A 70,317-nucleotide genomic window follows, 5' to 3' on the forward strand; every position below is an offset into this window, starting at 1 on the left:
CTGTACACAGAAGATGATTAAGAAGGTCAATTTTATGTGTATATTTCACTATAATTTGGGGGGGGGTTGTTTGTTTATGGCCACAGCTATGGCATATGGAAATTCCTGTGCCAGGGATCTCATCTGACCTATGCTACAGCTGTGGCAACATCAGAACCTTAACTCACTGTGCCACAGTGGGACCTCCTACCATAATTTTTAACTGAGGGGAAAAATTATATTCCTAAATACTAGTAATGAGGAGTCCTGTCATATCTCAGTGGTAATGAGCCCAACTAGTGCTCATGAGGATGCAAGTTAAATCCTTGGCCTCGCCCAGTGGGTTAAGGATCCTGCACTGCCCCGAGCTGTGGTGTATGTAAGTCATAGACGTGGCTTAGGTCCCACGTTGCCGATTTTACCCCTAGCCTGGGAACTGCCCTATGCCATGGGTGTGGCCCTAAAAATAAAAAAAAAGAATAAATAAAAAATACATACTAACAATGCATAATTGGAAGCCAAAACTTTAAAAATCAGTGTCATTTATAATAACTCCAAAAACATAAAATACTTAGGTATTAAATCTAACAAAATATGTACAAGATCCAGATGCTGAAAACTATAAAATACTATTGAAAGAAATCATAACAGACCTAAGTATAGACACACCATGCTCGTTGATTGGAAGATTCAGCATAAGATGTCTATTCTCACCAAAGTGGCCTATGAATTTAATGCTATGTCATTTTAAATCCTAGCAGAATTTTGCAGATGTAGAAAACTGACTCTAGGACATAAACAGAGAACAAAGGAATAGAATAACTAAAACAGCTTTGAATAAGAAAAATTAAGTTAGAGGATAGATTTATTTACTCTAAAGCTAGAGTGATGGGAGAGTATTTGCAAACATATAAAACATATGCCAATGTAACAGAATAGTCTTCCTCCTGCAAGCAATAGGAAAACATTTTAACCAGAGGAAAGAAATTAGAAAAAGAAGTATCACTAATAGAAACTCGGCAACTACATATAGAAGAGAGGAAAGTAGAAAGACTTGGGGCAAGAAGGCTGATTAAGATATATATTTAGAGGCAAAACAGTCCAATGGCATTGAGAATACAGAGGAGCTTAAAGAAGAAATTTTAAAGCAAAAAAATAAATAAAAAAAATTCAAGTCTTGAAAATGTAGGGGTCAAAGATGACTGAAATTTCAAGACTGGGAGAATGGTGGTAGTTTTGATCAAAATCATGATTTTGGAAATGCAGCGACTACAGTAACAGAGATGAATCAGGTTGACAGTTAACATTAATTGTGTTTGTTATTGTATTTTCAATGTACTAGACATTGTGCTAAACACATACCATCATCCAATCAATTCTGACTATAATCCTAAGAGACAGGTCCTAGCGTTGTCACTCCTAATTGACATATGAAGTAACTGACTCAGAGAAAAATACTGAGCCATTGCCAAAGTTCACACATCTAAGGAGTAAAAGAACTGAGGTTTATACATAGGAAATCTGCTGCCAAAGATCACATTCTTAACCACTATATTTGATTGTCTCCTCAGGGATTTTAAAAGTCATCTAAATCTATCTGCCTAATGAATACAGAAAAGGAAATGGAAGTCCAGGGAGGATAAGAAGCTTTCTAAAAATCATACAGTAAGTACAACACCCCGTCCCAGAGCCAAGTCTCATAGTTCCTTACCCCATGTCCTTTCAATACATTACTTATTACAGGTATTTTATTTTGATGGAAATTTCCTTTTTATTGAAATATAGTTGATTTATAATGTTGCATTAGTTTTTGGTGTACAGCAAATTATTCAGTTTAAAGTATTTTTTCATTCTTTAGATTCTTTTCCACTACAGGTTATTACAAGATTTTTGGGTTTTTTTGTTTTTAGGACCATGCCTGCAGCATATGGAAGTTCCCAACCTAGGGGTTGAATCTGAGCTGCCGCTGACAGCCTACACCACAGCCACAGCAACACCAGATCTGAGCCATGTCTGCAACCTACACTGCAGCTCACAGCAACACTGGATCCTTAACCACTGAGTGGGGCCAGGGGTCAAACCCCCATCCTCATGGATGCTAGTCTGGTTCATTCGCACTGAGCCACAACAGGAACTTCCACAAGATATTGAATATATAATATCCTGTTCTATACAATAAGACCTTGTTGTTTATCTATTTTATACATAGTAGTTTGTATCTGCCAATCCCAAACTCCTAATTTACCCCTTCCACCCCTTCCTCACCTCTCTCCTTTGTTTTCTATGTCTGTGAGTCTGTTCCTGTTTTGTAAATAAATCCATTTGTATATATTTTTTTAATTCCACATATAAGTCACCTCACATATTTGTCTTTCTTTGGAAAGTTTCTTTCTATCACCTAACAGTCTCAGAGATTTAAAAGAAATGCTATTTTTATATCTAGAAAAGACTGGAGACCTTAAAGATGGACTTGTTTTCCATTAGAGAAACTAGCGAATATCATTAGTCCTCATACAAGGTAAATGATTGCATTTTCCTCGATAACAGGAATTTTCTTTTTTCTGGAATCATTTGGCATAATGATTAATTATGATTAATTTTTAATTTTTTTCATTTAATTTTGCAGCTGATAAGCACTAACCATTTAGTTTGTAGTTTTCCTTGGCGGGGGGAGGTAGGGCACTACTTAAACAATTTATACAGTCTATGCTACCATCTTGTGGTTACACTGTATTATTACACTAAGATGAAGATTGCTTTCTGGTCACTCACTCTAAAGCAGAGTCCCCACTCTCATCACTGCGGATTTTTTATAACAGGAATGAAATGGGACGGGGGCTGAAATGGGGGAAAGGAAAGATACTCTAGTGGGTCTCTGGAAGTTCTGGGAAACGAAAGAGAAAACACCATTTCTGAGTAAGAGCAACGTTTTTTGGAGGGATAGAAAATGCCCTCTACTGGCTGCACTTGGCATGGCCAGGTTTTATTATATTTCCAATGTACCCAAACAAAATTAAAAACAAAAACAAAAACAAAATAGAGTTGCTGTCGTGGCTCAGTGGTTAACGGACCCTACCAGCATCCATGAGGATGAGAGTTCGATCCCTGGCCTTGCTCAGTGGGTTAAGGATCCGGCATTGCCATGAGCTCTGGTGTAGGTTGCAGACGTGGCTCAGATCCCACATTGCTGTGGCTCTGGGAAGCAGCTACAGCTCTGATTGGACCCCTAACTTGGGAACCTCCATATGCCACAGATGCGGCCCTAAAAAGGCAAAAAATAAAATAATCAAATAAAATTAAAAATTAAAAAATGGAGTTCCCTTCGTGGCGCAGTGGAAACGAATCTGACTAGGAACCATGAGGTTGCAGGTTCGATCCCTGGCCTCGCTCAGTGGGTTAAGGATCTGGCATTGCCATGAGCTGTGGTGTCGCAGATCCGGCTCATATCTGGCATTGTTGTGGCTCTGGTGTTGGCTAGCAGCAACAGCTCTGAATGGACCCCTAGCCTGGGAACCTCCATATGCCACAGGTGCTTCCGTAAAAAGATAAATAAATAAATAAATAATAAAATAAAAAATAATAATAAAAACAAAATAGTATGAGAAAAAGACAGTGTGTGTGTATGACTGGGTCACTATGCTACACAGCAGAAATTGACACAACACTGTAAATCAACTATAGTTTAATTAGAAAAAGCAAGTGGAGTGTATGCTTAATCTCTCCAGTCTTAGTTTCCTCATTTGTAAAAAAGAGAAGACTGTAGACAGTCTAAATTATCTCCAAAGGTATTTCTATGTCAACATTCTATGACTTTGCAATTTCCCACTCAAGATATTTTGCCTACTTGACCTCATGCAGACACATTGCAAATTTTCTGGAGGCTTAAAATTTGTTATTGTTGTTTTCAGATGCTCTTGATCCAATATAAATAAGACCTCCACTTTCCTTATGTTTTCTCTTTGTAAATAAAATCGCTGCATATCCCAGGATGAACACCGAAGACACAGCTATGCTATCCAAGTGTTCTCTTTGGCTCCCTGCCAGAGGTCTAGAAACTAGCTGACATCATCAGTGTGGAAGGAGAATGAACAGGAGGCAATTTATGCGAGGGAGAGCTTAAACCATTATGAAATTCTCCAATGACCCTGTGATTAATTTTGTTTCCTAGTAGTTACCACTTTCTAATTTTGACAGATGTGGTTTTTGGCTTTTTTCTTAAGAAGCTTACTGGGTTTGCAAAGAAAGCACTAAAGGGATAAGGTTAAGGAGTGGATTCAGCATCAACAGAGACAGATGCCTTACTGTAATTTAATTGAAATCCTAAGAGCTTCTATGGGCCAACTCTTTGTGGCCTGGCCTATTGCCTTATATTTATTTTTATGCACGCTTAAAATTCATACTGACAAGATACAAACTTCTTTTATTCCTCCCTTAATGATAATGTTGATATGGGTAGTTACTGTAGCAAAGATTATTCAATAAAGAGGTCAGTTGGATATGTGTCCTTTCTACAATGTAAGGGGGCACCCATGGCACCCTGATAGGATTGAGTGATGGTGAAGAGGAGGCAGATGACCTGCCAGATATTCCTGAAAAACCTGGGCCCCAATAGCTCTACTGTTGGCCTGAAATGTGGACAACTTCCACTTTAATGCTTCATTAAAGCATTAAATGCTTTAAGTCAAAGTATTGCTTCAAGAAATCCCCTCTTATGGTCTTGCTTACTCTTTATTAGCTACTAACATTTCATTGTGAACTTAATAGTTTAGTATTCATCAAAAGTAATCTCAAAATGGAGTTCCTGTTGTGGCTCAGTGGTTAAAAAATCCGAATAGGAACCATGAGGTTGCAAGTTCAATTCCTGGCCTCGCCAGTAGGTTAAGGATCCAGCATTGCTGTGAGCTCTGGTGTGGGTTGCAGATGCATCTCGGATCCCGAGTTGCAGTGGCTCTGGTGCAGGCCAGCGTCTACAGTTCTGATTAGACCCCTAGGCTGGGAATCTCCATATGCTGCAGGTGTGGCCCTGGAAAAGACAAAAAAAAAAGTAATCTCAAGGTGCCAGGACGTAGAATTTTGATGAGGAGGATGTGTAAGGCAGAGATTTGCCTATAAATCAGAATTTCCCAAACTGGTTGCTCTGGGGGAGATTTTTTTATTTTTTGAATAATATTCAAAAGTCTGGTGGATTTTTTAAAGGAGATCTGAGATCAACCAAGTTTGGGAAACACAAAATTCAGCAGAACTAAACCAGCATTTTAGTGAAGCATTTAGTGAAACAAATATTTATTAAATACTAATTATATGCCCAAAATTGTTACAAGTGTTTTAGACATCCCAGGGAACAAAACAGACAAAGAATGCTTCCTTGTAAAGTTTATATTCTAGCAAGATTAGATAGATAATAAATAATAAATATAATAAGTAAATTGTATAAAACTCACTAAGTGGGATATATGGTAGACAGATAACACATACCTCCAAAAATACCTTCTCTCACTCAGAAGTGGTATTTTCTCTTCCATGTGTTGTTAGAGGAAAGGGTGCATACTGCATTTTTTAAGGGGGGGTTACAGTACACTTCATAAGATAAAGGACATTTGAGCAAATATTTTAATTTGTTAAAGAAATTTATTATACAGATTCCTGGGTGAAGAGTGGGTCAGGCAAGAGTGACAGCCAGTGCAAAGAGCCTGAGATGGGAGTGTGTTTGGTGTGTTCAAAGAACAGCAAAGAGGCCATTGTTTGTGCAACAGCAGGTGGGGGTGGAGAGAAGAGTGGAGAAGCCAGAAGGCGAGGAGGAGGAGGAAGGAGTTTTAGAATATAGAGGGCTTTCCTAGCCATGGTAAAGGCTTTTTACATAGAGAAAATGAGAAGCAATTGCAAAGTTTTGAAGAGAGAAGTAATTTGATCTGACATATTTTTAAAGGATTTCTGGAGTGTTGAAAATTGACTGCAACAAGGCAAGGGAAGAAGCAAGGAGACAGGGCACCACTGCAATAATTCAAACAACAGATGGTGGTGACTGAAAGGACAGGGTGGTAGCTGAGCTAGTGGTGAGAGCACCTGGGTCCCGAATATATTTTTAAGATGAATTGGGTAAGGAGTGCCAGAGAGAAGAGTCAAGAGAGGCCAGTGTTATTATCAGTTGAGATAGAGATGACTACAGGTGCATGGGGGAGGATATGAACAAGCTTACTTTTGGACACTTTGAGCATGAGGTACTTAGACATACAGGTAGAAATATTAAGCAGGCAGTTGGACATGTCTTAGTCTGTTTGGGCAGCTAGAACACTATACTACATGCTGGGCAGCTTATAAACAATAGAAATTTATTTCTCACAATTCTGGAAGCTGAAAGTCCAGATCATGGTGCCATTTTGGTCAAATGAAGGCTCTCTTCCAGGTTGCAGACTTCTTGTTACGTCCTCACATAGTGGAAAGGGGTGAGGGGTCTCTCTGTGGTCTCTTTCATAAGAGCATTAATCCCATTTTTTGAGGAAATCACCCTCATGACCTAATCACCTCCCAAAGACCCCATCTACTAAAACCATCAACCTTGGGGTTATTATTTCAACATATGTATTTGGGGGATACAAACTGAAACCACAGCAATAGGAGGTGGAATTGGGGAGAAAATCCTGGACTGATGATATATACATTTGGGAATATTTGGCAAGCTCTTAAATCCTTGACTGGATGAGATCACTAAAGTAGTAACTTAGTAGAAAAGACAAATACTAAAGTACTTAGATACTGAGCCTAAGGAGACTCCAATGCTATGAAGTCTGATGAAGGAAGCGGAATCAGATACTAGAACTGAGGTGGAATGGCCAAGAGGCAGAGGTAAGACAATAGGAGAGTACAGTACCCCAGAGGCCAGGGGACAAAGATCTTCCAAATAGAAGGGAGAGATCAGGTGTGTGGCTGTTTCCAATTGATCAAATAAGATAAGGGCTGAGACTAGGCAGTTGAACTCACATCCTCCTCATTGCTAAAGGACAAGGGCATTTTCACTGAACAATGTGATGTGTACTGTGAATCCCTGAAAAGGTAACAACAAGTATAGTGTTTCCCAAACTCAGCACAGAATACTTTTTCATAAAACGTCTCCAGTGTAGCCCCTACTTTGGGAAATGTTGGTGTAGGTAATGGTACTTAATGACAAGAAGAGGCCGAGGTGGCGTGGAGGGCTGGGGTTAAGTGTCGGGACCCTGGATCTCGTGAAAACACTAGGATGGAAAACAAACTTTGACCACAGTGGCGCCCCCAGAAGCCAAATGACTGTAGTTTTAGACCAGCAACTTGCCTCACATTTCTTCTCTTTATTGGCTCTTCACAGAAGAGGAAAGCTTACTGGCCCAGAAATTCATGAAAAAAACTGCTCGAACTTCTCTAGCCACTAAGGAAATTAAAATTAAAACTATAACGTGGGGAGTTCCCATCATGGCACAGCAGAAATGAATCTGACTAGGAACCATGAGGTTGCAGGTTCGATCCCTGGCCTCGCTCAGTGGGTTAAGGATCTTGAGTTGCCGTGAGCTGTGGTATAGGTCACGGACGAGGCTCAGATCTGGCATTGCTATGGCTATGGCATAAGCCGGCAGCTGGAGCTCCAATTCGACCCCTATCCTGGGAACCTCCATATGCCATGGGTGCGGCCCTTGAAAGACAAAGGATAAATTAATTAATTAATTAATTAATTAATTAAACTATAACATGGGATTGGGTAAATTTAAATGCCTGATGATATCGATGTTAAAAAAATATTTTAAGAAATGAAGGCTCCCATTCATACTGGTAAGGCTGGTGCTATAGTGTTTATGAGTGTTATGGAAATATCCTGTAAATTTGAAGACATGATGTTTATTCAGCCTAGCAGTTTTACTTCTAGGTATTTAAAGAAACTCTTACACATGAGCACAAGGAAATATTTACAAAAATTCACTGCAGGATTGTTAATAAAAGATTGTTTATGATAGAAAAATAAGAAGTAATGTTCTTCAACAAAAAATGAATAACTATGATGCTACTTATCCAAACATTGAAGTAGCAGTTAAAAATGAATTAACTAGGGCTACTCTATCAACTTAGTAAATCCATAATGTGGAGAGAAATGTTGCAGATGTAAAAATATAATTTAACACCATTTTTATAGAGTTTTCTGAAATAAATTTGTATGCTGTTTATGAATATATGTAATAGTATAACTGTATACCATGACACACAATAAATAGGGGATAAACTGAGAGGTAAGGATTTATTACATCATTCTGTAGAGTTGCAATATTTTATTTTAAAGAGGAAAGACAGGCCTAGGAAACATGAGAGGAGATGTTAGTGCAAAGGCTAAGAGGTAACCTAAGTCAAAATAAATTAACCCAATCAAGCAACAACACAGTATATGAGGTGTCAAGGAAATAGACCAATTCAAGGAAATTTAAGAATTTTTTTTCACACTATATTCCTGGGAAGAAAAAAACACTCTTCTTGAGTCCTAGTAAACATGTCATCTATTGCTGGATTTCTCACCCTATGATTTTCCAATTGGAGAAACTGAATTTCACTGCTATGTCCTTTCATTGGTACTTTACATATACAGAATATTTCCAGGGAATATTTCCACTCTGTGTGCACAAAGTATGAGTAGGAGCCTATGCGTCTATAATTTAACATAATTCCCTACCCACTGCCAAAGACTAATTTCTTTTTTATTTATCTGATGGTTCACCATATTAAACATTAAATTGAGCCACTTTCAATATAAATGGAATAAACCATCATCTGAAAACATGATTATTTATTTGACAAATATAGTATTAATTTTTTGCTTGTAGTCTGGCAATCTTCATTTGGGGAGGGAAAGGTTCCTTTCTGGATATATAGGAAACAGGAGATGAAGGAAAAGATCTTTAAAAGTGTAATTAAAATTAATCATCTTCGTTCTCATCAAGCATATTATTTTGCTGAGTCATTAAATATATTCAAATGATATTGTGTTGGATTAAGGGGACTTAATGCCTAACCTCACTTATTTGTCTGCCGAGGACTGCAGCAGAGAGTTTATTGAGTAGGGGATCAAGCATCCCATTAAGAACCTTCCCTAGAAAGAGAGAGCAGGGATGGGAAATGAAAATGGAAAAAAATCTGCTTTATTTTCCTTAAATTGCTGATGATCCGGACAGATGTTTGCCTGTAAGTAATGTCAATCCATTTAACCTATGAAAACAAAAGACCACCGAAGGCAGCATCTCTCTGTTTCCCTTGATACCTTTTGCTTTTACAAAGACACATGAAGAAGCAATATTGGTAACGGCGTTGGTCACATCGGTCTACATTCCTTTCTTTTGGAAGAGATGATCCTGGCTTCCCAGTTGGTCTTCTTCATCTGCATCTGGATCACAGTGACACCAAATGCTTTTGCTACTGCTGAAATCAAGAAACCCCACCAGTGCTGCTCTTTTTCAATGAAACAGATGCGGTAAGACAACCATGGTGTAGTCCCAGTTTCTCTCTCCAGCTGCCTCAGACCCATGGGAAATATATTTTTAATGGTCTCTAGAGACAGTATTAACATCTAAAAATAGATGTGGTGGGCATAGAAAGAACAGATAGATTCTGGGGTCTCTGCTGACATTCGTGAGCTTATTTTTAGAGAAAACTATTGAAGAGCTCATGTATAAACCTTCTTTCAGGGAATGTATTTCTCCAATGAGTAATGCATTTAATATCAATTAATGACATGAGTTTAATGTTTCTTCAAAAACTTTTGAGTTGAAATTAATCTAAGCACCCATTTCTAATGTCAAGTACTTACAGATTATATAGTTCTGTATATTGATCAGACAGTACCAAAAGGCATTAAAGCCATTTGTTGTTTTCGAAGATTAGTTTTCCAATTTGAAGATCATCTTTGAAATATCATCCTGAATGTCAGTACATCCCCATTATTATCTTATCAATAATCAAGGGTATGTTTGGAAGTTCCTGTCATGGCACAGCAGAAAATCCAACTAGGAACCATGAGGTTGCGGGTTTGATCCCTGGCCTCACTCAGTGGGTTAAGGATCCAGCGTTGCCGTGAACTGTGGTGTAGGTCATAGACGTGGCTTGGATCTGATGTTGGTGGCTGTGGTGTAAGCCACCCATCAGCTGTAGCTCTGATTGGACCCCTGTCCTGGAAACCTCCATATGCCTCAAATGCAGCCCTGAAAAGAAAAAAAAAAAAGAGAGCATATGTTTGGACCTGCTAGTGAAGGAGGATAGTTCCCTACTAGCATGACCCGTTTATCCTGATTTGCCTGGAACTTCATGGGTTTTAGCGCTGAGTCCCAGGAGTGCCCTCAGTCCCAGGAAAACCAGAATTAGTCACCATAGCACCCATGTACCTTTAATAACCAAGGAATATCCTCCTGTTTGGGGGAAAGTCTTTACTTCTCACCAAGCACAAGATTTCCAAGATGATACAGTAGAAGAAATTGAGAAATGAATGTGGGTAACACCACCCAGCCAACCTTGGCAATCACTGAGGTGACATATGTTTTAGCCACATTGGCCTTACCTCCTGAATATTTATGATTCACTCACCACAAGATCAGGAAAGATAACATCAAAAAATTAATAAATCCTTCTGAAGCCTTAGGTTTAATGGCCAAAAAACAAAAGAAGTGGGAAAGAGGGGAGGGGAGATCACTATATTCCTGATTCCTACTCTGTTCTTAAAAATCAAGGACCACCTCCCACACTTCCCTTCCAGGATTCTGTTCCCATACCCAGATCTGAGATGCTCTGAAGTCTTGCTCAGTTTAACCACGTTATGAGTCTTCTCAAAGGCAATTAAACAGTCAGTATTTGGTAAATGGGAAGCTATACAACTAGACTATATATGATTTTTCAGGTTGCTTATAACATCTATGTGGTGTATTCTATCTAATTTTGAAACAAATGGAGACTATTTAAAATATCATCTACTACTCAAATAATGTCCAGTCTGTTTAGTGGATGTGTAGATGGGAAAGTAGATTGTCATAGAAGCTAAACAATCTCACCAGCCCACTATCGTTGGAGAAGTTCCTGAAGAAAAATCTACTGTCCTAATTTTTTAGGTGCCATTTAAGGGACAAAAAAGAATACTTGTTCTTTGTAGTAGGGTGGGAATTCTTTTGTTAGATGGGGATTCTTTTGTTAGATGTCTCATTTTTGTACGCTTCTTTTTTGGCCACACTCACAGCATATGGAAGTTCCCGGGCCAGAGATTCAATCCAAGCCACAGCTGCAACCTACACTGCGGTGCAGCAACTCCAGATCCTCTAACCCACTGCACCAGGCCAGGATTAAACCTGCACCTCTGCAGCAACTCAGTCTGCTGTAATTGGATTGTTAACCCACTGCCCCTCAGCAGGAACTCCTAGACTCTGAAGAGGATAAGCAGCGAGGTCCTGCTGTGTAGCAAGGGAATGATATCCAATCACTTGTGACGGAACATAATGGAAGATAATCTGAGAAAAAGAATGTATGTATATGTGTATAACTGGGTCACTTTGCTATACAGCACAAATTGACAGAACATTGTAAATCAACTATAATATAAAAAATTAATAAAATAAATGAAGAGGGAATCTTGGGCTTTCTACTCCATGAGGCTTTTACTGAACCAACTTGGATAAAGCCAATCTACTGACACTGGTTGTGGTAAAGGAAGTGCAGCATTTATTGTAAGGGGACAAACATGAGTCTAGGGAAGCTAATGCTCAAAAAACTCTAACTCTATGATGTGTTTCAGGGAAGCATTTTTAAAGACAAAGTGAGGGAGGAGAGACACAGGGTGTGTGATTAGCTCATGCACAATTCTCTGGTTGATGGTGAAGTAACAGGCTGGTTGTCATAACAGGGTGCTAACAAGGTGGAGTTTATATTAGGTCTGTGGGCTAGTGCTCATGGTCATCAAGTAGTTAATTTCTTCCATTTGGTGGGGCCTTTAGCATCTATAAAACAACTCAGAAAATGTTCATCAGATCCTGTTGGCTATGTACTTCAGGGAAGAACTAAAGATTCTTGTAACTGCCATATGGCTGATTTACTGTTTAACTTGTTACCAGTTCTCCTGACCCAGTTGCTACTTTTGTCACTACATGTTCACATCCTTTCAATTAATAATTCTTAATCCAGGCTTTTGTGATTCAAAAGAATCCTGGGAGACCACAACTTTTCTACAAATTAGAGGCAGAGGACATAGGGGGAAAGATCTGTCTCAGGAAGGCCCCATAGGGTCCTGCTCAGTCACAGGGCCAAGCATGTTTGTTTTTACTTCTCTGTGTCCTAAGTGAGGTACCCTTTTTAGTAATAAGCTACAACATGATTCATTAAAATTTATATCTTCTTTTTTTGTTCTTCAAAGAAAAATCCTTAGGACACTTAGGGTTACATAAAACATAGACCTAGTTGAGAAGGAGCCACTTAGGATGAAAGGCATTTTCCCCAGTGAACAGAGTAATTTGGCCAGCCAGTTTCTGAGCTGTCACTCAGCACTCACTTATGCAGATTTTAGGGCATTTTGACAAAAATGCTGAAATTAGGGTAGTTTCTAGAGTAAGGAGCCCAGGATTCTTCAGACCTTAGTCTATAAATACTGTGAGGTTCCCACACCCAATCTGATTATCAGTCACTAAAAAATTAATGAATGAACTAAAATTCCTCTCTCAAAACATAATACAACTAATAGAATGAACATGGGAGAAAGGTCTGATTTTTTTTGAAAATTAGAAATTATATTTATATGCATTAGCTTGCATTTGTGTACATAAGTTTTAGCCAGTTTTCCTACAATCAGGCCCTTAAATACTTTGCTGTTAACTATTTTTCATTCAGAATATAATTTTACTTTTTGCCCCCAAATTCTCTTTTCCTTCTTTCTCTATCTTTCTTTCTTTCTTTTTGCCACATCCAAGACATGTGGATGTTCCTAGGCCAGAGACTGAATCCATGCCACAGAAGTAACCCAAGCCATTGCGGTGACAATGCCAAGTCCTTAACCCACTGAGCTACACAGAAACTGCTCAAAAATTTCCTTTCCTATCCAAATATTTTTAAAATCTTTCATCCAAAGAGTCCCTTTATTTCTTAGAAACAAAATGGGGAGGGTGATGTTGATGAACAAAGCAAGCATGGCAGGGGAAAACGTTCCTGTTCTGCCTGGAGGAGATTCGTCTCCCTAGTGATGCAGAGGATTAGGCATCTAGACTCATTGAATAATTTATTAATTCTTTCAAGAGTTATATTGAGTGCCCTTCATATAACAAGCATCGGGTTGGGGGTTAAAAGGAATCACACTGTCTCTGGCCTTAAGACTAATCAGCAGAGTGCCAAAGTCTGCTCAAATCAGCTTACAAGAACAAATTGTTAAATTTTAAGGCTGTTAAAAATGAACATCATTAAAAGTTAAATTATATAAACATACAATTAAATAAATTATTTTTTAAATGAAGGTAATAAATACTTAAAACTCACGGCTTCTTAACTACTTGACTACATTTTACTATTATCTATTGTTCTCGAGATTACTTAGGTTTATTGTATCTGTACAGTAGAAAAATTGCATTATACTGTCCTATACCAGCCTATAGACAAGAATACACTAAACTGTGTCATACTATATTATATAATATCATATCACATTACATTTCACTACACTATGGGTTGCACACATCTGTCATATCTGTAGCTTGAAAACAGATATGGTGGGAGTATTTACATCATGGAAACCAACAAACACAACAAATGGGGCTTTTTTAAATTTTTTATTATAGTTGATTTACAGTGTTCTGTCAATTTCTGCTGTACAGAAAAGTGACCCAGATATATATGTGTGTGTGTGTGTGTGTGTGTATACACATTCTTTTTCTCACATTATCCTCCATTATGTTCTATCACAAGTGAATGGATATAATTCCCTGTGCTATACAACAGGATCTCATTGCTTATCCACTCCAAATGCAATAGTTTGCAACCACTAACCCCAGACTCCCAGTCCATCCCACTCCCTTCCCCTCCCCTCCACAAACACAAGTCTGTCCTCCATGTCCATGACCTGTTTCTGTTTTGTGGATAGATCATTTGTGCCATATTTTAGACTCCACATATAACTGATAACATATTGTAAATGACTTTCTCTTTCTGACTTCACTCAGTATAAGAGTGTCTAGTTCCATCCATGTTGCTGCAAACAGAAACAAATCCAACTGGGGACCATGGGGTTGTGGGTTCAATCCCTGGCCTCACTCAGTGGGTTGGGGATCCGGCATTGCCAGGGGCTGTGGTGTGTATCACGGATGTGGCTTGGATCCGGTGTTGCTGTGGCTCTGGCGTAGGCCAGCAGCTATAGCTCCGACTGGACCCCTGGCCTGGGAACCTCCATATGCTACAGGTGCAGGCCAAAAAAACAAAAAGACCAAAAAAAAAAAGTGTGCAAACCAGCTCTTAATCTAATCAGATTTCCTTGCTTTACAAATGAGGAAACCGAGACCTCACTGATTATATGATCTGATAGAGATGAAGTAAGTCATAAAACCTGTCATGCTTAAGCAGGAAACTCTCTAACTGGCTCTTCCAGGGAAATGCTCATCTGCAGAGATGTTTCCCTCATAAGAGACAGGCTGTTACTAAAGTCTGGTGCGTATTCCTAGAGTTCATGAATTCAGGGGCAGTTCAGTCAAAGCCGCAAGATCCACTCCATATAATGCACCATGTCCTCTTCAAGGGCATCAGGACCTAGAAACAAACATTGGCCCCAGGGTTGTCAAGGTTTTCTTTGTGATCAAAAATTGGATCAACTGATTTTCCCACTACTTTACTGCATTCCTTGGATTAGCATAGATGTGGCCTAATAGAACTTTTTTGCTACATTTTTTTAATTTTTCTAAGAAAAATAACAAGTCTACAAAAGGTTTGTTAAAATTTCCTCCACATTATTTGAGATCGCAAGCTGGGCTTTGGTGTGCACTTGTTCACGGCAGAACTTAAGTGTAGAGAGAACATCCATGTTAGCTGCAGGGCCTGCTTAGGATAAGGAGAATGCAGTCATAGGGTGGGAAGCCTTGACTGGATCTTTATTTGGAAAAGACTATAGATGGCATGTCCAATCTGTTCTAATTTATAAAGCATTTACTACACAAATCCAATAGTGATTTTTCCCATGGAAAAAAATACAGAAAATCTATACTACATTTTCCCTTTCCAAGTTTACTTCTAATCCTTATTCATATTCCTAGATGATTTTTCATGTTTAAAATTAAGGTATAGAAACTAGTTTGTGTTTTCTTAAGCACATTCTTCAGTGTTTCATAGATGTGATAATAGTATTTTTAATCACTCCATATTATTATTTTTTTGAATTGAAGGATCAAAATTACCTACTTTATTATTGAACATTTATTTTCAAGTTTGCACTATTATGAATAACAGCAGTAAATATTTTCATGCCTGTAATTTCTCCTTTATCAATAAAAATTATAATATTCTTGGAATTGAATCACTGAGTCAAAGCATATGTATTATTTTCGCAGCTCTTAAAATCGATTTGCACAATCGATTTTGACAATATTTATATTGCTACCCACAAAGTAAAAGGTTTTTATTTCATCATTTTCTTAGTCTCTTGGGTACTAAAGTCTTTTTGTTTTCTGGTACTTTTTTAATAGGTATAATAAAATGGTATTTATAATTTTAATTGTTAGTTTACTGTTAAACCTCTAGATTAAAATTTTTAGTGCTTGTTCATTATATCCTCCATTGAGAAAATATTCTATTTAGACCTAGTTGTCTTTAAGTGCTGATGGTATACTAATCAAATATATAGGATTTGGCAAAGCAGTTTGGTAAAGCAACCACCTGAGTGTGACTCAGTTTAAATGTTTCTGTCTTTCCACTTGTTAAACACCAGTGTATTAGAATGAGCTAGAGGTATTTACTTCTCAACCAATTCTAGTACTTTTTAATTCTTTGCCCAATTATCCTCCTCAAAGACCCCTTACTTCCCCTGAAAACTGCTCAAAATCCAACCCTTCCTCCCCCCTGGTGGATCAATTTTAGGAGAGACAAAAGAAAGTCAAAGACCCAGAAATGATTGTTTTATAGCTATCCATGCCCACACGGCCCTCTGATAGTTTGCATGTACCCTTAGGCTACTATTATACTCCAGGAGTGTAAGTGCCCTATTTGAAGACCCCTGGCTTATTAAAAAAAAATGTTAATACAACGAAGACTGCAATAGAACACAGGTAAGAGAAGGAAATATGCTTAACAAGGGGGTTAAGATATGCTGGAGCACCAGATCTAACTCAGCTTTTTGGTTTGAATCCATACATGAATCATTTTAAGCCCCTTTGTGTCTTCTGCCCTCCCCCCTTCCTAGAAAAAAAATGATTTTATTTTTAGTAATTACTGAAAGAAAGCTTTGGATGACTTCTGTTGAGGAGAGGGTCTTCAAGAAGGCCGGGTCCTAATGGAATAGAGCAAAGAAATCTCAACTCATGGACAAGTCTTTCACCAGCATTCTCAGTCTTCCCACAGAGTATTATCAACCTTGTTGAAGAAAGAGGAGGTAAAGTCTTACTGAAAGTTATTTTTATCTTTGAGGGAGAACTTTTTTCTTTCTGAATGAAATGAAGAAACCATATTTCTAGGTTCTCCCCTCTTGTCAGTATCAGAAATTCCACTATAATTTTGTGACTAAGAAAGTAGGGCCCCAGTGGGGAAGAAAGGCTGGATTTTGAGTGCAACATAGGTCATATATGCAGCTCGGATCTGGTGTTTCTGTGACTATGGCGTAGGCTGGCAGCTGCAGCTCCAATTCAAGCCTTAGCCTGGGAATTTCCATATGCTGCAGGTGCAGCCCTGAAAAGAAAAAAATAGAGTGGATGGGTGTACTTTCAGATACTGCCAAGACTGCCTTTCATAGCAGGCTCTGTGTTCCTTGCTTTTGGGATTCTTAAGATTTATCCTTTCTGATCTCATGGAGAGGTATCCTTCTGAGAAGAATATTAGAGACATATCATTTCATTGTGCTATATTACCAAAGGATTTCACAAGTTTCCATGAGTTTCCACCCAAATTTACTTTCCATTTTTCTTAATAACAGTTATTTCTCAAAATGCCTACTATTTTCCAAACCAGTAGTTCTCCTGAGAAATTTTTATAAATGCAAATTCTCATACATTAAAATTATGGGGCCCAGCAAACCCAGTGCTTTGGATGCATGCCAAAGAAGATAATATTTACAAAAATGCCTGGTTGGTGGTCCTGAATATAGTAGGCATTTAATAAAAACTAGCTGCTATGACTTTTTTCAATAAATGGTTTGTTCTAACTGCTTGGAAGAAGTTTTCTAGTTAATTTGAGATCCCTGGAAAAAATGGTTCTATGAGTTCAATTACTCATAGGAGAAAATGACTTATGTTCCAAATCAAACTCATTTGTCTTCTATCCAAAACAGATTTGTTCCTTCAACTTCCTCATTTCTATCAATGTCAAATATATATGCATAAATCTCTGAGGGTTTCAGCCAGAAACTTCCCTACCGAAAGATCGTCCTCAGTGATCTCAGGTGCCCATAAATCTGGACACATTAAACCAACTGTTTCAGATATGAAACCCCCACCACCATCAAAGTCAGCTTTACTGAGTTAAGAAATCACATCCACAAGTCTTCCATTAAAAATTTACATGTGTTTCCTGGAGAAGACATGTATCCATGTATCAATGCAAAAGCAAGTCAGCCTTTCAGAGTAACACTGGAACTCACCTACTAGACCCCTCAACGTCTTGTGTCGTTGCTGCTGCTGAGAATGATGACAGTGACACACATGTTATTGTGGTCAGAGGCACTGAAAGGACTCCGGAGCCTGGGGTGAGAAGACTGCCACATGTCACTTATTGAGACACTGTGATTTCACAGACATTCTGCTGCCCCACTTGGAATAGCGCTGGGAAGTGTGTCACAGACAGGAAAGGAGTCAGGGAGACCCAGCAGCTTGCTTCAGGGAGTAACTGGCTTCATTCGGATCAGGACTCCACACACACCAGGGAGGCCAACCACTTTGCCTTTAACATAGAAAACTGTAGGTGAAAACAGGCAGCAATGACTTCACAGCTGGACCTGCCCTCAATCAATTGCCAGACCATCCTTTTATCCTGGGACCCCTTTCATGCCCGTTGGCTTCCTTTCAAGCTCTAGAATCTACTACAGGAATTCTTCCTCTAATCTCAATCTACATCAGTACTTTTCTCACATTTCTGTCTTTGTAAAACACTATTTTCTTTTTTTTTTTTTTTAGGTCCGTACCTGCGGGATGTGAAAGTTCCCAGGATAGGGGTCAAATGGGGCTGTAGCCACTGGCCCACACCGCAACCACAGCAACGCAGGATCCGAGCCATGTCTGCGACCTACACTACAGATCACAGCAACCCAAAGAGTGAGACCAGGGATTCAACCCACAACCTCATGCTTCCTCGTCATATTCGTTTCTGCTGCGCCACAACAGAAACTCCCATAAAAAACTATGTTCATCACTTTACAATTTTGCAGGGTTTTTGTTTGTTTGTTTGTTTTTTCATTTTGTTTTGTGTTTACCATCTTGGTGCAAGAGGTAGTTAACTTCAGTGACTTCAAGAATCACTTAGGTAGCATGTTGAATGCAGATTCCTAGGCCTTGTTTCTCTGGTTCCGGCTGAGTTGATCTGGGGTGAGATCTGTGGATCTGAATCTTGATCACACCCACCTATGTGATAGTGACCAGGTTTTCCTACTAAAAACTACATTCTGAGATATATTGCCTCTCAGGATCACATTTGAATGCAGTTTGTCATTTAAGATGCTCCAAGATTTGCTTTACTTTACCTTTCCCCACTCTTATATAATAAAGAGTTAACATTGGCAGACCTTTGGCTATATGTAACAGGAAGAAAATGAGCTTTTTGGGGGGGGGTGGCCACACCCACAGCATATGGAAGGTTCTCAGGCTAGGTGTTGAATTAGAGCTATAGCTGCTGGCCTATACCACAGCCACAGCAACTCGGGATCCAAGCCACATCTGCAAACAACACCACAGCTCATGGCAACACCGGATCCTTAACCCATTGTGTGAGGCCAGGGATTGAACCCACATCCTCATGGATACTAGTCAGGTTCATTACTGCTGAGCCACAATGGGAACTCCAGGAAATGAGCTTTATGTGTATATTTTAGAGCATACCACATTCAGCACAGAAAGCTAAACTAAGTGAAACTATCCAGAAGCATATGTATCTCAGAAGCATTTCTCCTCCTTGGAGGTACAGCAAACAAGAAACCAGAATGAGGAAAGACGACAGTACTAAAGTCTGGCCCCTGAAATATAAGCAACTTCTCCATATAGAGGACAATGATTTTGCAATGAGACCTGGATTTGGAGGTGAGTACTATGTTTACAAAACTCGTGTGTCATAATCCATTGCACTGTCAAAATTGAGTTGAAAATTCAAAGCAATTAGGACCAAAACACAAGACCATTCATTTTGTTTTCGTTTTTTTTGTTTTATTGTTGATTTACAATGTTGTGTTAATTTTTTCTGCTATGCAGCAAAGTGATTCAGTTATTGATTCTCTCCAATATGAACAATTGATAATGTATGCATTTTAAATGAACCAAAAAGACTCACTTTTCTACTACATACATTATCATAAATTGTATGTGTTCAATCAATATTATGTGTTCAGGAGTTCCCGTCGTGGTACAGCGGAAATGAATCCGGCTAGGAACCATGAGGTTGCGGGTTCAATCCCTGGCCTCGCTCAGTGGATTAAGGATCCAGCGGCAATGCCGTGAGCTGTGGTGTAGGTCACAGACACAGCTCAGATCCTGCGTTGCTGTGGCTGTGGCGTAGGCCAGCAGCTGTAGCTCCAATTCAACCCCTAGCCTGGGAACCTCCATATGCCTCAGGTGCAGCCCTAAAAAGCAAAAAAATAAAGAAAATAAAAAATAAATAGTATATGTTCAAAAAATTGCGAATGTGGGAGTTCCCTTTGTGGCTCAGCAGGTTAAGAACCTGACATAGTGTCTGTGAGGATGTGGGTTCAATCCCTAGCTTAGCTCAGTGCATTAAAACTCTGGTGTAGATGTGGCTGTGGTGTAGGCTGACAGCTGTAGCTCTAATTCAGCCCCTATCCTGGGAACTTCCATATGCTTCAAGTGCAGCCGTAAAAAGAAAAAAACAATCATGAATATATATATATATATATATATATATATATATATATATATATATATATCTTGCCTGTACAGCAATTTGTTCTTTTAATTAAAATCTGTAAGTTGGGTTACATGATAATATTCATAAAATCTTGTTGAATATTCTTATGAGCTGGAATTCCTGGCTTTTATGGGAGAACTAGGATACCAAATGCCATGGCTCCCTACCACCTTGGCTGAGATTTGTTCTTTTTATCACATCTAGCAACAAAAATGTTGGCGTGCCAGGCACTGTGCCAGGCCCTTTAATGCACTGTCTCATTCCACACTCAGAGAGACCCTGAAGTAGGCATTATGATAATCCCTAATATTCCAGTGTGGAAACTGGGGCTTAGAGAGGTTGAGAAATTTGCTCAAGGTCATAAAAAAGGCAGTAAGTGGTGGAAACAAGATGCTGCAATGGCTGGGAAGGAGAGCAGAAGCAGGCCAGATTAGAAAAATATATTTGAAATGAAGTTTCTTCCCCTCAGACTGTTTAACTTGCATACCATTGCATCACTGACGGTACAAAATTTTCCAGAGCTACCCAGGATGTGGTAAAATCAGCCTGTTAAACTGAACTCTCTGCCTTGCTGCTAAATCCATCCTGACTCTCCAGGCATTGACCTCGGCTCTCCCATTCCCACAGTTGCTGGGCTGACGACTTTTCATGCTAGAGATGGGGAGGTGAAAGGAGTGAGGGTGCAGGGGGATAAAAGGCAGATTCCCCAGCAGAACAGGTACCACTTTTTGATAAATAACTAATCGGCATGGGGCAGGGAGAACTTGATACTCATCATATTGTGGTTATGACAAAGGGAAGCACAACAGGTATATAGGTACCAGAGAAAGTTTGTTATCAGGTAAAATTAAAAAGTACATCAGGTAGCTGTCATCTTGAGGATTGTTTGGTTTTTGTTCTGTAATTTCCTGGAATCCATTGGGTTGCAGTTCTAAGGGTCTGGTTTTGATTTTATTAGGTTAATGATGCATCAGCATTACTCGAGGGCTTCTTAACACAGATTCCTGGGCCCACCCACAGAGGTTTGATTCAGTAGATCTGGGCAGGGTCACCAATTTTCATGTCTTATAAATTTCTTGGTGATACTAATGCTGCTGGTCTGAGAATCACATTTGGTAATGACTGAATTAGATTGTCAGCATCAGATTAAATCATGGTGAGTATAACTCTTTTGTTTGTTTTTTACAGAGCATTTCTCACACTTATTGAACCTAATTTAAGATTTTAGAAGCCTCAAAATCAATCAGATTTAAAAATATGTACATTATTTTACTTATTTTTTATTTATTTTTTACCTCCTTTTTTTTAACATCAGTACTTCTCAGATGTCATTCTTAACACAATTCTAAAGATTCCTGAACTCTAACTACCATTCCCAACAGACCATTTCTTTCTTTTCCCCCAACCAAATTTGCCCAAAGTTTGGGTGATATGCTCCACAACTATCATGCAAGAATTCTGAACCTTAGGGTCTATGACTGTTAAGAGTTTCTAAAATCTTTTCCCTACCACCATTTAGTTGGAGAAAATCTGACGAAGTTAAACTTGCAGGGTTCTGGGTCTTTTATGCCACTAGGGAGCGCAAGACACACAAGAATAGCTTAGGACCAGCGTCTCCCGAGTAGCTGTTGGCAGCTCAAGATGATATACTTCAACAGCAATTCAAAACACTGCCCTAATTCCTGTCAAGTTAGGTACCTCAATTAAATGAATTTCTCTCCTAGAGGAGAGTTTTTGTGGGTCTATTTGAGACTGTTGAAAGCCAGACAGATTAAGGAAACACTACTGTCCTTGAATTTGGACCTTGAAACAAGCACTCTATATTTGTAGCTAAAATCGGTCCTAGGGCCAGCAGCCTAATCACCCGGGAGATGGTTAGAAATGCAGATCAGCCCCACCTGCAGGCTTTCTGAGTCGAAATTTGCATCTTAACAAGAATCCCAGGTGATTTGAGTACATTTCACAATTTGAGAAGCACTGTCCTAGGTTACTAAGATCTGACCCTCTGCTTTTTTCTTAAACCATTTTTTACTCCTTCATTCTCCCTCCTCTGTAACATGGCCATCCACCAGGGGAAAAAAAAAAAAAAAAAAAAAGAAAACATAAAATTGACCTTAAATTTCCACTCCTCTTGATCTGCTAGAGATACCTGTTAAGATTTTTTTTTCAAGCAATGCTTTTCCTGAGGCAACTTATTGGGGGTTATTAAAAATGCAATTGAAATGTGGTAGTGACAGGTGGCAGATCGCCCCACGATTAAGAAATTTTTCCGACAATCATGGACTGGGGCTAAACGGTATCCAAATGGCCTCTGTGTTCAGTCAGTTCAGGCAGAAAAATCCATAAATTCAGTCAGAAGTGTTAGTCTGGTAGCTCCATGAAATACAGTCCTTAACCTTCTCTTGTCTTGGTCAGAACAGCTTTTTATACCAGTGACCCTTTCTCTGTTCTCTCAAGCCTGCTTTCCTGGGAAAATCATCCTGCAGGATATAAAAGACAGCCTTAGATTTATCTTCTCTTTCTTTAGACTTGTCCATAACACAAACACACACACATACTTCTTTCGTCTTGAGCTAAATGTAACTTCAGCACTTCTCCTGCCTTAATGTTTTCCTAATTAGCTTTAACATTAAAACCAGCTGCTACTGAAGTGTTTTTTTACTTTTATAAAGCATTGGAAGATTAATTGACTCATTATGTGGAAACAGGAGGATATAAATTTAGGGGAGCTTTTTGTTTAACTTGGGTTATAAATTGCAGTTCATTTTCTTTATTTATGTTTTCTGTACCCTTTACATCTCCCATAACTAAGGACTTTTTTGTTTAAGTCTTTTAGTGATGATATCTTTGTTTCTTTAAAGTGAAATCAGTTCAACATCTAGATACTGGCCATTGAGTCAAAACAAAAGCTAACGTAAGAGCCACTGATGTAGTCTTTGCTTGTCAAACAGCCTGGCTCCCAGACTGGTCCTCCTGTTTGACAAACACAGACTACACTAATGACTTTTATTTTTATTTTATTCATTTACTATATTCCAAATGCATTACATAGAGTATTGATAAAAATATTTATGAAATTATTATTATAATGTTGTATGTATTACAGGACCTAATAGATACTGAGTAAGTTGGTTAAGATATTTGAATGGGGTTAAGCTAAGGATCTGGCATGCATTTTTTCATTTAGTTTTGTAGCAACCGTATTAGACATAAACCACATATTTCCTTTATTTTACAGAAGAGCAAACTGCAGCTTACAAAAATTAAGTTTGGTTTTAACTTGGGTTTATGTGGCTACAAATTTCATGGTTTTTAACCTGTTTGCTTCATTGCCACCTTCTCCCTGGGACTCAGCTCCTATTTTGTAAAATACATCTTGCCTTTACGTGCCCTTATCCTCCACTGTCTCCTCAGAATGTCAGAACACAGTATGCAGTCCTAGACCCAGGAGAAAGTGCAATTGGGCACTGAATGCAAGGGAGACAAAAATGGGGTCAGATGGCATCTGAGGACAAACACTTCCCTTTGTGATGGAAGAGCTCATCCCACAAGAATAGAATAAGCACGCGGGAAGAAGAAAGTAGAAATCTAAGATGTTTCCAGGAACCCATCCCTAATGGACAAGCCATGTTATCATCACCCCACCATCAGTCCAACCTTCAGACAATCCCAAGGGCTCAGCACTTGTTCAATAAGGGCATGAATATGTCCTCATATGGTGGCTTTATAAGACTATCCCCAGGCTTGCAGAGATAGTCATCAGTCACAAAGTCTTACTTAAAAATCATGAGATCCAGCATCCAGGGATTCTCTGTGAGAAGCACTGAGTCATCTTTTAGTGCAAAGGGAATTGATTGTTGGCGTGTAGGACTGGAAATCCTGGTTTGCCCTCCTGGAGCAGATTTGCATTTTTACTGAATTGCAGTAGCAATAGCATTTTTCTATGTCATTTATTGAGCACTGACTTAGTTTACTGTGTATTATTTCTAGTCCTTAAATAAGTCTCCAAGGTGAATCCTACTCCTCAAATCTCGGAGCCAAAGATACTAAGCTTAAAGATGCTACTGACCCCAGATCACATGTGAGTCACAGAGCTGGATTCAAACTCTAGTCTGGACTCTAATGTCAAAACTTTCTCAAGGATATTGTGCTCCATCTCCAAGACCTCTCCAATTGCTTCAGTCCCTTGGAAAATTATAGTTAATGGGAAAATATACTTATCCTGAAAGGCCAGATAGGGCCATAGATGAGGTCTTCTCATGAATTTTTATTTTGGTATCTTTAACAATTAAAGAAAAAACACAAACAAATCAATATAAAAGCATCATAGCTGAATCTGGTAAAGGAACAATATTGAGCTGTTCCCAAGTTAATGCTTAAGCATAAATATCATTAAATAAAATTTTAATAAAATTGTCATTATTAACAATGCAGGAAGTAATTAGTCCAGCATTGGATGTGGTTGGTGGTTAAGATGCAAGTAAGGCAGTCCTATAGCCTGAAACAAAAATATGTTTTAGTGATAGGCCCAGTGCTTAGCCATTTGAAACCTTGTAAGTAGGAATGACATTAAGGGTTTAGACTTAGGGATGGAAGAGGGAATTCCGTGTTGATAAAGTGAAGGTGAATATCTCCAATTAACAAAGGGAGTCAGAGATGGTGGACAGGGACTAACAAGGCATGTCTTGTTTTATAATGTGTTGTACATTTAAAACATAACAGTTATGTGCTTTTTTACATTAGGTGCTTTATTAAATTAAACATATATGCTACATGTTACACATTCAGTGAATTATTAACCTCAGTAAGGAAGGAAGTTTTTCTGGCCTGTACCTTGTAAATCCCAGAATCTTGACTGAAACAGCCACCTGGGATCCATCTAGGCAAGAGTTCTATTTTTTCAACAATAGTTAAAAGCATTGTTTAAAGAAGATTATAAGATTTGAGAATTGGTCACTGTTGAAAGCAAACATATGAAGACTATATGTGTAAATATACAAATTATTTTCTGTTTTTTAATTTTTCATTAAAGTATAGTTCATTTACAATGTATGTCAATTTCTGCTGTACAGCAGAGTGACCCAGTCATTTATATATATATATATATATATATATATATGTATATTCTTTTTTTATTTTCCATCATGTTCTATCACAAGAGATTGGATATAGTTCCCTGTGCAATAAAGCATGACTTCATTGCTTATCTATTCTAAATGTAATTTTGCATCTACTAACCCCAAATTCCCAGTCCATCACACTCCCTCCCTCTCCCCCTTGGCAACCACAAGTCTGTTCTCCATGTCTGTGAGTCTATTTCTGTTCTGTAGATAGGTTCATTTGTGCCAGATTTTAGAGTCTACATATTAGTATTAGTATTTGTCTTTCTCTTTCTGACTTAATTTACTAGGTATGAGAATCTCTAGTCCCATCCATGTTGCTGCAAATGGCAATATTTCATTCGTTTTATGGCTGAGTAGTATTCCATTGTATATATGTACTACATCTTCTTACTCATTTCATATGTTGAGGGACATTTAGGTTGTTTTCACGTCTTGGCTATTGTGAATAGTGCTGCAATAGCACATAGGTGTGCATGTATCTTTTTGAATTGTAGTTTTGTCTGGATATATGCCCAGGACTGGAATTGCTGGAACATATATGGTAGTTCTATATTTAGTTTTCTGAGGGACCTCCCTACTGTTTTCTATAGTGGTGGTACCAATTTACATTTGCACCAACAGTGTAGTAGGGTTTCCACAAATTATTTTAATATATATGTTGCATCAAATTTCATACACAATACAAAATAATGACACATCCCTTCAGACAGGAGCTCGTGAAAGCCTTTGTAAGAAGTAGCAAGGAAATGTCTTGGTGTCAGCCTGGTCTCTGGGCCCATGAGCCTGATTCTGTGCGACACGACTCTACACCAATCTTAGCACTTGTCTCTCTGAAGTTGCTCCAGTTCTGACTTTCAAAACACTCTCAGCAAACATGTTTCTGAGGATGCTTGCTTCCTCCAAGATGCAGGTTGTGGTTGCTAATTATCTGGGAAGGGACATTTCTGAATATGTGGCATGTCTGTGTAGCATTGTACCATAACTGTGTGCCTCTAGACATAGACTGCTGCACACTGCCCAAGTGAAAGAGGCTGTTTTGTTTTTTTTTTTAGCAAAAGATGAAATGCTCCCACATTTCCCAAAGTCATGAACTCCATGACTATTCCGCTCCCTGAAGTGTAGTAATATATCAGTAGATAATGAAAAAGCTTATTGTTAAAACTTAGAAAGTAATTCATTTGCAACATCGATCTCTCTCTACTTTAAATGTTTCCAAAATAATCTTGATTCCTCATTCTATTACCCATTCTTCTTTCTGAAGGGTCTCCTGTGCCAGTGGGTATAGATGTACAGGTTGAAAGCATTGACAGCATTTCAGAGGTTAATATGGTAAGTTTATCCATGAGATACTTTTTCTGGAAGGATAGAGTTTCAATAATATCAAAATAACTGGTGTTTTAATAAATCATCTTAATTAAGTATGTAATTTATTTTTTTATCCTTTGCTTAATAAAGTTGAAGTTGTGTTATTCTCTTCCATCCACTGCTCTCTGCCCGTGGTTCCAATGTTCATCACTTTCCTTTCTTCTCTTTTCCTTCTAATGGCTTTACAGTGGTAGAGCACTGTAGGACGTGTGTACTTAGCCATGTGACATAAACCAGAAACAACTGGACAAGAATAAAGGGTGATCATAATATATGTGAAATATGAAATCACAACCAAAAGTCCTTACCCACAAAATTATGGATGACAACCTGATAGAATGCTTCCAAATTTTTCAATGAATACTAATTTTGCTTATCTGTAGACAAACAATAGCAGAGGACAAAGGATTTTTAAAACTTCTTGGGACTAAAAAATAATTATTAAAGTATAGTTGATTTACAATGTTGTGCCAATTTCTTCTGTGCAGCAAAGTGACCCAGTTGTACACATATATACACACATTCCCTTTTTTATATTACCATCCGCCATGTTCTATCCCAAGAGACTGAATATAGTTCCCTTGCTATACAACAGGACCTCATGGCTTATCTGTTCTAAATGTAATAGTTTTCATCTACTAACAAAAACTCATGGGACTAAAATTTTTAATTAAGAAAATTTTGTCCTTTCCCTTATATTTTCTAGAAACCTAGAAGAGACTGCCTTACTTTATTTTGCAATGGAATAAAATCTGCCATTTTCATGGAGTATTATGTGCAAACCACTGTCCCTAAAACTTTAAACTGATCAATTGTTACTATCTTCAACCTTCCTTTTAGCCTTTTACTGTTTTATTTGCCATTTTGCACACCTTGCTTTTTTGTTTCCTCCTTCTCCTTCCCCTAACCGTTTTTGCCATTTAACTGTTTTTATGTGTTAGTATCCCCTACCATAATTTTTCCATTTTACTTTCTCTACTCCTACTTTAGAACTACCATGTCTACATAATTTACCAGAGTTGTGTTTCCTTTAAGTACTTTTAAGGTTTTTTTTTCAGGTGCTTTAAGAAATAATCGTAGCCACAGCTAACTCACATGCACAAGCTCTGCTCATATTCTGTTAATTTGTTAATGTCTCAGAACTTCGTGTAGCCCCCTTTAGTATATTTTTCTATGCCAAATAAAAAGTGTTTTATAATTTCCAACTTTCAATGTCCCTTTCCTTGTTCTTAGCTAATTGATATATATTCTTATATTTGAATCACCTTGCCCTCTAATTTTGTTCTCTTCAGTTGTATTGTGTTATCCATCATCATCTGTAGTTGTATTTCTTTCATTTCCTGTCAACACTGCGCCATGCACAAATACTAATAACAAGGACCCTAACAGGTACTTAATGATAAGAGGCAGCTTTCAATAAGTTTTGATTTGGGTTGTGTTATCAATTTTGTATTTGGTTTGAATTTTAGGGGTTTTTTTCCTACCTCCCCCGAAAGTATTAGACAGTGTATGAATGCCATCTGATGGGGTCCATGCCCTTCAGTTTGCCCTGGAAACTGGCTTTCCTCTTAAATTTATCCTGCTTTGCATTCATTGATGTTTCCTGAGTGGTCCTAGTTCTGGGAGTCATTTGAGGTTGCAACCTTTAACCACATGCTTATTGACCTTCATTTTCTACCTTAAATATGGAAGCTTGGTTTTTGTGGGAGGTGGGGAGGGGTGTTAAAAATAAAACCGGGAATACCTCTTCCATGAATAGAGAGGATATGAATTATTTTCATTCCAAACTCCATTTTCCATCCAGAAAGATTCAGTCTATTGTTTATCTAATTTAGTCAATTCATGTACATTATCATGTACATTAATCCCTGCATTTCAGTGCCTTTTCTGGAATCAATTACGGGTGTATTCTTGTGAAATTTTAAAAAATTGCCCTGAGAGGAGTTCCTGTCATAGCTCAGCAGTTAATGAGCCTGACTAGCATCCATGAGGACTCGGGTTCGAACCCTGGCCTTGCTCAGTGGGTTAAGGATCCAGCATTGCCATGAGCTGTGGTGTAGGCCAGCAGCTACAGCTGGGATTAGACCCTTAGCCTGGGAACTTCCATATGCTACAGGTGCAGCCCTAAAATGACAAAAAAAAAAAAAAATTGCCCTGGGATACTTTTTGGAATAAGTTTTTTTATATATATCAACTGTAGCTTATATATAGTGTTTTCCATAGAATTAAGCTTTGAAACTTATATTCTATATATTATTTTAATATGCAAATACCACAAAGATGAAAACCTTTAAAAAAGAGAATAGAGATCTCATAAGGAAGCAAGAGCTGGAAGATATAAATTACTTATATTGAAAAATCAAATAATCTTTTCATTTATAGTGACTCCTTCAACAAATCCTTGCTTTTCATGATAATGCCAACTAGTGGTGAAGCTGATGTTTCACTACATGTGCCACTGTCTGCCTTTTGACTTTATGGGCTCAGTGTTTGCCTAGGGAAACTGGGTATCTAATTCTTAACATATACTTAGTAAACCAACCCATGCCGTAACTCACGCAATTCCCTATGGAGTAGCATGATGGTAATGAACGAATCATTCTATTTATTCACCCTCACCCTAATCCAAAATTACACATGGCTGGTGCTCCCAGATTCACCCAGAGCAATAATACAATGTACCGCTATCTGATCCTAAGAAAAACAAATGAACTCCTCACTACTTGATGACTTATTTGTGGTTTATTCAGATTTGTCTTCTGTTTATGTGATAAATGTCAAAGTTCTGTTATATGTGTTCATTCAAGAAAAATCTGGGAGTTCCCGTCATGGCACAGTGGAAACGAATCCGACTAGGAACCATGAGGTTGCGGGTTCAATCCCTGGCCTCGCTCAGTGGGTTAAGGATCTGGCGTTGCTGTGAGCTATGGTGTAGGTTTCGGACACAGCTTGGATCCCCCGTTGCTGTGGCTCTGGCATAGGCTGGCGACTATAGCTCCAATTCAACCCCTAGCCATGGGTGTGGCCTACAAAGCAGAAAGAAAGAAAGAAAGAAAGAAAGAAAGAAAGAAAGAAAGAAAGAAAGAAAGAAAGAAAGAAAGAAAGAAAGAAAGAAAGAAAGAAAGAAAGAAAGAAAGAAAGAAAGAAAGAAAGAAAGAAAGAAAGAAAGAAGGAAAGAGAAAGAAGGAAGGAAGGAAGGAGAGAAAGAGAGAAAGAAAGAGAAAAATCTGAGTATTTTTCTCAGAAATAAATGATAGTAAGAAGCAACAGGAAAAGGTGAAACACATGATCATTGCCTACACCTAGTGACTTGGATGAAGACAGTAGAATTTCTGTTCAAACAAAACATTAAATGCAGTGTCTGAGAGCCAAATAAAACTCAAATTTTTGACCAATCAATTTCTTTTCTGCTAAAATAGTGTTAATACAGTCCTCTCCCCCCCCATCTTTACCTCCTCACAACTGGACTGCATGTTAAGAATTCAAATTCCTGAGCCTTACCAGATCAGAATCTCTGGGAACTAGCTTCTGGGGAATGTGCCGTTTTACCAAGTTGACAGGTAATTCTTTTGCACACTAGAATTCCAGCACCACCATTTCCTAGTATTCTTTCTGTCTCTCAAGCTGAGGGAGCTCATTGTCTCTTTCTCAGGACCTCTGACAACATGTTTCCACTAACAGCTCCAATAAATGCTGTGTCCAGGTTTTTGTGGGACTGTAGTTTCTTCCACTTGAGGAGGACTTCTTTATCAAAAATACTATAAATTTATGGATACAAAAGCAATTATAAAGTGACTATTTATTTACAATGAGAAAAAAATCAAATGAAAATACTGGGCCATGGAGTTTCGGGTCCCTATCTTCTGTGTTCTCGTCAGGCGATTTACCCGAGTGCTTAGGTGGACATGCCACACAGTTATAACCCGTCTCCCTTCACCAATTTGAATACCTGATAGTTTTCAGAAACTCCCAACATTCACCAGAGTCCAAGTGAGGGATAGTTCATTCCATGGCTGAAGCTCTGTAGCTTTATTCTAAATCTACCTGAAAATAGAATATAAGCCATCCAGGTATAGGTCATTAACACCCACAAAAACCAGTCAAGACTAAAGTATCAGTGGGTCATCCTAAACTGTATTCCTGCTGGCTTTGACTTGTCTCTTTTTCTCTCTGCCTAGGACTTTACAATGACTTTTTATCTCAGGCATTATTGGAAAGATGAAAGGCTCTCCTTTCCTAGCAAAACCAACAAAAGCATGACCTTTGACCGCAGATTAATCAAAAAGATTTGGGTACCTGATATCTTTTTTGTCCATTCTAAAAGATCCTTCATCCACGATACAACTGTGGAGAACATCATGCTGCGTGTACACCCTAATGGAAACGTCCTCTTCAGTGTCAGGTGAGGCTGCCTTACACCACGCCATCCACACCAAAGTTAGTGGGTCTCACTTCAGGCTAAATTCACAATAGTGCTGTATTTAGGAATGCTGGAGCTTGGCGCACAAGCAGAATGTGTAATTCTTCTTGGTGCTAACTTCTAGGTTTTAAAGTTTAACTGTATCCACTCTGGGCATATGTTGGAGAATGATAGGAAATGAGGTTGGACAGGGTAGAGCTGAATTATGGAAAGCCTTAAGAGTCTAGCCTACAATTTTATAGCTACACAAAATTGCTTTTCCTCCTCACCAACTCTTGGATTAACTAAGTAATTCTGTTAACTATATCCTTCATTTTTTACAGGAAGGGAGAGTCACCATCCCTAATTTATTCATTTGAAAAATTTTGAAAATGAAAAAATTTTTTAATTTAAAGCATTTGTTCTGAAACTATGCTGTAATGGCGCTCTACACTTAATATACCATACATTCTTTTAGCCTAATGAGTCCAGTGCCTACTGAGTGGCTTATCATAGGTAATCTAAAAAATATTTGGTAAATCCAAGAAATTCTTTTTTTTTTTTAATGTCCTAGAAATCATAGAAAGATTCAGTGGTAAACTGGGAAAAAAAAAAAAGTTCCCCAAAAGATATCCATCTCCTAAACCCTGGAAACTGTGATGGTTAACTTATTTGGGGGGAAAAAAAATCTTTGCAGATGTGATTCAATTAAAGGTCTTGAGATAGGGAAATTTTTCTGGATTATCTGGCTGGGACCTTGTAAGAGAAAGGTGAAGGAAGGATTTGACACACAGGGAAGAGTAGAAGGCAGTGTGACCTTGAAGACAGAGTCTAGAGTGATCAATCACCAGCCCAGGAAGGCGGGCAACAGCCAGTGGCTAAGAGGCAAGGAATGAATTTCCCCCTCAGAGTCTCTAGAGAGCGCGGGGCCCTTCTGACACCTTAATTTCACTCCAGTAATATTAATTTCAGACTTCTGGCCTCCAGAACTGTGAGAGAATAAATTTCTGTTGTCTTAAGCCACCAAGATTATGGTAATTTGTTACAGTGGAAAAAAAGAAACCAATAGATTGTTTTTGTTCATTTAAAAACACCCTGCTGGAGTTCCTGTCGTGGCGCAGTGGTTAACGAATCCGACTAGGAACCATGAGGTTGCAGGTTCGGTCCCTGCCCTTGCTCAGTGGGTTAACGATCCAGCATTGCCGTGAGCTGTGGTGTAGGTTGCAGACGCGGCTCGGATCCAGCGTTGCTGTGGCTCTGGCATAGGCCGGTGGCTACAGCTCCGATTAGACCCCTAGCCTGGGAATCTCCACCTGCAGCCAGAGCGGCCCAAGAAATAGCAAAAAAAAAAAAAAAAAAAACACCCTGCTCACTTCAATACAAAGGTGCTGTTACCAGCCATTTTGTAAACGCTGTCAGTGTTTTTTTTTAATGCAGTTAAAAGAAATTTTCATAGGATGTTTAAATCAAAAGTAGTATAGAACTCCAATAAGCACTAAAGTCAAGCCTTACTAGGAATCAGAAACCCAAAAGCACCATCTGGCCAAGGAATCAACTGTGTTAACTTAATTATTTTGATGAAGGAATATCCACTAAAGAATTAATTCAGTGGATTGTCCTTACCCTGCACATTCCAGAGAAAGATTTGGCTCCTGTCTGGTTCCTGGGAAATAACCTACAAGCCCTTGGAATATCCTGCTTGATAAGCGTGTCTTTGTTTACCGAAGGTCTTGAGCCACATAGTATCAACTTGACCTCTGGAGGAGCTGAAGACTAGGGAAGCTCAGCGAGAACTGTGGGACCAACCCACAATTAATAATTTGGACCCCAAAGCTCGAGTCACTTCCATGCTTGGCAGTACTCCCTGTATGTTGTCACACACCGTCACTAGAAATAAGCTCTGCCCATATACCTCCACTACAGCAAGACAATTGGAAATTTGCTCCTGGGTCTCTGCTGGAACCTGCCCCATGCACCTTATTTCACTGCTGATTTTAGCTGGTATCCTTTCATTGCAACAAACCATTAACAGTTAGTATAACAGCTTTGATGCATTATACGTCCAAACAGTTAGTATAACAGCTTTGATGCATTATACGTCCTTCCTATGAAACTGAAATTGGTCCTGGAGAGCCCCAAACAGAGAAGGGCTCAAAATTGTCTGCACAGCTAGTTCAACTGACAGCAAAGCCAGTCCAAGCCTGGAGCCAGGTCACCTGATTTCAGGCTTGATTCTGACACCACCTACTGATAAAGATTTTCTCCTGACCAAATTATACTGTCTCCTCTGAACTCTCTTCTCACCCAGGCTCTGATTTTGAGCTTCCATGTTTGTCTGGGCTAAGTTGATTTAATCAGAATCACCTATTCTCCATATCTTATCACCTCCCTATCTGATGAGGTTCCTCATCCACTACCCACCCCCAACCTCCAGCTGACATCTGATCACCCCCACCCCCCCTTCAGCAAGAATCCTGCTACGTCCATTTAGCTGGAATCCCTGACCTCTGATGTTTCCTCTTGGTAATTTTCCATCCAGTGACACCCCCTGTTCCTTTGCTATAAATTCCCACTTGTTATATTTGGAATTGAGCCCAATCTCTCTTCCCTATTAAAAAGTTATAGTAGTCCTTCTAAATAGAGTCTGTCTTAGCATTCTTTAACAAGCCTCATGAATAAGTTTTTTTTTTTAGCAGTGCCTACCTAATCTCCTTGGTTGTTAATTTATTCATGTGTACTCTTAAAAGGGTGAACTCAAAGACTTCAAAAGTCCTTTTCAGATTTAAAGTACCAGGAAGATGCCAAAATGAGTATGTTTTGTGACACAGAGTCATCCAGACACCTCCCTGGTTTGGCCTTTTGCTGCATGACTATTGATTCAGCCCACAGCAGATACAATGGTTCTACTTTGATTAACTTGAGGACACCACGGGTAGAAGCAGCTGTTGTCTTTGGTTTTTGCAGACTTGCTCAGGGGGCTTTTATAAACCTCTGATCTTGGGTACCAAGTTTCCTACTTTGAGGCGGGACCATAGTATAGCAGCCTCTGCTTGAAGCCAGGAAAATCTAGGAGAAAATAAAATTTGGAAGGAAAAAAAAAAACTGTCCTCATCAGTGTGCAAACTTTTTGAGTTAACAGTACCTGAATTACACATTGAGCACATAGATCTATAACTGAAAATGCCCTAGGCTTTCCCCTTACTCCTGGAAAGATAATTTCCTCAGGTAAACTTGCTTTGTGAAAGAAACCTCTTTATCCACAGTTTTTTATTACTACCATTCCAGTTCGTTATTACTGGAAACTTTAAGTTTGGATCTTCCAAAAGGCAGAAAATATTTAAAACTACTTAGAAGTCTTCTCACTTTGAAGTGTGTTTTTCTGAAAACATCTGAGCCAGAAAATACAAAGGAAGCTGATCAGGAAAATGGTGAGATCAGAAGCAATTATTAGAGCAGGAATTCACTCGTTAACTCTGTGTCTTAAGCAAATCACCCCCCTTCCTGGGTTTGCTTCCTTAAGGTTACTTGGGTAGAAAATGGTAATGCCTGTTTCACATTATTCTTAAAAGTCTACACAAAACAGGCACAGTGTAAGAGAGCTTCAATGCTGCATTGCTCATTTGGCCATTTGGTTAAACAATCTGCAGTTTCCTTTTTCTCGCTCTTTTTATAGGATAACTGTTTCAGCCATGTGCTTTATGGATTTCAGCAGGTTTCCTCTTGACACTCAAAATTGTTCCCTTGAACTGGAAAGCTGTAAGTCTTACTTCTTGATGGCTTGAGTATGCATGGTTGGAACATATTATCATATGCTTGCATATTAACAAGCATTTGAACATCTTTACATAAGTTAAATATATTTATCCAAAATTGTTTGTTACTAAGAATGATGGCAAATTGTCTCCCAAATGAGAGAAAAATATTTAATGAAAAAAATTAAACTATATATTCTGCAGTTTCCACAATGATTTTAAAGGAACAGCTCCCTAAAAAGGTGTATTCTTACTAGTGTTATTAGACTAATGAATTTGGAAAGCTCTGCTATTTATGTTCCTGTATGAATCCCAATCTTTCATTAAGGAGCTTGGGCTCTCCAGAAAAACCCAACTCTAGACAGAGACCCCCTAATCAAAGCCTTGTCATTTGACCCACCAGCTATTTTTGACATGACATCTTAAAAGCTGACTGTAATTTTTTATACTGGAGGTAAAATGCCAGGGATCTCAATGAGTGTCTCCTAGGTAGACACTCCCTGCTCCATGCCCATTAAAAATTATAACAGTATTTGATTTTAGGAAAAAAAAAAATTTACAGGCCCAGTTCACTTTGGGATTTCATCCAAGAGAGCTACAAAACTTAAGGGCCCTCAAGACTTAGCATCAGGCCTGTGAGTGATGGGCAGTGCTGTGACATGACAGTGCACAGCCATAGGAGCAGCTATTTGGAAAGTTTAATGCATCATGTGGGCCCAAGAAAGCCTCTAGACTGTGTCAGTAATTAGGGTCTAATTCTTGGAGGGTTTTGTTTTTTTTTTTCTTTTTGAAGGTGTGGGTATTATTAGTCTGTTGGCAAACATATATTTCAAAACCATGACATTGGACCAGACCCTGGGGATACAGAGCTGTATAAAACATGTTCCCAGACCTCATGGAACTTACAAGAGCTTATTCTAATTATGAGTATGTTATTTTTTTGTCTTAGATGCCTACAATGAGGAGGATCTAATGCTGTACTGGAAACATGGAAACATGTCCCTAAACACTGATGACCATATCTCCCTGTCTCAGTTCTTCATTGAGGAATTCAGTGCATCCAGTGGATTTGCTTTCTATAGCAGCACAGGTACACTATTTTATGTGGACAGTATATCAGCATTTATTGAACATATACTGTTTGCCAAGCTCATGTGGAAAGATCTGAATCCAAACAAGCATCCTGTTTGGCCAGTCACATCATCCTTCGTTTACAGGCAGCCATCTTCACCTTTCCGATACAGATCCTCCCTGACTTAGATGGTATTACCTCCCAATAAACCCATTAAAGGTGAAAATGCGTTTAATACACCTAGCTTCCTGACCATCACAGCTTAGTGTAACTCACCTTAAAGGTGTTCAGAACACTTACATGAGCCTACTGTTGGACAAAATCATCTACCACCAAGTCTATTTTATAATATATTGTAGACTATCTCCTGTCATTTATCGAACATTGTACTGAAGGGGAAAACAGAATGGTTGTCTGGGTGCAGAATGGTTGTCACTGTATCAATTGTTTATTTTCACGATCACAGGCCCAGCATCACAAGAGAATATTGCTGGCCTGGGAAAAGATCACAATTCAGAATTGGAAGGACAGTTTCAACTGAATCTGTATTACTTTCACACCATCATAAAGTCAAAAAAATCATAAGTCAGGAGTTCCCATTGTGGCTCAACTGGTTATAAACCTGACTAGTATCCATGAGGATGCAGGTTCAATCCCTGGCTTCATTCAGTAGGTTAAGGATCTGGCATTGCCATGAGCTGTGGTGTAAGTTGCAGATGTGGCTCAGATCTGATGTTGCTATGGCTATGGTGTAGGCCAGCAGCTGCAGCTCTGATTTGATCCCTAGCCTGGGAACTTCCATATGCCACAGGTTTGGCCCTAAGAAGAAAAAAAAACAAAAAACAAAAAACCATAAGTCAAATCATCTTAGGTCAGGGACCATCTGTCACATTTCTGTCTTCCTCATGTAACCACCTCTAAATAGATGTCTTGCTTCCACTCAGGCCCTTTAGTCACTCTTAATACTGTAGACAGTATTTTTTTGAAAACATTAAAACCACAATTCTTTCCTGTTTAAAACCCTCCAGTCTTTTTCCATAAAGTTTCCATTTGCTGGAAACTTTAAGCTTCTCACCATGATCTAAAAGGCCCTGAATGATCTGTCTCTGCCTAAGGCTTTGACCTCACCATCTACCCCTGCCTCCTCCACCTTGTCCTTCTCTCCCCACTTCTTGCTTGTCTTCAAATACTGTCTCATTCCATCTGCAGGGTTTCTGCCATGGCCTTTTCCTCTCTCTGCATGGACTGTTTTTCCCCAATCATTTCATGACCAACTTCATTTCCTTCTGGGCTTTGTTCACATATCTCAAAGAATGCGTTCCTAGCCATCCTATCTAGTACAGGCCTCCCTCCTCTCCATCCCTCCCTGTATTTGTCTTTGCAGCACTAACCACTTCCTGAGATACATCTCTATTTGACTGCTTTATTGTCTAAATGCCTGACCTGATCTATCTGCCTCATTCGTTTCCTCCCCAGCACCTCAAAGTTACCTGGCACGTGAATCTTGCTCAAAATAGGAAAATCTATTCAAATTGGACCTGTGTTATATACTCTTTACTATGACAGACATACAGGGCCTCTTTACAGACATGTTTTGGTGTGACAACATTTATTCAAGGCTTTTTTAGAAATTGTTCTTGATCCCTGTTGATTAAAGTTACAAGTGGCCTCCTCTTCTCTGGTTATTAACATTCTGGGTCACTTGTGGCAGAACCCATATAAAATACCATTTGGGGAGTTCCTTTTGCACCACAGTGTAAACTCCAACATTTTAATTTTTTAAGAAAAATGAAAAAAAAAGAATTAAGTTCAAATATCCATGGTTTTCATAATAAAGTTCAAAAAAACAAGTAAAAATAAATATTTGTTATTTTTTTAAAGTATATAGTTTTTTAATGTCTTGAAAGATTAACAATAGATAACTCTGAGAAGTAAGTATAGATATTGGGGAGATTTTCAATTTTATTTCAGCACTTCTGTATTTTTTAATTTGTTACAATAGGCACATTTTTAATAAGAAAAATTAAATGGAATCCAAAACAAATAAAAACAATAATAAGCATTTTGAAAGTAGTACTTAAATATCAAGTCAGTAATGATATCTGAGTTCATTCAACCATTTCTGAGGTGTCAGAAAGATCAGCATTAATAGAAGTTCCTGTTGTGGCTCAGCAATAAGAAGCCCAACTAGAATCCATGAGGACTCAGGTTCAATCCCTGGCCTTGCTCAGTGGGTCAAGAATCCAGCATTGCCATGAGCTGTGGGGTAGGTTGCATATGCAACTTGGATCCCCAGTTGCTGTGGCTGTGGTGTAGGCCAGCAACTGTAACTCTGATTCGACCCCTAGCCTAGGAACTTCCATATGCTGCAGGTGTGGCCCTAAAGCAAAAAGAAAGAAGAAAGGAAAGAAAGAAAGAAAGAAAGAAAGAAAGAAAGAAAGAAGAAGAAGAAAGAAAGAAAGAAAAAAGAAGGAAGAAGAGGAAGGAAGGAAGGCCGAAGAAGGAAGAATTAAAGATCCCACAGAAAGAAAAAAAGAAAGAAAGAAAAATAAAAAAAAAAACTACCAAAGAAAGAAAAAGAAAGAAAGAAAATAACCGAGCCTCCCGCCAAGAAAGAGGCTTCTTCCTAAAGTGCCTTCCTTCCGCCTGCCTCATGGCCCTCCCTCCCTCCCTCGCCTCCCTCCCTCCGCTCCTCCCGGAGAAGAAGAAAACCGGATTTATAATTTATTTTAGGTCATACGTAGGTGATAGTTCTGCCTCATTTTATCCAGAAATTATGAAACATGGTCTTCTGAGAGTCAAATTCAAGTACTTTTCTCAGATTAAATATATTAGTTTCATCAAAAATATTTTATATTTTGTCTTCATTCCTATCATTAAAACAACCACTGTAACCACCACTCCAAAATAAGCTATATAGAAAAAGGATAATTATAGTTATAGAACTTTAGTTTCCATTTGATAGCTGAACCACCAGGTCCTCACTTTTCCCCTTGGCATTGCCTTCCCCAGTGCCTGCCAATATTAATAAGCAGGTGAGGTCCTCTGCCCCTCACCCCTTTCAGTGCTCCTCAAAATCATGCACTGTTGATTTAGAAGGAAAAAAAATTACTCCTTCCCCCAACAGGATGCATTGAACAATTATTCTTTGTTGCAGCATAAAGTAGTTGCTAAAAGTACAAGTTCTGGAGAGACACCATGTGAGTCCAAATCCTGGCTCTACCACTTATTAGAAATCTGACCTTAGACAAGTTGTTTAATCCCCCTCAGCTTCAAGTTCTCATCTTTAAGCTAGTTTTATAATACTCTCTACCTCATAGAACTGTGAGGATACATAACAGATTTTAATAAGTTGGAATACTGTCTGCCATATTTAACTTAGAATACTGTCTGCCATACTTAAAAAATACTAGCTAGTAGCCATCACTTTCACCATTTTTATCAACATCATTGCCTTTATTCTTTCAATGCAGAATGAAGCCTTAGCATCAACAGGCCATTGAAGGTGGCAGTCTCCATTTGTAAAAACCTTCTTGATCCTTGTCTTGGACTGACCCCCCAGTTACTCTACATCTCTTCCATTTTCTTGATGCCAACTCTCCAGTCTTTTCTCTCTTTCATAAACACCCCTTTTTTCTGCTGTGCAGAAACCTGATGGAGATGGATGGAAACTTCCACCCAAAATTTGGTTCTCAGGTCAAAATTGGTGATGCCACATGCATACCGAAAGGGTATAAAGAGATTTATTTCTTCCATAATGGGATTTTCTAGAGAGAGAACAGGGGAGGATGCAAGCAGATAGGGAAGTGCCTTGAGAGAACAGGGAGGGGCACCTGGCTTAGGGTTTTATGGTAGTTAGAAAGTAAGGCTGGGGTGAAGACTTCCTTCCATGAGTCTGTGTTTGCATGGTTTAATCTTCCCACTAGTGCCAAAGGAGGGAGCATCTGGCTTTCTTCCTAGCTTGCCCATGTGTGGAGCAGAAGGGGAAGTGTATTAGAGAGCTATCAGCAGTCAAATATCAAAACTGGAGTCAGACTCTATATATTGCACTACCCAAAGTGAGGGTTCCACATCTTTCCAAAGCAGCAGTATCTGTCCAGTATCTGGTAAAGGGAGCTCTTCCTGGCTACAGCTTCAACAACAAAACTATCCCTGGGCTCCCCTTCCCAGAAGAACCACAGGAAAATATAATATTTCTCCTTCATGGTTGCCAAAAAAAAAATTATTCAGAAAGTTATAAGTAAAGAAGGAACTTCCTGACTTCCCTCGTGGTATAGCGGGTTAAGGATCTAGCATTGTCACTGCAGTGTTCTGGTGCTGCTTAAGTGGGGGTTTGATTCCTATGCAGAGAACGTGCACACGCCACAGGCACAGCCAAAAAAAAAAGGACCTCGCTACATAAATTTATTTCAAGACTTAAAACCATATACACTAACTTGTCTTTCTTTATGAAGTACTTTCACAGCTTTTCTTTATCTCTTTTAATCTCGCAATAATTATATGGAGCTATAACATCAGAGATGCTATTATTCCACTCTACAACCATAACCAAAATTCCTAATTGCAAACCATAATGAAATGGGCTCTAACAAGAGTAATAAAGACATTGAGTTACTTTAAAAAATAATGTAAAAAAAAATGGAGTTCCCATCATGGCTTAGTGGAAATGAGTCTGACTAGTATCCATGAGGAAACAGGTTTGATCCCTGGCCTGGCTCAGTGGGTTAAGGATCCAGCATTGCCATGAGCTGTGGTGTAGGTCACAGATGTGGCTCGGATCTGGCATTGCTGTGGCTGTGACGTAGGCCAGCTGCTACAGCTCCAATTCAACCCCTAGCCTGGGAACTTCCATCTGCCACAGGTGGAGCCCTAAAAAGACAAAAAATTATAATAATAATGAGGAAAAAAAGCTGTGGCTCAGTGGAAATGAACCCAACTAGTATCCATGAGGATGTGGGTTTAATCCCTGGCCTCACTCAGTGGGTTAAAGGATCCAGCATCGCCACGAGCTGCAGTGTAGTTCACAGACTAGGCTCAGATCTAGCATTGCTGTGGCATAGGCCAGCAGCTGCAGCTCTGATTGGACTCCTAGCCTGAGAACTTCCATATGCTGCAGGTGCAGCCCTTTAGAAAAAAAAGAAAAGAAAAAGAAATGTGTGAGAAAGAAAAATGTAAAAAAAGGATGTTATTATATAGAATATAATATATGGTTATTAGAGAAGACACTCAGAGAAGCCATGTAGATTGTTACAAAATATGACTTTAAGCTTCCTTGTAGCCAATGTGAAAAGGGAAACCTGAGAATCAAATAATATTACCAACATGAGTTTGTATAATTCCAACAAGAGGCAAAGAAATATGATTTGGCTGCTTTTTGGCAGATTTATCATTGATAAGTTAATGGTGCCCGTGAAACTTTGAAATAATAAAAATGGTTTATGGGTACTCCCTCTCCCAGTCCCTCTCTGAATCCCTAGCTGTCTGGAGCCTAACTTGAAATCCAATGACCTGGCTATGGTGAATCTTTTCCTCCAGATAAAATGTTTCATTTCATTTGCTATAGCTAATAAATGGTTTATTGGCCATTGCATCAGCCATCGGTCATGTACTAAAGATTTTTTTCACCTGCAGAAACACTGCAAACACAATATATTTTGGAGAAAGGTCTTTAAAGGCCATCCTTCAAAATATAATTACAGTTCATCTCTGAACAGCAGGTATGAAACTTAAAGGAGAATCTTTCAGTCAGATCATTAAACAGACTGCAGTATGGGTTAGTTCAACAAAACTTGGGTGGAGTGCCAGGCCCAGGTCCTGTGCCAGTGCTGGGTAAACAAAGGTGAGTGTGTTAAGTTTTACATTCCTTATGAGCACAGAGTCTCAAGAAGCAGGTCGGTTCACTGCTTCCTGTGTGGGGGTTCCCCGAGGAAACCTGTGCTATGAAAACTTTGGCTTTTTCTCCTAGGTTGGTACAATAGGCTCTTCATCAACTTTGTGCTAAGGAGGCATATTTTCTTCTTCGTGCTGCAAACTTATTTCCTGGCTATATTGATGGTAATGCTTTCCTGGGTTTCATTCTGGATTGACCGAAGAGCTGTTCCTGCAAGAGTTTCCCTGGGTAAGTCTTTCTGCACCTTTGTGAAATGTTAATATGGGAGAGATGTTGGGGAAGGTAGATAAAAACGGTGGTAAGTGGAGAGGGAAAGAGAGTGGTGATTTAGTAGGGATCGCTACAGATGTGCTCTCAGGGTAATACAGTATCTGGGTTGACAAACTCAGGGCAGTCATTAGGTCTGATGTCTATGCCAGCTGACCAAAGAGAGAGTGAAGAGGGTAAAATGATGAAGCAACAACAGCCTCACTTTACAAATGTCTCTCTTCTCCCTTTCAGGAAAATCTTCCTATCTCTTGCCCAAGTTCATTTCTCTGACAAACCCTTATATTACAGAAGAATTCAATTCACACTAATTCATACCATACTATTGGTACCTGAATAGATTATTTCTTGGAGAAGGGGTTGCTTGATCTTAGAAACATGAGTGTTATTTAGAAATTAGGGCTTAACCTAAATGCCAGAATCGGAAGCAACCACAGTGGAATTTTAGGTATGATGACGCTTAGTGGATAAGATTTCAGGTTAGAGAGACATTGCCAGCCTCGTTAACAGATGTGATTATCTTCTCTGTCTAGCTAGTTATATGCCACTCTCCCACATACAGACTTACGGGAACAATTTCAGACCCATTTAGCAGTTATCGAGCCCCTACAAAGTGGAGCTGCCAAGCTAAGCACTTCAATAACATGTTGCTTAATGGGAACCTGAATCATTCCACTTCCCTTTTTGGCTGGTTCAGGGCAGAACTCTCTCGTTTTGGCTGATTTTGTTCTTTCACCTGTAATGTTCTACTAGAAAGAAGATTGTTGTAAGTGGGTCACAATCACTGTAATTATCACACAATTCATTCCAGAAAGGGTGACTTCTAATTTAATGTTCACAAATTATACACATACTTCAAAAGATCATTTGAAAGACATAAATCATCATTAATATTAATAATTTGTTCACCTCTTTCCCCTATTAAAAGCTTCAGTCTATAAGCATTTGAGGCTTGAATGTTTTCAAAGGGAAAAATACCATCTTAATGTGTAATTAAAATATTGTGGCTGTTCCTTCACATCATAGAAGCCTGGTCCTGACCTCAGTACAGCAGTAGGGCAGTCTAGACCCACAGAGGAGCTGAAAGGCCTGTTTCCAGCCCTCTAGACAGAACAAGAAAGGCATTCAGTCTATAAAGGTTTATGAACATGATTTTCAATAGGATGCCTGAAGCTGACTGCTCAGCGCTTACACTTTGAAAATGACAGCAATAAAAGCTGGTGCAGGGGAGGCTGGGGTGAATGGAGAAGACTGAAATGCATTTAAGTCGCCCCTGAAATTCTGTGCATCTTGTATCTACATCTGATTCCTCAGGATTTAGAAATTGCTATGATGATTTATGTCAAATAATATTTAAATCAGAAATGTCCCCCTCCTCTTTTTAAGTAGAGAACTTCAGTATTCCTAGAACACTTATCCTCTCAGGCTTTTACTTCCTAACCACCCTCAAATTCTTTCGAAGATACTTTGCCCACTGTTTTGTTTTTGTGATTTATTTATTTTTTATTTTATTTTATTTTATTTTATTTATTTATTTATATATATATATTTTTTTTGCCTTTTCTAGGGCTGCTCCCTCGGCACATGGAGGTTCCCAGGCTAGGGGTCCAATCAGAGCTGTAGCCGCTGGCCTACGCCAGCGGCCATAGCAACGCGGGATCCGAGCCGCATCTGCAACCCACACCACAGCTCACAGCAACACCGGATCCTTAACCCACTAAGCAAGGCCAGGGATCGAACCCGAAACCTCATAGTTCCTAGTTGGATTTGTTAACCACTGAGCCACGATGGGCACTCCTGTATTTTAATTGAAGTTTTGTTGATTTGCAATGTTATGTTAGTTACAGGTATACAGAAAAATGATTCAGAATCCCTTCCCTGATAGTTTTATTACAAGATATTGAATATAGTTCCCTATGCGAAATAGTGGGTCCTTGTTGCTTATCTACTATATATACAGTAGTGTCTATCTGTTAATCCTAAATTCCTAATTTATTGGTGCACCCAGTGGGGAGTAGGGAGCAGAAATCCAGCCCAAACTCCATGGGACATGGTTTGAGGTGACATCCTCCAGAGGAGCAGACACCTCTTACTATTTTGCACAAAGATGCAGTTTGGTCTTAGAGGCCTTACAGTTGTTTATTTCACCTCCTGTTCTTCCTTCTCCTGTTCAACCCTACTACCAGGGTGATGTTGCCAAAACCTGACCTCTGTGCCCTGATGCCGAACTGAATCTCAGAGTCAGAGTTTGGGTGAAGGAGATAAGAATAGCTTTATTGCTTTGCTGGGCAAAGGGAGACACAGTGGGCTCATATCTTTAAAAACTGTGTATCCCAACCCAGTGGGATTTGGTGAGGATTTAATAGCAATAGTTTAAAGGTGGGATTGCTGATAAGGATCAGGGTTTGTGCAGGGCCTATATTCTTTCAATATGGCCTCAGGGGGTCTTTCCAATAAACTTCTGTGGTTCTCCAGTTTATCCAGCTGTAACCTTCTCTCTGGAATGAGGAATGTTTTCTGTTTTATTTTGTTCATTTTTGCTTTTTAGGTCTGTACCCCGTGGCATATGGCAGTTCCCAGGCTAGGGGTCTAATCAGAGCCACAGCTGTCAGCCTATTCCACAGCCATGGCAATGCAGGATCCAAGCTACGTCTGCTGTCTGCCACCTACATACACCACAGCTCATGGCAACGCTGGATCCTTAACCCACTGAGCAAGGCCAGGGATCAAACCTACAACCTCATGGTTACTAGTCAAATTCATTTCCACTGTGCCACAATGGGAACTCCAAGAAAGTTTCATCCAGTAGTTAACAGCCATTTGTTGGGGGGTTTAGTTCTGCTGAGGAGCTCAAAGAAACTGTGCTGTGTATCTATGTCCAGGAGGATACAGGGTCCTGCTCGGTTTCAGTAGTGTCACTAAAATGCAAATGTGATCACAATACTCTCATCCCAAATGCCATTGGAGCGAATACACTCAACTTGGAATCAAAGGTTGCCAGATAAAATAAGGACACCTGGTTAAATCGTATATATATATATATTTTTAATGGCCACGCCCATGGTATATGAAAGTTCCTGGGCCGGGGATAAAATCCAAACCATGGCTGTGACCTGCCTGATCCTTTAACCCTCTATGCTGGGCCAGGGCCAGGGATCAAACCCATACCTCCACAGCAACCTGAGCCACTGTGGTTGGATTCTTAACCCACTGCACCACAGTGAGAACTCCTTAACTTTGTACTTTAGATAAGCACCAAATAATGCGTTATTATAAGTATATCCCAAATATTGCATGGAATGTACTGATACTAAAACATTATTTCTTGTTTATCTGAAATTCAAATAAAACTGAGTGTTCTATGTTTTTATTTGCTAGATTTTCATCCATACCCCTGTCCCAACACACTCTAAACTTCAAATAATTTGAATATTTAGTGTTCTCAAACAGGCTCTCAGGCCTATCTGCTTATCTCACCTCTAAGGTTTGTTCTGACTCTCACCTGCCTAAAATAACCTCCATACCTGTCTTTCTTTGTCAAATTCAAACCATCAGTCAGAGATGGTTCCAGGCAGATAGGTCTCTCCCGTCTTTGAATTACATAGCACTTTGTACCTCCTACGGTACCTGCTTGTTCTGCTTCATCTTTAGATGTGAGGTGGGTTGAAGTCTCTTCTTGTCTCCTCTATTAGAATATGAATTCCTTAAAGACAAGGATCATTATCACCATCTTTTTTGTTCCTGCAGTGACTAGCACAGTGTCCTGCACATATTTTGCGTTCAATACGAAGTTGTTAAACTGCCAGTATTTAGCCCACCATGTTTATAATATTTTAGTTACTAGCCAAAAACAATGATGATTCATTCTTCCTTAAGACTCTTCCACATGTCGATTCACTTGCTGATTGAGGATGAATCATTTGGTGATGAAGACCCTCCCACATTTGTTACGTTTCAGAACAATAAAGGCTGAACAACACGGAAGTACCCATTGTGATTAGGCACTTCTCATAAAAGATAACAGCTAACATAACTGGGAATGTAGGATGAGTTAAAAAGACTATTATAGGAGTTCCCATCAAGGCATAGTGGAAACAAATCCCAGTAGGAACCATACTGTTGTGGGTTCCATCCCTGGCCTGGCTCAGTGGGTTAAGGATCTGTGAGCTGTGGTGTAGGTTGCAGACGCGGCTCAGATTTGGCATTGCTGTGGCTCTGGCACAGGCTGGTGGCAACATCTCCAATTAGACCCCTAGCCTGGGAACATCCATATGCCGCTGGTGCAGCCCTAAAAAGACAAAAAGACACACACACTCAAAAAAAAGAAGACCATTCTGTGTTTCCATTCATTTGGTATAGAAGAGTGAGACTATTATAAAGCTGTTCAAGGATGTTCGAACCCTCGTGGAGGGTTAGGGACAACTACTTTAAACACTTTATCACCCTTTAAAATTTATAAAAACAAAATTTTTGTTTCTACATGCCTTTCAACAATTGCTAACCTTCAGAAACACAGTAACTGTGATTTCCCAAATGCTTTACAAAGGCTAGAGTACATGGCGGAGATTTCGGAGTGGGGGAATGGGAAGGAAAGTTTGCCTCATTACTCTTCTCTGTCTCTGTTCCGTCTCTATTCCGTCTCTGGCCACACACTCATTCACACATTCACCCTCCTTTTAGTGGCAAATGAAACTGAAAAAAAAGTAGAAAGTGCAAGCTTCTGCCACTTACCTTGTGAGCATAGATGTATTGGATCAGATCCAGGATGAGCCCCCAAAAGATGATACCGGAATCCAGATTCTTGTTCACAGCAGTCGAACAATGAAGTCTGTGAACACACAGGCAGCAAGCAAGCAAAGTCTTTATTAAAGGAAAGCAAATAGCTCCCAGGGTTGCTGGGAGAGGGAGAAGAGCCCGATTCTCTATTGTCCTGTAGGAATTTTTATCTCTTAAAAATGGGGGTGGGCACCAACATGGGGTCCAGAAAGATGTGGTTTTCTCCTATTGGCCTTGTTCAATTACCTATATCAGTCCTTGTCCAATAGGTTCCTAGGGGTGGAAATGTCCTGTAAATCTCATAGTTTCTTTGCCCTTCTCTTCTTATAAACTGAGTCACAGGGGATTAGGGATTAATGACCATGGGGTAGAGGTATACTCCCTATAGTAAACAAAGCCTGTGGGATGTTACTCCCTGGAGCCCTTAAGCCACAAATGTTAATCAAGGGCCATATCGAAGAAGGCATCAAAGCCCATGCTCCTACACTGACCACCTGAGTTAGTATTCTGCCTCACTTTCTATCTCCTCCATAGGGTATGCCATTTATGTACAATGTATGAAGTCATGGAATCATTTATCAGAAACCAGACATGGCAGAGAAAGGCAACAAAAGCTTTCAGGCATGTCATCATTCACAAAGAAAATTGTCTAACAGAGGATATGCCAAATACCTGGAAAAGTAAATACTTAGGAACTATTCATTTTACCATCATAAAAGGTGTCAGAACTTCTGTGCAACACTCTGGCATCCTTTGTGGGATAATGGTTGCTACTTTCTGGCCTTGGAGCTGTTTTGGAATATCCAATCTATCTTCCTCTCCATCATATCACTTAATATGTTCACTCTGCCTAGGCCTACAGGGAAAATGTTTTCCTCATTTCAAGGTGAATGTAGATATCTATCCCTTCAAAAGAATGCCCCACAACACAGCTACTGGAGGAGTGAACTGACTCAATATTTCTAAGCGATGCCTGCAGGCCCTACTGCCATCACAAAGGCCAGTGAACCTCTCCATCATGTATGGCAAAAAAAATGGCCAATGAAACACAAAGATAAATAATTCTCCCCTAACTGAAGGGCTCTTAGGATCCCATACGTGTTCTTAAGAGTTAATATGGGTGAAACTGTAAGGTTCAGGGAAGGTGAGACACAGGGGCCACACTAAATATTGTCTCAACGTTTTCCGGACTATGAATAACAATTTGAAGAGGTGGGAAGATAATTCACTAATCCCAACACAGGGCCTTTCTTTGGCAAACTGTCCCTTCATATAATTCAGAACCCCTTTATTGCGATGTTAACTTTAATGGGCTTGGAAGGAATACGATTTGTCAAGATTAATGTATTTCTAAGGGGTGGCTCAAGACATAATAAGCGTGATAAATGTGTTTAATGTAGCTATAATACTCCAAGTTCTATTGCTTTAGGAATTTATATATCAGTTTTCTCATCCTTTAACCCCTGAACTGAACAATCCCTTCTCCCCAGTCTCTCTCTCTCTTTTCTTTTTAAACAGGAAAATCTAGAATGCTGGTTTAAAAATAAAGTTATTGCAATTTGGTTGGACTAAGCACCCTTTTATAGAAAATGACTGATAGTTTATTGCTCTCTGACAAATATAGATAATGTAGTTACCTTTTATTGACTCAACAGTCATCAATTTAAAATACATGGCAAGATTATGTATTTGTATTTTTTTTCCAAACCCTTATTTTGTCCACTAAGCCCCATGTTACTGTTCATTGAAAAAAATTCAAGTTCTAGCTTCCATATCTTAGAAAACCAATAACAGAAAACATTTTTAAATTTTTTTAAAAATGTGGTAAGCGAAAAAATAGAAATGTTCATTTAGGATTCATTCAGCATTACCACTGAAATCCTGAAGAGAATAAGACTCTTGGCCTCTTGAAAAATACAAAATAACTTAATAAACTTACAGCATCTGGCCTCAAAGATTTTCCATATATAGAAATTGGTTTATAACATTAAAAACAAAAGGAAATTCCCTTTACAGGGTCAGAATGAGAGGCCACACATTTGCAAGAAAAAAAGCATGGGTTCTGCACTCAGAGAGAAAGGTTTCATTCCTGCCCCTGACAAAACTCGGGTTGATTAGCCACTCTCCACTCATATTTCTTTTCTGCAATGCATGGTTAATATTTATGCAGGTTTGTGGTGGGTAAACATTCAATAAAAGCAAGTAAGTTTTATTTAATAATCTCAGCTTCTGCTAAACAGACGCCTGCACTATTAATAAAAAATTCACACTTCGTGTTTATGCAAACAGCTATCTGCTGCAATGCACATTGTTGACATTACCATTGTTGGGGAAACCTGAGACTCAGTGAGCCAGTGGCCTGCAATTGATGGTATGAGCTGGAGTGGCCTTTAGGTTTTTTATTCTAGAGCTCAAATCAGTGTGAAGGTATGATTCCTGGCCTTCCCATCGTGACTGTCAAATTGCCAAGTTGCCTTGGTCTTGACCATCCAAAGGAAAAACCTAATTTGAAACTGAATAGCCCTATAGAGTTGTCATTGCCTTTGATATAGGCCTCCCTCAGATGAGAACCTTGCAGAATTATAGAATTTGTAGAAAAGGTAGAAATGTGTGGGTGAAAGCTGTCCACATGCTGTGTCTGTACATTTAGGAGTAAATCACAGTGCTTATCCTACTGTTTGGGACTCTGTCTGTTGATATTAAAATGTCCTCACAACTTATAAAAATCATTAAGGATTCCATTTACACCTCCCTAGTGGGAAGTTAAGAAATAAAACCATGCCAACCAGTGTACATTTCAAATATTTACAATACTATACTTTCTCTCCAGGCAGTATTCTTGCAGTATCCCTCTGAGAAATTAGATACAGAATAGCCCTCCCCAAGACTGGCATTTTATTAAGGAAATTTCAGTCACTTCTTCTCCATTGTCCCCCGAACCTTGATTTCATTACCTCTGACACTTATGGCAGAGATTAAAGAAGGGAAATGAAGAGAAGGAAAGGGAAGGGAAGGGGAAGGGAGTGGGAAGGGAGGAAAAAGGGAAAAGAAGGAAAGGAGTGGGAATAATGGAAGACAAGGGAAAGGAAGGCTAGGGAAGTACCTGGCCTTTAGCAGTTGCTTAGTAAATACGCTGAGCTGGGTCTCCACGGCACATTTCTGTTCTGAATCTCAGTTGAACTGTAGTTTCAGTAACAAGGCACAAAGTGATAGCAATAATGATGGCTTGTAAGTGTTCAATATGAAAATGGAGACAGCAATCTTTAATGCTACCAAAGATCACTCCCTGACAAATGAAAAATTAAAGACATGATGACAATTCATGAACCGTAAAAGTTGTGCAACGATAGGGAAGCATAGTAGAAACGGCATTAGAATTTTTTTCTCAGAAGAATTTTTTAAAATTGAGTACATATTTACTTTTCTGGGTTGGTTAAAAGAGGCCCAACTGAGGGTAAGGCACAATGGATCCTTAAAGACACAACTGACTCCATGAAGACTATTGGGAGGGAAGGAAATATCGTGGACAGTGGGGCTAAGGGTGAGAGAAAGAAATGGAAAGAAAAATCCAAGAGAGTTCCTTGCTTAGGCTCAAACTATGTACTAGCTTAACACACAGGGATTCCACACCCCCACATACCTTTGATCACCAGAAATCATGCTGGAAATGTGCCCCCCGGTGTCATCCAGCACCAGAACTTGGAACGGAATGATTATGTCACTGAGCTTATCACTATTCTTGAACGGCAGGAATCACCACGGTGCTGACCATGTCTACTATCCTCTCCGGGGTGAGCGCCTCCACGCCCCAGGTGTCCTACATCAAGGCTGTGGACGTGTACCTGTGGGTCAGCTCCCTCTTTGTCTTCCTGTCAGTCATTGAGTATGCGGCCGTGAACTACCTTACCACGGTGGAAGAGCGGAAACAGTTCAAGACAGGGAAGGTACTGCCTTGCTTTGACTATTGGATCTTTTTTGGAATGGGAAAAAGACTATCCTCATCTAGGCCCTCTCCTGACAGCACTGCAGCCCTTGGAAGAGGTCCAGGTGCCTTGGCAAGATGCAAGTTTATGAGATGATGAGAATTCACTATTGAATTTTAGTCTCTCTGCTCCAGGCTGGCTGGTTTCCTCAGCATCCTCATTCCCCTTTGCAGGAGATTTTTGTGTGAGGAATTTCTCTCAGTGTGCTCCACTCCACTGACTCCAACCCTTGAAAAGAAGGGGTTGATGTACAAATCACATCCTTTCAAGTAGATGATGACAATAATAACAGCTAACATGTAGTGAATGCTTCTTACATATTAGCATTGTGCTACCCACCTAATGTATTATGTCATTTAATTCTCAAAGTAACCCCGAGAGATCAGTACTTTATCATCTTCATTTTATAGAAGTGAAATAAGAGCAGATGCAGAGTAACTTGGCCAAGGTCACATAGCTTAAGAGGAATCAGGATTTGCTCCTGGAGCCCCCTGACTCCAAAGGCTGTGTTCTCAACCGGTAAATGATAGCTCTCCACTAAGAGCAAGGATTTATTTTCCTTTTCTTGTCACTCAGGACTGTGGGAGAGCATAAAGGAAGATTCTTTTCACAGTATACTGGGAATAAGGTGCCTTCTGGGCTCTAAATGTTCTCACATGTTTCTTGTGACATTGTTTTATCAATCTGGCTAGATTCATCTCTACCTCATTCATTTCACAAAGTATTGGGGCACCAGTTTCCTGTTATTATGAGAATGGGGATATTTTACTTCAGACACCTAACAGATCAGATTAATTTGTTTGGTATATACATGTGTGCATATATATAATATACATATGCATAATGTCAATATGATAGATTCACATTGGTTTAAGAAATTCTTACATGAGCATTTACGCACACCCAAAACATTCTTTGATATTCTTTATACTTCTAGTGAGAGCATTTCTATCCTCTTCTCAAATTGAACCCTCATTTCAGCTCCATGATGCAGGCCTTGCAGAGATTATTATCTCTATTTTTAAACTGAAGCAGCAGAGTTTCAGTGAAGTAAAGCAATCTGCCAAAAGACTCACGGCCAACTGAGCTGCAATCGAAATTCTGATCTCCTGTAATGCTACTTCATTCTTCTATTTCATATCCTTTGAGTCAAAGCTGTAAGAGAAGTTGATTTTTTTTTATTGCAGATGCTTCCATTTCTTTTGTGGACAGCATTCAAGTATGTGTACTTGTCATGTACATACGCACAGTGACGGCTATGCAGGTGTGAGAAAATCAGGAGCTTTTAGACAAGTGTGCGGTGATTGGCATGTACATGTCACCTGGGATTTGTTAAGATTTTCCTTCAGTGGGTCTGGGGTGGGAACTGAGAGTCTGTAGTTCTAACAAGCCCCAGATGCTGCCGATCCATAGCTATACTGTGAATCGCAATGATATGGATTATCTGTGAAGTGAAAGGTGATAGAGAAAAATGTGTGATGAGGAAAAGAGCTCTGCTCTTCTTGTTTTGTTTTTATGTGAGGAGTGGTTAATCCAAGAAAGAAGCTCTGAAGTGATTTTGGCCCACCTCTCTAGTTCTTTGTTGCCCAGATAGCTACATGTCCCTACCTCCCCCTCCCCCACCCCATCCCCAACTCCCACCGCACAACACGTGTTCACACTACCTATTTCGGTTTTTTTTTTTTTTTGGTTGATCAGGTTGTACACATCTTCTCTGGACCACAGAAAATATTCTTTTACTTAATAAGCACTGTTCACTTTGAAAATTATTTTTGGTTTTGGGTTTTTTTTTCCTTCTCTTGTCTTTCTTTTTTTCTTTTTTTCTTTTTTTCTTTTTTTCTTTTTTTTGGCTTTTTGGGACCACATTTGTGGCATATGGAAGTTCCCAGGCTAGGGGTCAAGTCAGAGCTGTAGCTGCCAGCCTATGCCACAGCCACAGCAATGCAGGATTCAAGCCACATCTGCAACCTACACCATAGCTCACAGCAATGCCAGATCCCTTAACCTACTGAGCAAGGCCAGGGATCAAACCCTCATCCGCATGGATACTAGTTGGGTTTGTTACTGCTGAACCACGATGGGAACTCCTGTTTTTGATTTTTAATTGTAGTAAAATAACAGAACTTGTCATCTCAATTGTACACTTTAGTAATATTAAGAATATTCACATTGTTGGAGTTCCCACTGTGGCTCAGCAGGTTAAGAATCTGACTTGGTCTCTGTGAGGATGCGGGTTCAATCCCTGGCCTTGCTCAGACGGTTAAGGATCTGGTATTGCTGCAAGCTGTGGTGTAGATCACAGGTGTGGCTCAGATCTGGTGTTTCTGTGACTGTGGTACAGGCCTGCGGCTACAGCTCCAATTTAACCCCTAGTCTGGGAATTTCCATATGTGCAAGTACGGCCATAAAAAGAAAAAGAAAAAAAAAAGAATATTCACATTGTTGTACAACCAATATCCAGAAAGTTTTCAACTTGCATAACCGAAAGTTTGTGCTCAACCCCCAATTTCTCCCTCCCCAACCTCTGGAAACCACCATCCTAAGCATCCTCCTTCAAAATTGCAATTATTTCAAAGAAATGCCCACCATTCATATATTTGTGTGACAAATGAAAGAGCACAAGATATGGAGTCAGAAGTGATGCCAAACCTGGCATCCTAGCTCTGTGTGCCTGGCTGCCTCCTAAACCTCGTTCCAAATTTGCGAAATGGTGGAATTTCTTCCGTTACCTGACAGGGTGGTTCTGAAGATCAAATGACATAATACATGCATTTGAAATTTTTGCAAATTGTACATACTATACAAATGTTAGGTTCTTATTGTGATTAGTGCCCAGAGAATATACTGTGAAAGGGTAGCGGTTTTAGTAGAGATAGCGAGAACAGGCTATTTGAGATGAGAGATCTTTAAAGGGGTGGGATGCTCTGGTGAGGGGCAGAGAAGAAAGATATGTCTGAAGGTTTAAGAGCTAATCAATGATACCTCATTCCTCTATACCTGAGTTGGGCAACCAGTTTTAGAAAGAGATGTGGAAGCCAGACAAATTGGTATTATGATGCTACCTTTGCTATTGATAAATCACTTTGGACAAAATGCGTTAGATCTGTGAGCAGGAGGTCCCACTAATATTTCATCACAGTGTTAAACGTACTTACTATCTTGGTCACTGGCGAAGCTAGACAATTCAGGATTCCCCTGTAAGGACAGTCTCCTTTACCTCATTTCAGAGAACAAACCCAGACTTGAAGCAGATCCCAAAGTGACTCAAAACTGACTAAGACACATGCCAGTTCCTTCCTTCTTCCAAACCCCTCAGGTGGAGTGATTGAGGGATGGTGAAAAAGACCAGGAATGTTAAGCTATGGATTTCCTCCCTATTAAGTCAAGAAGTTAGGCGAAGCTCATTTCCTACCACTGCTACTACCACGGCCATCACACACCTGTCCCAACCATCCCCAGATACCAAGAGCCAGGAGAACAGCAAGAGCTGTGGAAAATGTGTTCCTATTGTTGACCTTTGCCAAGAAAGGAGAAAGGAAGCTATTTAATTTCTTATTCCTTCATCCAAATGTTTTCCTAATTCTAGGACTTAGAATTCAGCCTAAAACAGTCAAATCCATACTTTAGAAATAATATGCTTTATCTATGTGCAAAGTTATAAACTAGAGTAAAAAATTAAAGGCCAGTTCTAAAACTGTTTCTGTTGAAACAGCCTACTTAAAATCTTGTGGAAATTAGCACCTACTGGTAAACTGTGCACTGAAAGATTTAATCAGTTATTTAGATCTAAATTATCACAATAGAGAAAGAAAATGCTACCCTTATTTTTCAAAGAAAATTATTTATTTTTAATATAGTAATGACATTTTTGTTGAGATAAAAATGTGGATGTCCAGTGGGATAACACAGAAACACTCTGGGTGGCTAGCAAAACCACCAGGGAGACTGTACATAGTGATTCTATCCTCAGATCGAGAGCTGAATATATTACTAATGTTATTATTGGCTGTTGGTTAGTAATTCAGTCTTGATGTCATTTCATTTTTATTTGATAATCCCCATGTCCTTTTAATTCAGTAAAAATAATTTGGTTGTAGAGTCAGTATGAACCAAATATACATTTTGGCAGAATTGCCTCTGCAGCCTCTGATTTGAATTCTGAATACTTCCAACCAGTAGTAGCCTGTCCATATTTGTTCATTTTTTTAACTTCTTTTACAGATCAAGAAAGGATTTTGTTTTCTCAGAAAGCAATTTGTAACTGTTGCTCTCCAGACACAGTTCTGAACCACTCTCTCCCTCAGAGTAAAACCTTAAAGGAAAATTGTAGTTTAAATTCAGTTAGGGAGTTCCCATCATGGTGCAATGGAAACGAATCCAACTAGGAACCATGAGGTTGCAGGTTCAATCCCTGGCCTCACTCAGTGGGTTAAGGATCCAGTGTTACCATGAGCTGTGGTGTAGGCACACACACGGATCAGATCTGATGTTGCTGTGGCTGTGGCATAGCTGCCAGCTGTAGCTCTGATTAGACCCCCTAGCCTGGGAACCTCCATATGCCATGGATGTGGCCCTATAAATAAATGAATAAATAAACAAATAAATAAATAACTAAATTCAATCAGGCAGTGGAGCCAGAAAGCATTGATAATTCACTCCTTCCAAAAAATAAGCCAATTTCAAGTTGTTTAATTGAGATATGTTAGCACCATTTATAGGTAATTTTCTTTCTTTCTTTTTTTTTTTCCATTTCTTGGGCCACTCTCGTGGCATATCGAGGTTCCCAGGCTAGGGGTGGAATGGAGCCATAGCCACCGGCCTATGCCAGAGCCACAGCAACTCGGGATCCGAGCCCCTTCTGCAATCTACAGCACAGCTCACGGCAACGCCAGATCCTTAACCCACTGAGCGAGGTCAGGGATTGAACCTGCAACCTCATGGTTCCTAGTCAGATTCGTTAACTACTGAGCCATGATGGGAACTCCCATTTATAGGTAATTTTAGCAAAAATGGGAAGACTTGGCCACTTTGAATTTTAAAAGAGCCACTAAAATCATTCCTTACCTCATCCCCAAATTCAAGTGTAAATGGGTCATCAGATGATATTGTTCCGTTTTGGGACAAAAAATGCACTGATTAAGTATACTGTTATGTTTTCCCTAAAGAGGAAAAATACATTGAAAAACAAGTCCAATTGGTTTATATTGCTCTTCTGATAAATCATATTCAATTTCAACTCACAAACTTATGGCAAACAATTCACACTACTCAAAAACAAAGAGGGAGGAGTTCTTGTCGTGGTGCAGCGGTTAATGAATCCGACTAGGAACCATGAGGTTGCGGGTTCGATCCCTGGCCTCACTCACTGGGTTAAGGATCTGGCGTTTCCGTGAGCTGTGGTGTAGGTTACAGATTTGGCTTGGATCCCGAGTTGCTGTGGCTCTGGTGTAGGCTGGCGGCTATAGCTCCGATTAGACCCCTAGCCTGGTAAACTCCTTATGCCGAGGGAGTGGTCCTAGAAAAGGCAAAAAGATGAAAAAAAAAAAAAAACAAACAAAGAGGGAGAACCTGAAACAATGTTCTCTCTGGGGAAAGGCACGTTAAGTTTAACAGTCCCTCAGGCCAGGACTAAATTAGAAAACACTGACAATTATAGTTGTGATACATTTATTTGTATAATGCTAAAATATCTCTCTAAAAATCCCTTTTAAAAAATGGATGTCTAAGATGATATTTTCCATTTATTATGAAAATGACTTTTAATCAGACACCAGAAGCAAAACCAGAATTCTATTCTTTAAAATACTATTATTAGCATTTATTGAAACTATTTTTAAAATCTGATTTTTTAGATCTTTACTGTAATTCCTACTCCTAAAACCATATTCATTACTTACTAACAAAAGTCTTTTTGTCAGCTTTCTGGAACATACAATATTGATGCAGCTCAAGCTATGGCCTTTGATGGTTGTTATCATGACAGTAAGACTGACATGGATCAGACTTCCTTTTCTCTACACTCAGAAGAGGACTCCATGCAAGGAAGATCCACAGGTAGCTTCAGCACAGATTCACCTTGTATAAGGAGAAGAAAATCACTAAGAGGACATGTTGGTAGAATCATTCTGGAGAACAATCATGTCATTGACACGTATTCAAGGATTTTATTTCCCATTGTGTATATTACGTTTAATTTGTTTTACTGGAGTATTTATGTGTGAGGAGTAATTTCTCATATATAAAACTTGTTTTGGAGTCAGATTATGTTAACAACAACAACAAACATTTCTTAACTATGAGTTGGATGGTACTAGACTAACTTGGAGCCAGCCAGTCACCTCCTCTGGCTTAAAGATTTGAAAGCTGACTGATTTACATCTAGAAAAGAGTTTAAGGTCCTATGAGAATTTGACTCCTTCTCTAAGAGTCACAGGCATGCATGTTATGGAAAAACAATTTCCATAAGGAAGGTCTTTTTAACTACTTCAACTGGACCCTCCTTGCTTTCTAAATGTAAACTATCTTCATTTAACTATGGAATGAAGCTGGACTGGGACAATAATTCAAGGTGAGTTTCTTCCTTAGTGCTAGCCAAGTACCTGATTACCTACCAGAGCTGAATCCTCCTAAGTAAGAATGTCATCATCAAAGTGGTACCCCAGACACTCACACAGCTGAGATTCCCACGAAGAGCCTCCCTCCCTCTTCCATCTCCAGTCAAGACTTGTATCTTCCTATTAAGTTTCATTTATTATTGCTGCCAAGGGGGACAAAAAAAAAAAATCTAAACACACTTTTTCTTGCCATCCTAATGTTAAATTAATACATTAACCTTAGAGAGTTCCCATCGTGGCTCAGCAGAAACAAATCTGACTAGTATCCATGAGGATGCAGGGTCCACCCCTCATCTTGCTCAGTGGGTTAAGGAAATGATGTTGCTGTGAGCTGTGGTGTAGGTCGCAGATGAAGCTAGGATCTGGCATTGCTGTGGCTGTGGCTGTGGCAGCGGCGTAGGCCAGCGGCTACAGCTCTGATTTGACCTGTAGCCTGGGACCTTCCATATGCCTTGGGTGAGGCCCTAAAAGATTTTAAAAAAAAAGCAAAAAAAGAGAGAGAGAGAATATAGTAATCTTCAATACTAGCATCTTGTTAGGCATAGTTTTCATAGCTTTTTGGGGGATATTTAATTAATTAGTTATTTTGTTTATCAAACATTTATTGACTTCCTACATGTGTCAGGCACCTTATTTGGTGTTACATACTAAAAAATAAATACAAAATGACATTCGTATCATCAGTGAATCCACATCATAGTAGGAACAGTGAACCACTAGCTATAATAAATAATAAATGTAATGGATGTCAAAATAGAATTATATAAACTCTATTACTTATATAAACTGTACTACCTAGGTTCTGAAAAGGGAATACCAAAAGAAGGAAAAGAACATTCACAAAAGGATGTGGACTCTCAATTTATAAACAACTGAATATACTTCCAGACATATAACTGAGTGAAAAAAATTGAGTGAAATGTATATATCTCATAGCAATCTATAGTAACTTTGGTTGAACCAAGTCAATCAGGTTAAGTGGGTATAAAATACATGTTTGTTAAGTAGAAAAACCTCCAATGACCAGCATTCATATTGTAGATTGACAGTGTACATGCTTTTCTGTTGAGTATTTGTGAAAAAGATTCCATTTAGAGATAAGCCCTTGGTAGGAAGTATGAAATAAATTAAACAGTGTATTACTTTCAGTGTCTTGCCATTTATTTTACTGTAAAATGAACTCAAATGATTTGAATGATTTCATGCCAAGTGAAAAGACAATGTCCTGCTTATTTACCAATAACATTGATTTTGGTCCTCTGCTGTAAATAACATAATGTTTTAGAAACTTATTTTCCTCTTGGGTGCAAAAGATTTAAAGGCAAATTCTTTCTCTATTATGACGTCCCTCATGGACAGGCTAATTCTAGAATTTTCTTTTTTTTTTTTTGTCTTTTTTGTCTTTTTCTAGGGCTGCACCCGCGGCATATGGAGGTTCCAAGGCTAGGGGTCTAGTCAGAGCTGTAGCTGCCGGCCTATGTCAGACCCACAGCAACGCGGGATCTGAGCCACATCTTCTACCTACACCACAGCTCACGGCAACACCATATCCTTAACCCACTGAGCAAAGACAGGGATCGAACCCATAACCTCATGGTTCCTAGTCGGATTTGTTAACCACTGAGCCATGACGGGAACTCCTAGAATATTTTATTTTCTTAATACGACTTTTCTTTCTTTCAAAACTTTCCAAGGAATATATTTTTCTTGGAAACTGTCCAAAATTGAACTAGTATAATTTATTTAAAATCTTTCTCTATTTAATAGATTTTCAAACAATTTATGTGCTAGTTTTTAAGACTGACTTAAAAGGGATGGTATTTTCTAGAATTATACTTTCAAAATAAAGAACAGATTAATATCCTAGGTGGTTCTTTGGGAATTTATAGGTATTATTTAAGCAAAGTAACTGTAGTTGGATTAACATTTCTGATTCTGACATCCTCTGTATATAATTAATTGATGCCAAAAAAAAAAAAAAAAAGACATTTTACAAATGAACAGAGCAAATCTGCAGTTCCCTCCTTCCAACTCTCTGGTTTTTCAGACATTGCTGTTTTTCTTCTTTGAACTATAACATTCAGCACGTCCAATGCTTCCCTTGGGCACATTCATTTCACAATTTTAAAGCAAATGCATCACTGAATACACTTGGCAATCTGGATTAGAAAAATGGGTCTCTATCACACTGCAAATATACTCAGCATTCCTCTTGAGGGACATTAAAGCACAACTGTTGGCCAATTAGACATAACTTTTGTTAATATCTAGAAACACTTTGTGTTCTTCAGAAATAAATGTTTAGAATGTGTTTACTGCTGAAGAGAATTATTAAGAGCGTTCAGAATGATCTCCTGGGATTTTAGCTCATTTTCTTCTCGAATCAGTGATTTGCTGGAGACTGAGGACAGAGCTCTTCTGTGAGTTTCAGGTCTACTGGGGAGCAACAAAGTTTCTGGTTTGGTTCTTATTTCATGAAGAATGAAATCATAGTTACCTGGGAAATCTATGAGTGACAGAGAGCATATAATAGTTACCTCATTGTGATTTTCACTTCATTTACCGATTACAATCTGGAACAGACTGTGTATGATTGTTCGCTGAGGGATAAGCTTGGATAAAATGCGAGGATTTCAGAAAATAAATTGCTTTCCAAGATTAAGAAAAAGCCAGCCAGCTCTATAAACTGCCTAAATGTAGAAATGGGCAGGGACTGCTCTGAAAAAACCTATGAAAAGATATATTTTTAATTTAAGTTTATCATTTTTGTTCTGATTGCAAAAGAAATACAGTTTTATTATAAAAATTAAAGTTACCACCTGGCAAAAAAAAAAAAAAACTACTCAGAATTAATAGTGCTCATTTTGATTTATCTTCTTAGGTTTTTCCATGCATAACATATATTTTTCTTTTTGAAATAAAAAGGTGTTAATTTGGGGTTTGTTAGGACTACAGCTGAGACAAAAATTCCAGAAGCCCTTGAATTAACATATTTTTCTAATGGAATCATTTTGTATAATACTGTCCTTTATTAATTTAAGCCCTTATATCATACCAAATACTACTGGGGATGCAGTAACAGAAGATGGATATTCGTGACTTATTGAGTCCCCCTTCTATTTCAAAATGTATCTAAACTGTGCCATTTGTAGCCAGATTTTCTTCTCTGAATCAAAACTTTCTTTCTTTCTCTCTTTCTTCCTTTCTTTCTACCTTTCTTTCTTTCTTTCTTTCTTTCTTTCTTTCTTTCTTTCTTTCTTTCTTTCTTTCTTCCTTTCTTCCTTTCTTCCTTTCTTCCTTTCTTCCTTTCTTTCTTTCTTTCTTTTTCCTTCTTTCCTCCCTTCCTCCCTCCCTCCTCTCTTTCTTTCTCTCTATCTTTCTTTTTCTATGGCTGCACCCACAGCATACAGAAGTTCCTGGGCCGGAGTTCCCGTGGTGGTGCAATGGTTAAGGAATCCGACTAGGAACCATGAGGTTGAGGGTTCGATCCCTGCCCTTGCTCAGTGGGTTAACGATCCAGAATTGCCGTGAGCTGTGGTGTAGGTTGCAGACGTGGCTCAGATCCTGTGCTGTTGTGGCTGTGGTGTAGGCTGGCAGCTACAGCTCTGATTGGACCCCTAGCCTGGGAACCTCCATATGCCTCAGGAGTGGCCCAAGAAATGGCAAAAAGACAAAAAAAAAAAAAAGAAGAAGAAGTTCTTGGGCCAAGAATTATATCTGAGCCACAGAATATTTAGAAATGTAATTAGTTTAGAAACAAATGAAATTTCTAGCCATATCCAAATTTTAGCATTTATTTCCTTTTATAAGAATTCCAGTTTGCCTCTAGAATCTGCCATGTCAGATTCATCTATTTGTCCAGAAGCTCTGTGGTATAGATTACTGAAGGAACTTTTTTATTTTTAGTTCATTTTTCCCTCAAAGCAGAGCCTTCATGTATGTATATATGGATAGATATCCACTGGCATTCCCTTTATGTAATTTCAGCATTGCATGATATATTAAAACAGGCTTATTTGTTGAAATCCTGCTTCCTTCCATGACTACTATTCCCACCACAAGCCACCTTTGTAAGTAGGAGAGTAACTGAGATTGCAAATATTTGCAGATGAGTTGCAACAAAATCATAACTTATGGTTACATTGTCTTAATCCTTGCAGGTGGGTTAGTTTTCATGAGTAAGATCCCTCACTGGGTTTTGTGCCACACATAAGCCTGTTCAAATCACACACATAAGTATATATATAATTTTTTAACATGAAGATTAATGAGGAAAAGAGTCATAACTAATTCAATTATCATGATTAAGATCGAAATTCCAATGATATTAAATAACATTCTCAAAGAAGCAAGAGAAAGATGTGGTAAGGAAATGCTATTTCAAATACAATTCTGTACCTGGAGTTGCACTTATTTCCTGGCAGAGCCTTAGGCAAAGCAGTCAGTGTCATGCTCTATCTCACTTGTGAGTAGAGCCATCCACTCTTTCCTTGTAAATAGTGCTTTAAAACATTGGATCCAATGGTGAAGTCCTGCTAATTTCAAATCATATCACTTTCCCATGGCTATTTGATTTTCCTAGATTTAATGAAGAACATTCTTTTTCTCTTGTAAAGAAACAATGAAAGACAGTGTACAGGAGAATTAAGGAGATGATTTTATCAGGCTATTGCAATAGGTGTTCATTAATGAGGAACCTCTCAAAGGCAAGGAAGGGAGTCAAGAAATCCAAAGAGGCAGGTAAACAAGGAAGTTAACATCCACTGAGAAAGGGTAGAGGTGGGTCTTATCTCAGAATATATGAGAGCAAGGTGGTTATTTCTCAGTAGATGAAATGGTGTACTTTCCAGGAACATAGGAGCTTTAGGAAAAATTCCCAACATTGTTGGTTGTTCTTCCATTTCAATCTACCACTGAATCATAATGGTTTTTGGTCAATGGTGGGGCCAAGTGAAAACGGATTTCAGCCACTGGTGAAAATTATGACAGTTTTCAATATATTGATACTTAATTTGTTGTAGGAAACATTGAACTGTGCTTTATTATCAATTAGGTCATTTGAAAGATGACCTATTACTTTTAATCCTGGAATCAATTCAATTCATTATAGAAACTTATTTCTGCAAGAATGCTTCAAAGGCTTTCTATGAAATCGTGCTACTAGTTTATCACTTCTTGCCTTAGACAATCAAAAGTATACGAAGTGGAGTTCCCATTGGAGCTCAGCGGTAATGAATGGGACTAGTATCCATGAGGATGCAAGTTCGATCCTAGGCCTTGCTCAGTGGGTTAAGGATCTGGCATTGCTGTGAGCTGCAGTGTAGGTTGCAGACGTGGCTCCGCTCTGGGGTTGCTGTGGCTGTGGCGTAGGCCAGCAGCTGTAGCTCCAATCTGACCCCTAGCCTGGGAACTTCCGCATGCTCCAGGTGAGGCCCTAAAAAACAGGAAAAGAAAAAAACAACAACAACAACATCCTGTGTCCTTTTAAAAGTAACCCACAAGTTCTAATATTTCCAAGAAGACTAGCTGAATGAAGATCCTAAGACAGGAGTAGCTTGCACCCACATTCATTTCTTCTCCAGAAAACATTAATGCAGGTGTTTTAAGCATTTTGCACGTTAAAGAAGTGTTATAAACACAAACCCACATATCAAATTAATTTTCAGAGCTCTCACTCCACCCCCAAAATAACTTAAAATAGGTTTTGTTAATTAGGATGTATCTTCGGTGAGGTCATATTTAAATGAAATGGTGAATCAAGGTGAAAGGAGGCTCAGGACCTGAAAAAAAAGCTTTTAAATAAATATGCAATTCAGGTAGACAGAAGAGAAGGAGAAGGCTTTGTGAAAATAAGCCATAACAACCTGAGACAACTTATAAAGATAATATGAATTTGAAGTAGGAGAGAAAAATAAGGCAAAGGAAAGACCAAGGTGGAAGCTGAAAATGTGATTGATCCACAAAATGAACTTCCTAAAGTCTTGTATATCTTGCGGAAAGACTTGGATTTGAACCTAGAGTTAATTACCTTTGATTATTTTGGATAACATCCCGGTCCAGATTAATGCAATTAGACAGTTATTTTTCATTTATACAAAAAATGGTGTGTCTTTGGGTAAGCAAAGCAATTAAATTGCATGTTGGCCTCTAAGTAATCCATACTTTATGCCATATCTTGACAAAAAATAATCAGCCCATTTCAAATTACTCTCATGACTTTATCATTTACCCATTTTACAAGGTGAAATTTGCTGTTGAAATTTCTGTTGAGTTCTACTTGGTTAACATGGATTACCCATTTATCATATTGCTGAACCATTGTTTTTTGTGACACAGTTTGAAATTGGGGGGATACAGACAACAATGGTGTATTTTTTTATTTTATTTTATTTTATTTTATTTTTGGCTTTTGGCTTTTGTTTAGGGCCACACTCACGGCATATGGAGGTTCCCAGGCTAGGGGTCTGATCTGAGCTACAGCTGCCAGCCTACACCAGAGCCACAGCAATGCCAGATCTGAGCCACATCTGCGACATACACCACAACTCACAGCAACACCGGATCCTTAACCCACTGAGTGAGGCCAGGGATTAAACCCCAAACCTCATGGTTCCTAGTTGGATTTGTTTCCACTGTGCTACGACGGGAACCCCACAACAGCGTATTTTCAGCAGTCATTGTCAAACATGCTTTATTGGCTATTCCTTCTCTGCCCTTTGCTGACTTCTCAGGTGAATCCCATTGCTTTTTGGATATTCTGAATCAATACTTTTTGGATGTTTATCAATCAGTCAAAAAATCAATCAATCAACAAACATACATACATGTAAAACAATCACTTTGGTAATAATTTTCAGGGATAAAGTCTAAACTAATTCAGGCCTGTTTTCCCTCCCCCAGCTCAAACATATGCCCTGAACTGGAGAAACTGTCCAAGGGAGAGGGCAGAATCTTCTCTTTTATACTTACCTCTCTCCCACAACTCCTCCATTCCACCAGGTTCAGGGGCAAGGAATGGATGGGGAAGATTAGGGAAATATTTGGCAAGTCTTTTACTTAAACATTATGTATTTTAGCTTCCTTCATTGATGTCCTCTGTGTAGCAGGTAGGGCCTGCTTCCTGAGTATGCAACCAGTGCCCTCTCTCAGGGCCTCACTCTTGGCGTTGAACACTCTGCATTTGCTATTTTGAAATTCTTAATAATGTAATCTTTGAATTTGTTTTGTAAGCAAATTTGTTTGAATTTATTTTATATTTCAAATTGGAGCAATGAGAATGTACCAGGGCTTGGTATGTGCTGTTCTACCTCCCAGGGTGTGAGATGGGTTCTGGACCTCACTTTCCCGCCTCCCCCAACACCTCTGCCTGATCTCCCATTTCCCCGAGATGATCTAGGCCCTTGGCAGAAGCTGGTACACAGATCAGGGTGGGCTAGGACAGGCTCACATCCCACACCCTGTAAGCACCCTGGGCTGCCAGTGCCATGTTATGTTCACAGGGTGTCTGGACTGGAGCAGGCTTCTTACCACCTCCTATCCAGGTAAAGGGTGTTTCCTGGGTGAAAGGTTGTAGTCTCCTGAAGTTTTCCAGTTTGTCATAGGTTGGGGCCGTGACCCCCATCAGGGACTGGTTTCTCATTCCTGGCCAGGGCACAGCAGTGTTGGACCACTGTTTAGCAAGTAGGGGAACTTGACAGCCTGTGCACTGTTTACTCCTGAGCATACATAGGTCTGAGCGGCCCTGCAGGGCCCTTCTGTGCTCCTGCATGCCTGCACTCACCTTTCAAGTGCTCCTATGTTTGCTAGAGCATGACATTAAATAACAAATTAAAAAACACCACCGTCATAGTGAAGAGAGAGGCTACAAAAGAAAGGAACCATTTTATATTTAAAAATCTTTAATGACACTTTTCTCCTACTGTTAGAACTAGGAGCTCTAACATTTTCGTCTTACACTGAGCCCCACAATTAGGTAGCTTAAGTGTTCAAATGTTGAAGTTTTCAAAGGATGCAGGTAAAGATTCTTTTGGAAGTTTACACACTGGGATGCATTGAAGTTAACTTTTAAGGTCTCTGATTGAACCCCCGTGGCTCTATACCTCCTTTTCTATCCATGCCAGTGGACCTCACTGCCTCCTAATGCTTGGCCTTTGTCACCTACTATGTCACTCTCTTTGGCTGGGTCCAAACCCAAGTACTTTACATGGCACGCACTCAGCCCAGAGGATACCTAAGGGTCCTTGACATGACAAAGAGTGTTAGAACAGTTGCCCTGTGCTTCCTTTTTGCCTGAAGGTGCTGCCTCCTTCCTCAGAATCCTCCAGGAAAAAAGCAGATGCTTGTCTTGTCTCACTATCCTCAAACTCCCACAGCCAGGTCTCAGGAATCCAAGAACTTTGTAACTACCCTGGAATCTTCTCTGATGGCAATTCTGGAAAGGACCAGCAGATCCCACAGCCCAGTCAGCTGGTCAGGTGCTCCCCGGTCTCTCTGCAGGGCTCTGGAGTCCCTGTTCCTTGGCTTAGGGGAGGAAATGCTTATAGAAGTCTCTGCTAGGCTTATGGTTTGCTATTCCCATATATTCCCTACTTCCACAGATTTCTCTTAAATTTCCAGTCTTCTCTTAAAATTCTCTAAATGTGGGTGATGGTTATGGAATCTGGCCCTTTTAGTGAGTCCTACAGGGCAATGTTGAGCACATTCTCTTGAGAAGAGTGGTACTTAACTGCAGTACAGTATGAGGTTAAAAGCAGGGTGGGGGTTACCCCTAGAGACATTATAGGCGGTCACAACTTGGGTGTGGGCACTACTGACACCCGGTAGATAGAAGCTGGGGATTCTGTTAAACATTCTGCCATGCACAGGGCAGCCCCATACAACAGTTATTTGCCCCAGATGTCAGAAATGCCCAGGTTAAGAAACTCTGCTCTAATGAACATGAGGGTGCGTGTATCTTTTTGAATGAAAATTTTGTCCGAATATATGCCAGGAGTGGGATTGCTGGGTCATATGGTAGTTCTATATTTAGTTTTCTGAGGTACCTGCATACTGTTTTTCATAGTGAGTCTTTCCAATTTACATTGTGACCAACAGTGAAGGAGGGTTCCCTTTTCTCCACACCCTCTCCAGCATTTGTTATTTGTAGACTTATTAACGATGGCCATTCAGACCACTGTGAGGTGTTACCTTATTGTAGTTTCCATTTGCATTTCTCTAATAATTACTGATGTTGAACATTTTTTCATGTGCCTGTTGGCTATCCATATGTCTTCTTTGAAGAAATGTCTATTTAGGTCTTCTGCCCAATTTTCTTTTTTTTTTTGTCTTTTTTTTGCTATTTCTTGGGCCGCTTTCTTGGGAGGTTCCCAGGCTAGGGGTCGAATTGGAGCTGCAGCCACTGGCCTAGGCCAGAGCCGCAGCAATGCTGGATCCGAGCCGCATCTGCAACCTACACCACAGCTCACGGCAACGCTGGATCGTTAACCCACTGAGCAAGGGCAGGGACTGAACCCGCACCTCATGGTTCCTAGTCGGATTCGTTAACCACTGCGCCACGACGGGAACTCCTTCTGCCCAGTTTTCAATTGGGTTGTTTGTTTTTTTGCTGTTGAGTTGTATGAGTTGTTTGTATATTTTGGAGATTAAGCCCTTGTTGGTTGCGTCATTTGCAACTATTTTCTCCCATTCCATAGGTTGTCTTTTTTTTTTTTATGGTTTCCTTTGCTGTGCAAAAGCTTGTAAGTTTGATTTGATGAGGTTGCATTGGTTTATTTTTGTTTATATTTCTATTGCCTTGGAAGACTGACCTAAGAAAACATTTGTACATTTGATGTCAGAGAATGTTTTGCCTATGTTCTCTTCTAGGAGTTTGATGGTGTCTTGTCTTATGTAAAGTCTTTAAGCCATTTTAAGTTTATTTTTGTACATGGTGTGAGGGTTGTTCTAGTTTCATTGATTTACATGTAGTTGTCCAGTTTTTCCAGCACCACTTACTGAAGAGACTTTTTCCCATTTTATATTCTTGCCTTCTTCATTAAAGATTAATTGGCAATGATAGCCAAGACATGGAAACAACCAAAACGTTCATTGCCAAATGAATGGATCAAGAGAAGGTGGTACATATACACAATGGAATACTACTCAGTCATAAAAAAGAACAAAATAATGCCATCTGCAGCAACAATGATGGAGCTAGAGTCTCATACTAGTCTCATACTAAGAAAGATAAAGACAAATACCATATGATATCATTTATATGTGGAATCTAAAATATGGCACAAATGAACCTATCTACAGAGCAGAAGCGAACTCATGGACAAAGAGAACAGACTTGTGATCGCCAGGGGGGAGGGGGAGGGAATGGGATGGACTGGGAGTTTGGGGTTAGTAGTAGCAAACTATTGCATTTGGAATAGATAAGCAATGAGGTCCTGCTGTATAGCACAGGGAACTATATCCAATCATTTGTGATGGAACATGATGGAAGATATTATGAGAAAAAAAATGTATATATATGTATAACTGAGTCACTTTGCTATATAGCAGAAATTGACAGAATTTCTGTAAAAATAAAAAATTTTTAAAAAGGTGTTCCTATTGCGGCTCAGCAGGTTAAGAATCCAACTAGCATCCATGAGGATGCAGTTTGGATCCCTGGCCTCACTCAGTGGGTTAAGGATCTATCATTGCCATGAACTGTGGTAGGTCACAGGTGTGGCTCGGATCTGGTGGTGCTGTGCCTGTGGTGTAGGCTGACAGGTGCAGCTCCAATTCAGCTCTTAGCCCAGGAACTTCCACATGCAGTGGGTATGGCACTTAAAAAAAAAAAAAAGAAAAGAAAAGAAACTCTGCTCTGATGCCAGACTGACTACATTAAAATCTTGGTTCTATCTCCTATTACTCTGCAACCTTTGACTTCCTTTTGGTGCCTCATTTCTCTCACATGCAAAATGAGGATAACTATAGCATCTTTCTCATAGGTTTTTATACGGATTACTAAGTGTGAGTACAAAATTTTTAAAAGTACCTGGAAAATGGTAAGAACTCAACCAAAAAATGTTATGATTGTCTTGCTTCGAGGCTTTAACTGAACTTTCAAGTAAAAATCCCATTAGGTATACTCCTCTACAAGTAATTTCATCACAGTTTATGCATTTATCTTTATAATAAAATTAGTCTGAACTTTCTTTTTCATGGTTGTTTTCCTTTTCTATATTCAGAAGCAGTTTATGTATTTTTTTCCCTTAAAAATTGAAAAAAATGCATTAGTAAACCTGTTAGTTCTTGACTACTACCACTTTGGAGATCAATTGTTTAGTCACAATTAGGTCATTATGATAATTTTTACATGAAAATGAGTAAACTAATGTATCATCATAATGCTAAGGTTCTCTCATCCATTTATACATTATTTATTTGTCTCTCAGGAAACATTTTCAACAGGAGCCCGTTAACTTTTTAACAAAGCAATACAATGAGTATGAACAGAAAGCACCTGTGCGGGAGTATATCTTTTTTTTATAAGAATTTTGGACAATGGAGTTCCCGTCATGGCTCAGTGGTTAATGAATCCGACTAGGAACCATGAGGTTGCAGGTTCGATCCCTGGCCTTGCTCAGTGGGTTAAGGATCCAGCGTTGCCGTGAGCTATGGTGTAGGTCGCAGACGCGGCTCGGATCCCGCGTTGCTGTGGCTCTGGTGCAGGCCAGCGGCTACAGCTCCAATTAGACCTCTAGCCTTGGAAGCTCCATATGCCGCGGGAGTGGCCCAAGAAATTGCAAAAAGACCAAAAAAAAAAAAAGAATTTTGGACAAGTCTATTTCAGGGTTTAAAGATAACATACTAAGTAATGAAACATCTCCATAAGGAAAAGTCATTGGCCAAAATCAGAGGTATATTTATTTATTTATTTATTTATTTTTATTTTCCCACTGTACAGCAAGGGGGTCAGGTTATCCTTACATGTATACATTACAATTACATTTTTCCCCCAGCCTTTCTTCTGTTGCAACATGAGTATCTAGACAAAGTTCTCAATGCTATTCAGCAGGATCTCCTTGTAAAAAAAATATATATATATATTTTTTTGTCTTTTTGCCTTTTTCTAGGGCTGCTCCCGCAGCATATGGAGGTTCCCAGGCTAGGGGTCGAATCAGAGCTGTAGCCGCCGGCCTACACCACAACCACAGCAACGAGGGATCAGACCTGTAGCCGCTGCAACCTACACCACAGCTCAGGGCAACGCCGGATCGTTAACCCACTGAGCAAGGGCAGGGACTGAACCCGCAACCTCATGGTTCCTAGTCGGATTCGTTAAGCACTGCGCCACGACGGGAACTCCCAGAGGTATATTTTAACCTGCATGGGTTGGGCTGTTGGAGAGGGAAGTCTTCAGTGTGGTTTAATTTAAAAAGTTATAACAGCCTATAACTGACCTTGCTATATGCACAGCCTGTAAAAGAAATTAGACTCTAAGCAAGACAATGGGAATACTCACCCAATTCAATTTTGTAAACACTGAGTAGCTATACTGTGCAAAGTTCTGTTCAAGTTCTCAGAATTGAAGAAAGCAATTTCCTGCTAAGAAGTTTAAATATCATTATAGAAGTATGTAAAATATAATTGCAAACAGTGATGATGGTATACTTTTTTCAAGTTAAATATATTGATTTCCAAGATATCTATCATAGCTATAACTCTGGAAGACATAGACTGAGTCGTTCTTAAACACAACAAAAAAAACTTCTGAAATTATCATAAGCCCAAGATTATTTCACAGTGATGTGCTATGTCATTTGACAAAAGTACAAGAGAGGAT

General features: G+C 39.2%; 1 protein-coding gene across 1 annotated transcript; it reads left to right on the forward strand.

Annotated features, from left to right (window-relative positions):
• Window positions 1-9,332: 9,332 nt before the first annotated feature.
• Window positions 9,333-57,767, forward strand: GABRR3 (gamma-aminobutyric acid type A receptor subunit rho3). Its single transcript, XM_047794216.1, has 9 exons — window positions 9,333-9,457; window positions 19,309-19,421; window positions 26,644-26,711; window positions 30,926-31,149; window positions 34,820-34,902; window positions 35,848-35,988; window positions 41,936-42,088; window positions 50,654-50,847; window positions 56,805-57,767. The coding sequence occupies exons 1-9, from the start codon at window positions 9,333-9,335 to the stop codon at window positions 57,105-57,107; spliced, it is 1,404 nt and encodes a 467-aa protein (XP_047650172.1). The 3' UTR covers window positions 57,108-57,767.
• Window positions 57,768-70,317: the final 12,550 nt, after the last annotated feature.

This window comes from Phacochoerus africanus, chromosome 1, assembly GCF_016906955.1.
Source record: "Phacochoerus africanus isolate WHEZ1 chromosome 1, ROS_Pafr_v1, whole genome shotgun sequence".
NCBI classification, from domain to species: Eukaryota; Metazoa; Chordata; class Mammalia; order Artiodactyla; family Suidae; genus Phacochoerus; species Phacochoerus africanus.

Bases quoted from the DNA above. Each gene is read 5' to 3' on its own strand.
- GABRR3 (XM_047794216.1), top strand. From the start codon at position 9,333: ATGATCCTGGCTTCCCAGTTGGTCTTCTTCATCTGCATCTGGATCACA. The intron at 19,422-26,643 runs GTGAGTACTATG...TTCTTTCTGAAG, and splicing joins AATGAGACCTGGATTTGGAG to GGTCTCCTGTGCCAGTGGGT. The intron at 42,089-50,653 runs GTAAGTCTTTCT...CTTGAACGGCAG, and splicing joins TCCTGCAAGAGTTTCCCTGG to GAATCACCACGGTGCTGACC.